The 52,179-nt window shown below is 30.3% G+C and overlaps 1 protein-coding gene and 4 pseudogenes across 2 annotated transcripts; all 5 read left to right on the forward strand.

Moving 5' to 3' along the window:
* The first annotated feature begins 3,902 nt into the window (after positions 1-3,902).
* LOC149514961 (uncharacterized) lies at positions 3,903-4,944 on the forward strand. The gene has a single exon (XM_089743173.1). It carries the CDS (start codon positions 3,943-3,945, stop codon positions 4,714-4,716), a length of 774 nt encoding a protein of 257 aa, XP_089599299.1. The 5' UTR covers positions 3,903-3,942; the 3' UTR covers positions 4,717-4,944.
* Positions 4,945-5,749: 805 nt separating this feature from the next.
* LOC111294672 (cytosolic sulfotransferase 15 pseudogene) lies at positions 5,750-6,819 on the forward strand (annotated as a pseudogene).
* Positions 6,820-17,167: 10,348 nt separating this feature from the next.
* LOC111295163 (cytosolic sulfotransferase 15 pseudogene) lies at positions 17,168-18,512 on the forward strand (annotated as a pseudogene). The gene has a single exon (XR_016327218.1). The product of XR_016327218.1 is annotated as a cytosolic sulfotransferase 15 pseudogene (transcript).
* A 1,073-nt stretch (positions 18,513-19,585) lies between these two features.
* On the forward strand, positions 19,586-21,136 carry LOC111294673 (cytosolic sulfotransferase 15 pseudogene; annotated as a pseudogene).
* A 24,999-nt stretch (positions 21,137-46,135) lies between these two features.
* On the forward strand, positions 46,136-47,176 carry LOC149514962 (cytosolic sulfotransferase 15 pseudogene; annotated as a pseudogene).
* The last annotated feature ends 5,003 nt before the right edge of the window (positions 47,177-52,179 follow it).

Below are 52,179 nucleotides of genomic sequence, written 5' to 3' on the forward strand. Positions count from 1 at the left end.
ATAATAATAATAATAATAAATATATAACTATATACATATAAATCTAATCTAATAAAAAAATAAATAAATATATACATAATAATAATAATAATAAAATACATAAAATACAAAAGAAGAAAAAGAAAAAAAAAATACAGGATTGAATTGGGCCTTACCCGTTTGGGCCAGGCCCAATTGATCTGGGCCCGGACCCAATTGGGTGTCTACATATTTTACTGTATAAAACATACTTAATTTTATTTAAAAAGATTTATTTGTATAAATTAGATAATATAAAGATATATGTGTATATTATATGTTACTTGAGAGGAAGCCATTGATTCATAATTGATTGAATTATAAATTCCATTTTAGTAAGGTTTCTCCATTGTTAACGATGCTTACATGGAATTCTATTAAAAATAAAACTTTAATTCCATTCATACTAGTAATTAAATAATATTTATGTGGATGTACTAATAGGTTTGCATCCACTACTGGATCTGAGCAATATTTCAATAGATCCCACAATTAAATTTCATCCTTTCGATTCTAAGTTTCATATTACATAAAATGATCTTAAAATGTGATTTCTAAAATCTTATATAAATATATAAAAGCCAAAATTTTTGGCAAAAATGAAAAAAATCCTATATGAATAGCTTAAATGTTGACATGTGGACAGTGTTAAAAATCGCCACATAATATCTAATAAATGCATTTTATTTTATTTAATATATTTATAATTTAAAAATAATTCAAAAAACTAAATTGATAATATTTATGTTTTTATTATTAATCTTAAATCACTATCAATTCAATTTATGTTAAAAGTATTAAAATTTTAAAATTTTATTAATTTGACAAATTAAATCAATCAATATATAATTAATAATTTAATAAATGCTACAATTACAATTATAAAATAATTGATTCTCTAATCAATTATTTGATACATTTATATTTGATTAAATATAGTATCTATTTGAGTAATTGATGTATTTCATGTGTAAATATAGAAAGCAAATATATCAAATTAATTTTTCATAATTAAATTAATGAAATAAAATATTTTATTAATTTATATTTGATTGATAGATTTATATTTCATTAAATATGATTTTATTTGATAAAATATCAATGCACGGTGATTTCATTTGATAAAATATTAAGTGGATTTCATTTGATTTCATTTGTAACATTTTATAATTTTAAAATCTAGATATTAATGCATGTTGATTTAATATTTATTTTATTTTATTGCCATTATTAAATACAATAAATTTAATTTGTTTTATTATTCGAGATTTCTAAATGTTAATAACAAAATAAAATATTTCAATATCAATTAACTTGCCATTATTAGACCATTATTCACTCACAATTTTTATTATTTCAATATTAACTTTCATAATTTAAAATTATCTTATTAACTAACCTACAACACACCTTTTGTATAAATAGCTCTAGGTTAATCATAATGCATCTTTAATCATTTTTCACTAATTTTATATATTTAGATCAATATTCAACTTTACTTTAATTTTCTCTATAATTTTCACTTTGTATCATTTCGTAGTCTATGCTGCTTAAATGTTATTCTCTGTTTATACTTATATTTTATATTTTTTTAACTATAATATTAGCTTTCTTTTTTTAATTTTTTTTGTTGATGATTGATTTAAAAATAATTGGATATATACAGGGAAAGTCTTTCACCAGTAGAGTCACTATCATAAAAGTTGATACCACTTTTAGTTGGTACAATATGTCATATGGGTGTAACAAGAAACTATTTGAAATTGATAAGAAATTTTAATGTTATTCCTGCAATGTTGATGCCCTTAATCCAACTCCAAGGTAATTAGTATTTATATTTTTTATATTTGATACATCAAAACAATTATTATTCCATGATGATAATAAAAGTATTTTAAATTATTATATTATATTTATAATTATATAATTTTGCATTTTTATAAGTACAAGTTGAATATTAAGGCATATAATAATTATGGGAGGTGATGTTCACACTGTTTAATATAGAAGCTAAAGATTTAATTAATAGAGATATTAACGATTTTTATGAAATATCTGTTAAGGTATTGAATTAAAAATTATTTTAATATTATTTAATATTCAAATTAATTGAATGATATATTGAACTTATGATTTAGGAAAATAGAGATTCTAAAATCGAAGAGATATTTAGAGATTTCAAAGGTAAAATTTGTGTGTTCGAGACGAGGGCAACTGAATATAATCTTGAGATAAATAATACCAAACTTACAGTGAGGTGTATGATTTTGATCCTAAACTTGAATGTGAAAAATTATTGGAAAAGGTATGTATAAGCTTATTATAATGATTATATTTGTTATAAAGTTATATAATCCAGATTATAACTCAACTGTTGTCACATTACAGTTGTTGTTTTATCTATTTTTTCACCTCTATTTGTGAAATCTATTAGCTTATCAAGTAAAATAATACCTACTTCAAGATAGTAAGAAACACTAGAGAATCAATTATTGCACTTTCACTTCAATAACAACTTATGGAAGAATATCCCATGAAAAAAGTTTGTACGTGAGATTGGTTTTAAAGATAAAAATTTTAATTTCTTGAAATCGAAAATATTATTATTTTTTGTTTAGAGATTATTTGAATTTAATAAACTATAGTTTGAGTTTTTTTTTATAACTGATAATAATTGCAAAAGTATATTCAATATGTAATTAATTAATTTTATTATATTAAAATATATATAAATTTAAATAAATATGATTATATAAGTTATGAGTTGTTCATAAATTTCATAACTTATATAAATTTTAAAAAACTCATTTTTATATAAGATTTATTGATATATTAATATAGTTTTGTGCATCACACATATTTAAAACTAGTTTTATCTAATAATCCAATATCACATGATTTAATGCATATATGATAAATGAGTTTATCTATACTCAAAAAAATCTAATATGAATTATCATTAGTTTCTATATAGAGACAGAAATATTATATTTACTTACCTTAATTATAATTCAACTCTTTCAAAACAATCAATAAATTATTGAAAAAGAAGAAAAAAAAAAAGAATAGGCTGCTAGCTTTTGTGGCGTTCATTATATATATTGAATAGTACTTGAGAGGAAGTTATTGACTTATAATTCATTCAAGTATAAAGTCCTTTTTAGTAAGATTTCTCGTTGTTATAGATGGTTATGTAAAATTTTATTAGAAATAGAATTTTAATTCAATTCACGCTAAGAATTAGATAATATTTACGTAGATGTACTAATGGATTTGGATCCATTACTGGATCTGACTTATTTTCCAATAAATCTCTTAATTAATTTTTTTTTATTTCAAGTTTCATAGTACATAAAATGATTTTAAAATTGAACTTTAGAACTTTTGTCTGATATTAGAATATCACATGATTTAGTTTATGTATGATAAACGAGTGTATCTATACTCAAACAATCTAGTACGAATTTTCATTAATTTCCACCTAGAGACAAAAATATTATATGTACTTATCTTAATTATAATTTAAATTATCCAAAATAATCAATAAATATTAAAGAAATAAGAGTAAAAAGATTAGGCCTTTAGCTTTTATGGCGCTCATTATATATACTCAGAATAATGATATTAAAAAGTGATTTTTAAAACTTTCGTTAGATAATAAAATATCATATGGTTTTAATTCATGCATGATAAATGCTTGTATCTCTATTTAAAGAATACAATATAATTTCTCATTAATTTTCACATAATGACAATAATATTATATGTACTCATCTTAATGAAAATTTAATTCATTCAAAATAATCAATAAATTAGGCTTTAGGGTGTGAAAGAAAGAAAAATAAACCGTAGAAGAGGGCTCTCTCTTGGTGGAGCGTACCCCCCCAATATTTCTTTTGATACTCCATTAACAACGTATTAAAGATGGATCGTTACCAGAGAGTAGAGAAGCCGAAAGCAGAGACACCCATTGACGAGTATGAGATTCGGATTGCGAGTCAAGGCCGGATGCGTAGTTATATCACTTATGCCATGACTCTGCTCCAGGAAAGGGGCTCGAGTGAAGTAGTCTTTAAGGCAATGGGAAGAGCCATCAACAAGACTGTGACTATTGTGGAGTTAATTAAGAGAAGAATTGCCGGTCTACATCAGATTTCATGGATTGGATCCACGGATATAACAGATATGTGGGAGCCTTTGGAGGAAGGACTTCTTCCATTGGAGACCACAAGGCATGTGTCAATGATCACTATAACCCTTTCAAAAAAAGAACTGAATACGTCCTCTGTCGGGTACGTTCCTACACTTGGGTATGAGCCTCCACTACCAGCTGATCAGGTGAAGGCATCCATAGAAATTGATCAGGAAGGAGAGGGCTCACCTAATGGCCGTGGTAGGGGCCATGGTGGTAGAGGAAGGCCAAGGAGTAGAGGGAATGGTTTTGTCTCTGCTGAATATGAGGATGGAGGCTGGGACCGGAATCGTGGCTATGCTAGGGGTAGAGGTCGAGGAAGAGGACGTGGTTTCCGTGGCCGTGGACGTGGAGGATACAATGGACCTCAGTTTGATAGGCAGCAAGATGGAGGGTACAATTATGAAGCCCCTTCCCAAGGTGGCCGTGGTCATGGCCGCGGCAGGGGATATCGTGGAAGGGGTCGTGGGTTTAGATCAAATGGACCGAGCCAGGCAGCTGCATGAGGTGGTGGCAGTCTAATGAAAATGATGGTGTCGTATGCATGTCAAGTTATATGTTTATGATTTGTTATGTTGTCCTCTATTTATTTTTTTTCCTATGGAGTCATCACAACCATTTTAGCTTTAGGGTGTGCTCAATTTTTCTTCTTTGTTAATCACTAGCAGTTTAACTTTACGAAGTGTCCATGTTCATCAGTAGTCCTGGTAGACTAGCATAGTTGCATCTTTGTTTCTAGTGCAGCTGCCTCACGTCAGAGGAGTCAGATACTCATCTTTTTTTTTTTTTTGGGTTTATCATGTAGCCAAGGCTGATATGTTTGAAAAATTGTAACTTATATTTGACAGAAAAAATTTTCCTTTACTAAAAATAAATAAATAAATAAATTATTTAAAAAATAAAAGAAAGAAAACGAGCTAACCTAAGCTTTGTGACGTTCATTATTTATATTGAATAACAATTGCAAAAAAGTCATTGATTCATAATTCATAGAAGTACAAGCTCCTTTTTAGTAAGGTAATTTCTTATTATTATAAATACTTATGTGATATTCAATTAAAAGTAAAATTTTAATTCAATTCATGTTAGAAATTAGATAATATTTATGTGAATATACAAATGAATTTGTATTCACTTGATCTGACTCATACTCTAATAAATCTCATAATTAAATTTTATCCATTCCATTACAAGTTTCATATCGCATAAAATGATATTAAAAGGTGATCTTTAAAGCTTTTGTCAGATAATAAAATATCACATAATTCAATCTGTGCATGATAAATATGTGTATTTTTATTCAGAAAATTCAGTTTAAATTTTTTTAAATTCTTACAATCAGATAGAAATATTATATATTCTCATCTTAATGATAATTTAATTCTTCCAAAATAATCAACGCATTATTTAAAAAATAAAATAGAGAGGAAGAGCCCATCTAACTTTTGTAATGTTCATTATATATGTTGAGTAACACTTGAGTGGAAGTCAATGATTCATAATTCATTGCGGTATAGATTCCATTCTAGTAACGCTTCCCCCATTGTTCTATCTTCAATTTTCTGATGGAGACAACAGAAATCTGCAAGAACAATAATGTTTTATCAGCAAGGCAAGGAGATCAAGAAGAGTCATGGGATGATGAATTCCAAGAATTGGTGCAAACCCTCCCCAAAAAGAAATACTGGTATGGAGGTTCTCATTATTTCTACTAAGGTTTTTGGTGTCCTTCCAGGTGTTTAAAGCCATGCTTTCTTTCCAAAAACATTTCCAAGCACTTGATAATGATATTATTCTTGCAACTGCCCCCAAATGTGGCACTACTTGGTTGAATCACTGATTTTTACCTCAGTAAACTGCAATCATTTTGCCCTTGAAGGCAACCCTTTGTTGAGTTCAAATCCTCACAAACTTGTACCCTTTTTTGAGTTTGATGTATGCTTGGGAAACCCTTCTCCATATCTTGGAAACAACACTTGTAATCCAAGGATTTTCTCAACCCATATTTCATATGCTTCTTTGCCAACCTCCATTGTTAAAGATTCCAACTGCAAAATTGTGTATGCATGTAGAAATCCATTGGACATGTTCATATCTTATTGGCATTTTAGTGACAAACTTCGACCTGAAAATGTGAAGCAAATATCACTAGATGAAGCTTTCGAGAAGTTCTGTCAAGTAATTCATAGCTTCGGGCCTTTATGTGATCATGTTTTGGGGTATTGGGAGGCAAAACAAAACAATCCCATCAAAATCTTGTTTGTAAAATATGAAGATCTTAAGGAAAACATCGTTTCTCACACAAAGGAGTTGGCGGAGTTCTTGGGGTTTCCATTCTCTGAAGAGGAAGAGAAACAAGGAATAGTTGAAGAAATTGTCTAATTGTGCAGCTTTGAGAACTTGAAAGAATTAGAGGTGAACAAGAGTGGCAAACACCCTTTGGGACCCCAAACAAGGCCTACTTTCGGAAGGGAGTGGTGGGAGATTGGAGCAATTATCTCACACCTTTGATGGCGGAACGTTTCCATAAACTTATTCACGGAAAGTTGGATAAGTCTGGTTTAACATTCAATTTGTGTTGCGAACCCAACAAGGATGCTTTTGCTTAATCGATACTTATGTCTCGTTTAGATGTGGTTCGGTAATAAAATGTTAAACTTTTAATTATCATGTTTTAAATTTTGACAATGTCAAAAACAAAAAATAATTGTGTCATTTGCTCATTTCGCCTTTTCTTATTTTACTCTTAATTAATAAATTTCTTATTTTCCTTAAATGTGCAATTTAAATTGATTGTTTAAACCTTTTCTTCCAACTTATTATTTGTGTCTTTATTTCATTCGTATATCTAAAATTTTATTAATAAAATACATGAAAATTATATGTACAATAAATATTAATTTAAAAAGCACTTAAAAATTATTTCTCTACACAAGTAGGCCTCCAAAGGAAAAATTAAAGCCTGGCTTAATACGACCTTACTTAAAGAGGGTCTGTGCTGTTGGTTGGATCCAGGTTGAGGCAATAAGGGCAACTGCCCCCTTGAAATTTTGAAAATTAATTTTCATTATTAATAAGTTATTTAAAATTTTAATAAATTTTGTATTTTACCCCAATAAAATATAAAAAAGTTAGAAAAATTATGAGAAATAAATCTAAAATTTTTATTTTTTTATCCCATTAATTGTAGAAGAAATACTCTAAGTATAAGTTTCATTGGTGGATACACCTTTTATATTAAGGTGTCCATCAACATTCCAACAATTAAAAAATATAAAAGTTTAAGAGGAAATTCTTGTCAGGCAAAAAACCTCTGATCAATCAAACTAACGAATGCTAAATCAAACGATCAATCAATCATACAAAAGATAATTTAATATGATTCAATCCAATTGACCTACATCTACAGATAAAAAAAATTTATTAGTTGTAGAGAATTACAAATATACATTAAATCAATCTCACTCAATAATTAATACATACAAGTCCTCTTAATATTTTTTAATCTTATGGAGTATTCTCAACCTAAGCAAATACATACTCATGTGCACCACATGCACCATATTTATGTAGACCCTCTAAATCTCTTCTAGTCCACTCACAAACATTCAAACATACACACCCATAAGATGTAATTCTCTTACATCTTTTTTTTTCATATTTAATCTTATAGAGACTTTACCTATTTATAAGCATACAAATTTGCCTATTAAAAATTATTTTTTCTTAGAATTCTTCTTTTGTAAGTCTTCTTATCCATCAAGTAATATCTAATCAATTTCAAACAAATTTATTATGGGATTTGAGTCACTATTGGTAACAATATTCACATTGACTAAAATTCCATTAATCATTTGTTTTCATGCTAAACATCTTTGGCTCTACTTGTAATGGAAATCTCGTAATCATCTTCTCTTTTGTGTCTTTAAATTTCATGCAAATCAATCCTCAAAACATGAACTTAAACTTTCTTATTGAATCGAACTCCTCTGATCTTGCCTCTTCTCGCGGCTCAAGCCATATTCTGATACCACTTGTTAGACAAAAAGCCTCCAATCAATCAAACCAACAAAAGTAAAATCAAACGATCAATTAATCACACAATAGACAACAATCTAATGTGGTTTAGGTTAATTGACCTACATTTATGGATGAAAAAAAAGATCTACAAGTTGTAAAAAATTATAAATATATATCAAATTAATTTTACTCAATAATTAATATCCATAGGCTCTTTTAATTTTCTCTAGTCTTATGAGTATTCTCAACCCAAGCAAACACATACCTATGTACACCTTATGCACAATACTTAAGTGAATCCTCTCAGTCTCCTTTAGTTCATTCACAAAAATTTAAAAATACACACCCATAAGATGTAATTCTCCAATAGTCCTATAGGGTGTCTATTCCATAAAACCCTATAACTTTCTTACATATTTTTCTCATGCCTAATCCTATAAAGACTTCACATATTTATAAGCATACAAACTTGCCTATTAAGAATCCATTTTCACTTAGAATTCTTCTATTGCAAGTCTTCCTATCCATCAAGTAATATCTGATCAATCTCAAACAAATCTGTTATGGGATTTGAGTCACTATTCTCAATAAATTTTAAATGGACACTTCTAAAATTTTCTCATGAACACTTTAAAAATTGAAAAATAAGAAAATTTACAAAAAAATTTTCATTAAACACCTTGAAAATTTACTATCGATACCTGTTTCATCAATAAATTCGATAAATTCATCGCTAAATTTTTATAGATATTATAAATGGACACAACTGAAAAATTCTTGGATCTGTTATTAATGAGTTTTCTGAAATATTAAAAAAAATAACAAGATAATTGAATAAAGTAATGGTTCACAATGAAAATATAAAATTATAGTATTAGTAGGTAATTTAATAAATTTGCCCTTATTGAGTATAAATTCTAAATCCATCGCTAAACTTGTACCTCAATGTCCTTTAGCACAAAAACTTACTCAATAATTCGAGACAAAATGAAAATTTTTAAGTGAATTTTGTAAATTATTTTATAAGTAATTTAATAAAAATTTTAAATTAAAAAAATTAATAATATAATAAAAATATCATTTATAATTCAAGTTTGGTAAATACCTATTTAACGGTATAAATTCTATCAAAATTTTATACATTTGATTTATGTAAAAAAATCTTTCAATATATCACTTTTAATTTTTTATTTTAATTTTAATTTAATTATTTTTAATAAATAATTTTATAAATAATTTATTAATTAATTATTTAATTATACTTTTAACTGACAGGAATCTTCAATTGATTGAATTGGATCCTTTTGGCCTAACGCAGAGCATGGTCGTGCATGATGGGTGTCTTTTAGTTTTATTAGTTTATGGTTCGTTTACGCTGGGTATTGGATATTTGTCTCTTTGAGAGCTACTTTATTTATGTGCTAGCTGGAATTGTTTTAGCTTGCCAGATAATAATTTTTAATTAGTGATTATATTTCATATGCACAGTATTTATTATTTCATAATTTTAAAATTCTTTTTCCTTCCTACTTTTCAATTGGTCAAGGGTCGTGCAATTATGTTGAAGATGTGAATGTGTCTTTTGCTCCACACTTGTGTGGACTGTTCCTTTCGGCCTAGGATGAAAATGACATTTAATCGTGAGTTGTGACTTTAAATTAAATATTACTTTTTAAAGTTGGGATATCCAATGATCTAAGTTGTAAAAGAAAAAATTAAAAATTTAAACGAATAAATTAATAAAACTTAATAAATAAATCAAACTTATAAATTCACTAATTTCCTCTAAAATTTTCATAATCTAATTGGCTCATCTAGTAATTCTAAATTAATAAACAAAAATGAAAGGAAGATTTCATTTTTTATATTATTCAAGTAGTTCATGTTGCGCCTGAAGCAATAATCACAACAATACAGAAGCAATAGACAACAATTAATAATCAAAGACGCAGGAAAAATAAAGTACACCAAGATTTACATGAAAAATCCCAGTGTAGAGGAAAAAAATCACGAACTACCAGAAAAATTTTCACTATCAAATAATATGTATACAAGTTCTTTCCTAACTAAAACTAGAGCTAAACAACAACTAGAGAAAATAATTGGAGAAATCTCACCAAATAAGTGACTCAACATATACACCATAAATTTGTTCCTAGAGAGCTTCAAACCTGATCTTCACCGTCCAGAATGTAAAACTTTGAATCATAAACCTCATGACAAGGTTCCAACTCAATCGGACCACGAATCAACTTCCGTTCAACCAACTCTCCATTCTCTTTTTTCTCTCTACTTTTTCTGGCTTTTTCTCTTTCTCTACTTAGTTTTCGACACACACTTAAAACAACCCCACCTCTTTTTTATTAAGTAGCTAGGGCTTTGTGTAAAATGAAAGATCAAGGCCCATGGCCTTTACTTGATCCAAAACCACTTACATGAGGTTGGATTTCATTTTCCTAACAATCTCCCCCTTCAGCCCCATTAGGAAGAGATTCGTCACCATAGCAGTTTCATTTGAAACTTATCTTGGCCAAAAAACTCATTCCGGTCAAGTTACTGTAAAGCTCAAGCTTTTCCCTGGGAAGTATCTTAGTTAACATATCTGCTATATTTTTATCAGTATGAACTTTCTTCAACAACATCTACTGTTCTTCAATCACTGAATGTAACCAATGATATCTAACATCAATGTACTTTGTTCTAGCATGGTACATGATATTCTTACTCAAATCTAAAGTACTCTGGCTATCACAAAATACCATATACTCTTTCTGATTCAATTTCAATTCAAGAAGAAAACGTTTCATCCAAAGCATTTCTTTACATGCTTCAATTGCTGCAATATACTCAACCTCTGTAGTTGACAAAGCAACACACTTCTGTAATTTAGATTGCCAAGATACAACTCCTTCTGTAAAAGTGAACAAATACCCTGAAGTAGATTTTCTACCATCAAGATCGCCTGTCATGTCAGCATTCGTAAACCCTTCTAGAACTGGTTGTGAAACTCCATAAGTCAAGCACATTTTTGAGCTACCCCTCAAATATCTAAAAATCTATTTCACTACTTTCTACTGAACTTTTCTTGGATTAGAAAGAAATCTGCTCACTACACTAATTGCATGAGCAATGTCAAGCCTTGTACAAACCATAAATACATTAAAGAATTGACTGTAGAAGAATAAAAAATACTAGACATAGCTAGTTGCTCTTCCTTAGACACTAGACAAGATTTATTACTTAGATGAAAATGGTTAGCAAGTGAACTACTAACTGATTTAGCATGTTGCATGTTGAATCTACCAAGCACTCGTTCAACATACTTTTCCTGTGACAACCACAGCTTTCCAGCTTTCTTATCTCGGATAATGTCCATACCAAGAATCTGCTTTGCTGGACCTAAATCTTTCATATCAAAGAACTTAGAAAATTGTTCTTTTAACTTGCAAACCATACTAGCATCTTGTCCTACAATCAACATATTATCAACATATAATAATAGGATAATGAAATTACCATTAGGGAATTGTTTAACATACACACAAGAATCCGTTGCTATTCTTTTATAGCTATGACTCACCATAAAAGAATCAAACTTCTTATACCACTGTCACAGAGCTTGTTTCAAGCCATACAATGCAAATCACCGTGCAAAAATGCAATTTTAATATCAAGTTGCTTAAGCTCAAGATTCAAACTAGCTGTCAATCCCAGTACCACTCGAATAAAACTCATCTTTACAACTGGGATAAAAATCTCATCAAAATCGATGCCTGATTTCTGAGAAAAATCTTTTACTACCAATCAAGCATTGTACCTCACTAATTTGTCACCATCTTTTTTCAACTTGAACACCCATTTATTCTTTAATGGCCTCTTCCCTGTTGGAAGTTTAACAAGATCATAAGTACCATTCTTTCACAATGACTCCATCTCTTCTTTCATTATTTTTAACTAGTGCTCTCTATCCGGAATAGCCTGTACATCTTGAAAGCATTCTGGCTCCCCTTCACTGGTAACTAAAATAAAATCTAAACTTGGATATCTGATAGATGGCCTGTGCTCTCTAATAGATCTCCTGGGTTGAGACTCTACATCACTTGATGCCGAAGGTAGCTTCTCCTGCTCAACACTCTCAGGTAAAGAAGATTGCTCCCCTTGCTAAAAACTAATAGCATCTAGCTCATCACCAACTATGGCTGGCTCATTCATATCTTCAAGTTCTGTTTCTTGCTCATTTCTACCATCTGTGACTCTTTCATATGGAATCTCCATCGATGTTGAAACATCACACTCAACAGTAACCCGTGTAGTCTTCTCATTTTTCTCAAAGTCTGTTATGGTTTCTTTTTCATGAAAGACCACATCCCTACTTCTGACTATCTTTCTCTTTACTGATCCCATACTCTGTAGTCAAATTCTTCATCACCATATCCTACAAACACACACTGTGTAGCTTTACTGTCAAGCTTTGATCTCTACTCTTTCAGCACATATATGAATGCTTTACACCCAAAAACTTTCAAGTGAGAGTATGAAGTATCTTTTCCTGTCCACACTTTTTCTGGAATGTCAAAGCCCAAAAGAATTAATGGTAACCTATTAAGTAAATAACAAGCTGTGTTGACTGTTTCACCCTACTACTTCACCCCAGAATGACTTTGGTAATTTTGCCATCCTCAATATACATCTGACTTTTTTCACAATGGTACGATTCATTCTTTCAACTATACCATTATGCTGTGGTGTTTCAGGTTCTGTCATCTCATGCCTGATCCCATGCTTTGAGCAATACTCTTCAAAGCCTTTAGATGTGTATTCTCTACTATTATTAGTTCGAATACACTTTAAGGGTAACCCTGTCATCCTTTCAACCATGACATGAAATTTTTGAAAATACTATAGTACCTGACTTTTGTATTTCAACATATACACTCAAGTCTTACATGAAGCATCATCAATAAAAGTAACAAAATATCTGCTACCACCTAATGACTTAACCTCAATGGGATCACATACATCAGAATAAATTAATTTCAATCTATTTTTTTTCTCTGAGAACTTTTACAAAAAAAAACTCTATGCTTACCAAACAAATAATAATAACATGAATCGAGAAACATACCTTTGGTCAAGAGAATGAAAGACTGTCTTGCCAAAACCTGTAACCTTTTTTCACTCATGTGTGCCAGCCTCCTATGCCACAAGTTTGCTGAAGCATCATTTTCAACGGTATTTACCTGGTTACCGTTCAATTGCATCCATGTCTTATACATTGTGCAGCATAATTTTTTTCTTGCAACTACCATAGATTCTTTGAGAAGCTTCCACTGTCCATTCTTTTGTCGACTTTCATATCCATCCTTATCAAAGACATTAATAACAAGCAAGTTCATTCTCATATCTGAAATGTGTCTAACATCCCTCAAAGTCAACATGCAGCCTGTACTAGTTTGTACAATAATATCACCAATCCCAACAATCTGTAACACACTCTTGTTTCCCATTTTGGTACAACCAAAGTCTCTTGCTTTGTAAGTTGTAAACAACTCTCTCTTAGGAACACAATGATATGTCGCTCTTGTGTCAACTATCCACTCAATGTCGAGATCACTAACATGTTACAATCACCATGTGTACAAATCAAAGTAACTGAATCACTATCTGAATTCACTACTGTAATATTGCCATCATCTGAACTTTTACCTTTCTCATCTTTTCATTCTTGCTTCAAGATTTTATAATTTCATTTTATATGACCTGTCTTACCACAATAGAAACACTTCACTTTACTTCTAGACTTGGATCTATGATTAGACTTACCACGATCTTTTGAGTTCTGACCTCTGTCGATGTTTCTATCCCTATTTTCTATGACCAGAGCTTGATTCCCAAGGTCTACATCTTTTCACCTTGCTTCTTCATTAAGCATACTGTCCTTTACCATCTCTAATGTCACCTTATAATCAGGAGTTAAATTAAGAACAGTCACAACTAGAGTATTCTAGCTATCTGACAATGAACCCAAAAGAAATAACGCCTTCATTTCATCATCCATCTTAAGCTCTATAGTAGTCATCCGATTAAATATATCTTGAAAATCACTCAAGTGCTCTGTAACAGATCGTCCATCCTTATACTGTAAAGTTATAAGTTTTTTAACAAGCATAACTTTATTCATACTTATTTTTCTCTCATACAATGCTGCCAATATTTCCCAAACAATGTGAGCATTTGATTCTTGCACTACATGATGGAACATGCTGATATCAACCCATTTTTTGATTGTAGCCAGTGTCTTTCTACCTAGCTTCTTTCAGCTTTCATCTTTTATATCTGCTGATTTAATCAAATCACCCAATATTGGCTCATACAAATCTTTACAATATAGATGATCCTCCATCATAGGCTTCCAAATTGAATAATTCGATGCTGTCAATTTTATCATGGAACCTGTATCACCCTTCATGATCTCAAACAGAATTTACTTATATCCTGAGTTACTTTTATATCAATGTCTCAAAATAACCCTCGCTCTAATACCACTTATTGCGCCTGAAGCAATAATCACAATAATACAGAAACAATAGACAACAGTCAATAATCAAAGATGCAGGAAAAATAAAGCACACCAAGATTTACGTGAAAAACCCTCCAGTGTAAAGGAAAAAAACCACGGACCACCAGAAAAATCTTCACTATCAAATAATAGGTATACAAAGTTCTTCTCTAGCTAAAACTAGAGCTAAACAACAACTAGAGAAAATAATTTGAGAAATCTCACTAAATAAGTGACTCAACAAATACACCCTGGATTTATTCTTAGAGAGCTTCAAACCTGATCTTCACCGTTCAGAATGTAAAACTCTGAATCATAAACCTCCTGACAAGGTTTCAACTCAATTGGACTACGGATCGACTTTCGTTCAACTAACTCTCCCTTCTCTTTTTTTCTCTCTGCTTTTTCTAGCTTTTCCTCTTTCTCTACTTGGTTTTCGACACACACTTAAAACAACCCCACATCTTTTTTATTAAGTAGCTAGGGCTCTGTGTAAAATAAAAGATCAAGGCCCATAGCCTTTACTTGGTCCAAAATCACTTACATGAAGCTGGACCCCATTTTCCTAACAGTTCATTCGTCATGTTTTTATAAAGATATTATTATCATTAAAAATGTAATCGATCAAATTTAAATAGATATAACATTAAAATCGAATTCATCTTTAAATACAAATTTTTTCAAAAAAGCAAAAGTATGAGATTAGAACAATTATCTCACACTTGCAACGGTAGAACGTTTGGAGAAGCTTATTCCAGAGAATTTCGACAAGTCAGGTTTAACATTTAAACTATCTTCCCAATCTCCAAAGGATGTTTGTGCATGATGGGTGTCTTTCAGCTTAGTTAATGTTGATCTTTCTTTTAAGCAGCAAGAAATTTCTGGGTTTTGCTTAGTATATCTTTTCAATTGATTAATGTTCGATATTTGATATATGCAAGTAAAGAGTCACCATTAACTCTCTTTGTGAGTAAAAAAAGAAAGAAAACTCTTTTATCTCCACTTATTTACGTTTTTGTTGTCTCTTTTGTAGTTTGTATTAGAATTGATTTATAAATGGTATCAGCAAAATAAATTGCTTTGTGTAGCAAATTTTACAGTTGTTTTATATATAGTTTTATTAATTTGTATAGAGAGGTATTTGTGAGTCTAATCAAATCGAATTAGATTTTTGATGCTCAATTCATCAATTCATTTATTTATTTAAATTTATTTAATTTTAATTTGTTATTAAAATATAAAATTGTTTTAAAATTATAATATATTTTAAAATTAAAATATAATAAAAACTAATTATTTACTAATAAAATCATATCTAACCAAAAAATAAAATCATATATTTTTCCATGAAAAATTATAATTAAAATTTAATTTATACAAAAATATTTTTAATTTTTGCATACGAATACAATTTTTTATTGGCTTCTAAAAAATAAATTATAATATGTGTATTAAATATAATTGATAAATGAATCAAACCTATTTCATTCACATTTACATGAACAATTAGAGCTCTTTTTTTTTTCCCTAATAAAGTTTCTAAACATTCAAAAATTTGAAAAAAAGTTGTAGAAAATCGTTACTCAACGTTAAAACAAGTTTTTTTTTTATTCAAATTATCACGTAATTATATTATTAAAAATTTTAATTATTTAAATCTAAAAATTGTTATTATACTAAAAAGGTTTTCCCCTTTTTTTAATTAAACTTTCAATGCTTTCTTCTCTTTTTGGTTCTGAGTTTAGTTTTGGCACGTTTAATTTTTTTTTCATATGTATAAACGTTTAATTTGGATGGGCCCCTGGACGTACAGTAAGGAGTTGGAGGAATAGGAGTTGTGGCCCGTGGGTCAGAAGGTGGCGTCCTTAGAGCAATGGGCAAACAGTGTGCAGGCATCTGTGACCATGGGATGATTAAAGCACTGGCTATGGTGGAAGCAGTAAAGCTGGCAGCAGAAATGGGGTAATCAGATTGAAATGGAGGGTGACGCAAGGGAGATTATTTTCCAAGTAAAGAGGAAGGGTAACAAGAACCTGTCCTATGTTGACACCCTTATAGAGACGGTAGAAAGTAGACTAGAGAGGTTCACGTCATAGGACAGCATGCATGTCAACAAAGAGGGAAACAGGGCCGAGCAGGCAATTAAATCACATTTGGACCATTTTTACAGTACATTAGATGAAGCAATTATGTTGACATTTCACCCACTCGGAGATGGGTCTTATATGTTATATATGATTTTTTTTTGGTAAGAGAAAAAAAATAATAAAATTCTTAAATATACATTTGATGCTTCTGGGACACCCTACATGTCTTTATTCCATAGGCTACAACATTGAAATAAGACAAATTAAAAAACAAAGATGAGGGAACAAAAATCAAATTGAAATAGAATAATACTAGGAAACCAACTTCTGTAAATTTCTTAAAGAAAATAGTTTAGAGTGTCCATTTCTAATTTTCTATCCCTTGTTCTCTCAAAATTAATACTGCAGATTTCATTATGGATGCAACAGAAATCGCCAAAGACATTAATATTGTTCCCACACCCCAAGATGAAGATCATGAGGTGAACTGGGAGGATGAATTCCAAGAATTGATGCAAACCCTTCCTAAAGAAAAAAGCTGGTACGGACGTGATATTTGTTTTTATCAAGGATTTTGGTGCCCATCTCCTGTATTTAAAGCTGTGATTTCTTTCCAGAAACATTTCCAAGCACTTGATACTGATATTATTGTCATAAGTTTTCCGAAATGTGGCACTACTTGGCTGAAGGCCTTGACTTTCTCAGTTGTGAACCGCAATCAATTCGCCAGGGAAGAAAATCCCTTGTTCAGGTCAGGCCCTCACCAACTTATTCGATTCTTTGAGTATGATCTTTACTTGAAGAACCCTTCTCCGGATCTGGAAAATAGCTCTCTTTATCCACCAAGACTTTTCTCCACCCACGTGCCTTATCCTTCTTTGCCACCCTCCATCAAAGATTCCAACTCTAAGATCGTCTACATATGTAGGAATCCGATGGATATGTTCATCTCTCTCTGGTTTTTCACTGAAAAGCTTCGAGCTGAAAATTCAGAGCCTTTTTCACTAGATGAAGCCTTCGAGTTGTTCTGCCGTGGAACATATGGTTGGGGACCATTTTTTGATCATGTGTCAGGGTATTGGAAGGCAAGCCAAGAGAATCCCAACAAAATATTGTTTTTAAAGTATGAAAATCTGAAAGAAGACATCATTTCCCAGCTAAAAAAGTTGGCCATGTTCTTGGGGTTTCCTTTCACAGAGGAGGAAGAGAAACATGGAGTGGTTGAAGAAATTGCAAAAACTTGTAGCTTTGCGAACTTGAAAGAATTGGCTGTGAACAAGAATGATGTAAACACTTTCGGGTTTCCACACAACACCTTGTTCAGGAAAGCAGAAGTGGGAGATTGGAGCAATTATCTCACACCTGCAATGGTAGATCGTTTGGAGAAGCTTATCCAAGAGAATTTCGACAAGTCAGGTTTAACATTTAAATTATCTTCCCAATCTCCAAAGGATGCTTGTGCATGATGGGCGTCTTTCAGCTTAGTTAATGTTGATCTTTTTTATTAAGCGGCCAGAAATTTCTGGGTTTTACTTTGTATATCTTTTCCGAATTGATCTATGTTCGATGCTTGATATCTGCAAGCCATTTACTCTCTTTGTGAGTAAAAAAACAAAAAAAAACTCTTTTATTTTCACGTATTTACGTTTTTGTTGTCTCTGTTGTAGTTTGTATTAGAATTGTCTTATATACGCTTACCAGCAAAATAAATTGCTTTGTGTAGCAAATTTTACAGTTGTTTTATATATAGTTTTATTAGTTTGTATAAAGAGGTGATTGTGAGTTTAATCATATCAGATTAGATTCGATTAATACCTGATATTCAATTCATTAATTCCTTCATTTATTTAAGTTTATGTAATTTTAATTTGTTATTAAAATATTTAAAATTATAATATGTTTTAAAATTAAAATATAATAAAAACTAGTTATTTAATAATAAAATCATATCTGGCCAAAAAATAAAATTATATATTTTTTCATGAAAAATTATAATTAAAATTTTAATTTATACAAAAATATTTTTAATTTTTGCATACAAATACAATTTTTTATTGGATTCTAAAAAATAAATTATAATCTGTGTATTAAATATTATTGATAAAAAAGTCAAATTTATTTCATTCACATTCACATGAACAATTAGAGCTCTTATTTTCCCTAATCAATTTTTTTTTAAAGATAAAAATTCTTAATCATTCATTAAAGGAACCATTTGAGTTTTCAGACACAAAACCATGGAGAAATGAAGGAAAATCCTCTGCCCAATACATGTCTTAATCAATCCCTAGCCCGTGCCTAGCTAACTGATGTTATGCAACGTTGCCTGTTCTGTTTGTGTGCATGAATGAAGGAGTGTGAAAACTTCTGCTCTTATCTCTTGCTTCATCTATAAGATCGCCAATAGGTGATAGGTCTGGTTGCCATGATTGTAGCTTCTTCACAATACAAAATGCATCTCCTTCAAATATCATAGCTTGGAAGCCCATCTCGTAAGCAAAATCCATCGCCTTGACTGCTGCACTTACTGCCACTACAAATGGATCACTAGCATTCTCCAACTTCCAAGTCTCATATTACATAAAATATCATAAAATTGATCTTTAAAATTTTTTTCTGATAATAGAATATCACATAATTCAATGTTTGTATGATAACTATGTGTCAAGCAATTGTGTTGACATTTCACCCACTCGAAGATGGGTCTTATATGTTATATATGATTTTTTTTCTTTGGTAAGAGAAAAAAAAAAATTCTTACATATACATTTAATGCTTCTCGGACACCCTACAAGTCTTTATTCCATAGGACACAACATTGAAATATGACAAACTAAAAAAACAAAGATGAGGGAACAAAAATCAAATTGAAATAGAATAATACTAGGAAACCAACTTCTATAAGTTTCTTAAAGAACTAGTTTAGAGTCCATTTCTAATTTTCTATCCCTTATTCTTTCAAAATTAATACTGCAGGTTTCATTATGGATGCAACAGAAATCGCCAAAGACATTAATATTGTTCCCACACCCCAAGATGAAGATCATGAGGTGAATTGGGAGGATGAATTCCAAGAATTGATGCAAACCCTTCCTGAAGAAAAAAGCTGATACAGACGTAATCTTTATTTCTATCAAGGATTTTGGTGCCCATCTCCTGTATTTAAAGCTGTGATTTCTTTACAGAGACATTTCCAAGCACTTGATACTGAAATTTTTGTCACAAGTTTGCCAAAATGCGGCACTACTTGGCTCAAGGCTTTGAGTTTCTCAATTGTGAATCGCAACCAATTTGCAATGGAGCAAAGCCCCTTGCTCAGTTTAGGCCCTCACCAACTTGTTCGTTCCTTTGAATATGATCTTTACTTGAACAACCCTTGTCCTAATCTTGAAAATAGTTGTGTTTATCAACCGAGACTTCTCTCCACCCACATTCCCAATGCTTCTTTGCCACCTTCCATTAAAGATTCTAACTCTAAAATTGTCTACATATGTAGAAATCCGATGGATACATTCGTCTCGCTTTGGTTTTTCACTGACCAGTTTCGACCCGAAAACGTAGAGCCATCATCACTAGATGAAGCTTTTGACATGTTATGCCAATAAATCGATGGGTTTGGACCATTTTTTGATCATGTATTAGGGTATTGGAAGGCAAGCCAAGAAACAAAATACTATTTTTACAATACGAAGATGTTCACGAAAACATCATTTCTCATCTAAAAAAGTTGGCCATGTTCTTGGGGTTTCCTTTTCAGAGGAGGAAAAGAAACATGTAGTATTGAAGAAATAGCAAAAATTTGTAGCTTTGGGAGCTTGAAAGAATTGGACGTGAACAAGAATGGCACACACATTTCAGGGATTCAACACAACACCTTGTTCAGGAAAGCAAAACCGGGAGATTGGATCAATTATCTCACACCTGCAATGGTAGAACGATTGAAAAAGCTTATTCAACATAAGTTGGATAAGTCAGGTTTTGGATAAGTCAGGTTTAACATTGAAACTATCATGCGAATCTCCAGAACATGATTATGCATGATGGGTGTCTTTTTAGTTTTATTAGTTTATGTTTCATTCATGTTGGGTATTGGATATCTGTCTGTAAGAACCACTTTATATTGCTACTTATTTACTTTGCAGTCGGCGGCAGTTTGTGCTAGCTGGAATTGTTTTAGGTTGCCAGTAAAATAATTGTCTTGCCGACAGTCCGTGTAATGTTGTCAGAGTCTTAAAATTTTAATTTCAGATTACTTCGAATAAAAAAACTGTTTTTTAATCTCTATTGCGCTAATTTGTCATTATAACTTTTTATATAATATATGATAAGTAATATTAGATTCTAAATTATAATAATTAAATATAAAAAAAAATTTACTCCATTTTAAATTGTTTGGGTCTTTTTGACTTTTATAAAGTTAAGAAAAAAGATTTTAATTTTGATGTATTTAATATTAAAATTTCATAATTTTTAATATCAAAAATTAAAAAATTATGAAGATAGCTTTAAAATATATAAAAGATTTTAGGTTTTAAAAATATATATTTGAGACATTAAAAAAGAAAAATAAAAATATAGTCAAAAAGAGTATGATTGTTTAATTAGTGATTATATTTCATATTCACAACATTTATTGTTTCATAATTCTAAATTTCATTTTTCTATCCTTCTTTTCAAATGGGCCCATATGAGAATGCGTCTTTTGCTCGCCACTTTTGTGGACTTTCTTTTATAGTTGGGGATTCGTCCTACCCGCAATATTTCTTATCCAATTGTCTTGTGAGCTTAATCATATCTAAATTTAAAATATAATTTTTATTAAAATTCTAAATATCATTTTTATATTTCTTTTAATATAATATTTATACCATTTCATCGGCAGCTGTAAGCCGATAATTATTTTGGTAAAGAAAATCTTCTTTGTCAAAAAGAAGATCCATAAAAATGAAAAGAAGGCGGATCAACTTTACGAAAAAAAAAAAAAATGAAATTTTATTGTAATGATTTGTGTATTATAATGAAGTATAAGTTTATTTATATAGAGGTAAAACATTATAAAATAAAAAAATAATAATTAAATAAATTCTTATAATCAACTAAATCAATATTAATATTCTCTAAATTAATATTAAATTAATATAAAATATTACTAAATTATTATTATAATAATATCATCAATCTAGATTATTATCTGAATATTATTATATTATCATTGACACTTTTCACAAACTCAAGATGATAATGTAGAGGTCAACTTCAGTTTAAAATTTTGGACAAGAAATTGATCAAATAGATGTGATTTAGTGAAGATATCTATTTTTTTATTAGAATTGGTAACATAAATAATTTGAAGAGTTTGAGCAAGTAGTAGTGATGAATGAAGTGACAATCAATTTCAATATATTTTAGTACGCTCATGAAAAACATAATTGTGAGCTATTTGACTTTGATTATCACAAAATATAAGAGTATTAGAGTGATAAGAAACATCTATATCTTAAAGTAGTCATCATAATCATAGAAGTTCTAATGTGGCATCTGCAAGAGCTCGATACTCAACTTCAGTGCAAGAGCAAGATACCATAGTTTGTTTTTAATTTCGTCGAAAACTAGAAAAAGAACTAAGAAAGAAATAGTAGCTTGTGGTATAACAACAATTAGTAGGATCTCTTGAGCAATCAACATCACAATAATAATGCAAGTCCAAAGAGGAATTAGGGAAAAAATTCAAACCATAGAACATAATATCCTTAACATATCATAGGATCTAAAATACTGCAACAAAATAAGTAGATCGAAGAGTAGATAGAAATTGACTAACTAGATGAACAACATCGACAATATCTGGATAAGTAACTATAAAGTATACGAGCTATAATTTCATTCTTTTTAGATAATTATGAATAGTCATAGTCCACCTATTGTAGTTATTTTCATCGATGATAATTGAAATTGTTTGTACATTTTCTCGTTGAATATTTGCTATTAAGTTCTTGAAAAAAAAATGAAATAGAGATTTGAAAAATTATGAGTACTAATATAAAAGATGAATCTTGAAAATAGAAAGAGAAACCTAAAAAAAATTGAAGCGCGGAAGCAAAAATAAAGTTAAAAATAAGAATAAACCAACAACGAGAATAAGCAAATATTGGTTACTCCAAGATGATTCACCTTTAGAATGAACCATAAAATCGCTCTAATATCATTAAAAAATGATTAAACTTTATTGTAATTACTTATTGTCGTAAAGGTTTTGGGGCCATCAGACTTAAAACAAGTTTTAAAAATCGAGAAAAATAAAAGGGGGGAGTCGCCACCAATCTTTGTTAGGGTGTCATTGGTTACCCAAAAGTTTATCATTTTAATAAAACTATAAAAACGGGTTTAAAGTTTATCAAAAAGATAAATTTCGGTCTACGAAAAATCAGGTTGGGTCCGGGAGTCGGTTACGTGTGCGGAAGGATTACCACCCCTACAACGCCCATAAATTGGTATAATTTAATTACGCGCTATTTTCGATGTTGGATAAAAATGATTTTAATTTGAAATTGAACACCAATTCCTTTCATTTAAAAAAAATATTTTTACTAAAATTTTTATTTAGGAATATTGAGAAAATCTTTAAGTTAAAAAATTATCTTGAAATTCTCCAACATCTAGACAGAATCTGAAATAACTCTTTTCGCTTAAGATTTAACACAACAATCCTTAAAATGAAATAATACTATTTATAAAAAAATTATTGGTGACTCTCCAACATCTAGGCAGAGTACTAAGAATTATTTTTTTCGGAATGTTATTTTTATTTTATTTTGTAATATCATAATTTTTTTTTAAAAGTAGTACAAATAAAAATTAAAGACATAATAGTACAAATAAATACTAATAATAACATGCTAATGTGTGTATGTCAATGAATGTTATGTAAAATGAAATGTAATTTAAAAGTTGGATTCTTAAGTATAATGAGACCATCCTAACTCTCTAACATCTAGGCAGAGCTTAGTTGCGACTATTTATATTTAAGTTCCCAATTTACTATTATACTTTTTATTTATTAATCTTATTATTAATGCCAATTATGAAATCATGTGAAAAGACTTAACGAAGTAAAATTTCCTAAATACCTCATCATCTAGGCGATATTCGAAAACAAATTGCTTCAAGTAGAATTTTCACACGTGTCCTTAGGATTTTTAGGACTTTGGATTTAAGGAGTTTTGAATTTTTAGAGGTTTTGGATTTTAGGGGTTTCAGATTTTATGGGGATTGGATTTAAGGGGCTTTGGATTTTTAGGGGGTTTGGATTTAAGGGATGTTGGATTTTTAGGGGTTTTAAAAACTTAGGATTTTGAAAATTAAAAATTAGTGTTTCAGGTTTAAGTAAAATGCGAACGTCTCTAAAAATCTTCATAATCTGGGCAAACTTTCGGAGCAGGTTCAATTTTTTTATAATTTTTGAAAACTAATTAAAAATTTCTTATGTGTTTTTTTTTAATGAAAATTTATTCATAATAATTCCCCAATATCTAGGCGAAATTATTTTTTAGAAAAATATTTTTTATTCCTTCCAACATTTAGGTAGAAAAAATAATAATAATATATTTTTTAGTATTTTTAATATATATTTTTAATTATTACTTGTTTTCAATTTTATTGTTATTAAAACAATCAAACATTTATTTTAACAAATTTAGAAATTTATCATGCATAAATATAAAAACATATTTAAAATAACAAAATTAATAATATAAAAAAATTAGAAAATTAAAAAAAAAAAATTTTTTTTACTTGAATCGGACTGGTCAATGGTCCGGTCAACGACCGGTTCGGATGGACCGAAAATGGGTCGGTTCGACGCGCGATTCGATTGAATGGTCTACGGTTCGGTCCGGTTCAATTGGACCGATCAACAGCCGTTGGAAAAGCGGGTCCACGGGTTAGGTTATGCGGATCTCGGGTCAGATCCGGATCAACGCGTGGATCATCCTAGGGCGAAACGACGTCATTTTGGTTCTTTGTTTTTTATATATAACTAAAAATTTTTTTTTTGTTTATTCTTTCTGCGTTTCAAAAAAAAAAAGGGAGAGAGAAAGAGAGAGAGCTCTGGGGGAAAACTCCGGCCTTCTCGTCGTCCGACCGTCGGAACACCACATCAACCGTCGTCGACGGTGGTCGTCGGTGATCGAAAAAGCTTTAAAAAGTCATCGCGATGCTCCTCTCGGCCTCCTGACTTCAGATCCGAGGTCTTTTTCAGGAGAACAAGCCCCGATCAACGTAGATCGGGGTTTAAACTTTTCTGGGTTTACTGTTTTTTTTTTTTTTGTAAAACAAAGGTTGATCTGATTTTTTTTGTTCTTGCAGGGAACTCGGTGCTGAGGTTCCTCCCCACGGGGAGGACTGTTTGTCTTTGTTTTTTTTGTTTCTGTTTTTACATTTCTGTTTGGGTTTGGTGTGGTGTTTTGATGGGTGAGGGGTTGATTGGGGTTAGGATTTCTCGGTGTGTCTGGAGGTGAAGAACTATCTGAGCTTCAAGGTTTCGTAGGGGTAGGATGAATGGGTATTCTTCTTTTTTTCAGCAAACGTTCCAGAGAGTTTGAAGGGAAAATGGTTGGAGATTTTAAAGGGCTTTAATTAGAGGGATCTAGGTGGCTGTAGGTGGGTTGAAAGGGAGCTAGTCATGGGGCGTCAGGGGGCTGTAGGGTGGTTGGTCGGGGGTGGCAGCAGCGTCAGCCACCCTACATTCTGTTTTTCTATTTTTTTGTTTTTTTTTATTTTTTTATATAATTAATAATTATTTTATTTTATTTTAAATTATGATGATGATGATGATGATGGTGATGATGATGATGATGATGATGATGATTATTATTATTATTATTATTATTATTATTAAAACAGTAGACCCAGATAAAATCAGTATCTATAGTTGTCTTTCTTTGCACATTACTAAGAATCAGGAATAGGACAAAGATAAAAACAACGATTTTGTCCGAAAGTAAATCGTGATTTGTTTTTAAATCACAAAATGATTGGGATGACACTGCAAGTCAAAAAATAATGAATCGATCGAGATAATATCACGAATCGAATTTATGTCCGGAGGTCTTATAAATTATACCCGGAGGTCTTACAGAATCGATTGAGGTAATACCGCAAGTTAAAAAATAAAAAATCATTCAGGATAACACCACGAATCAAATTTATGCCCGAAGGTCTTACAGAATTATACCCGGAGGTCTTACAAAATCGATTGGGATAACACCACAAGTTAAAAGATAAAGAATCGATCGGGATAACACCGTGAATCGAATTTATGCCCGGAGGTCTTACAGAATCATACTCGGAGGTCTTACAGAATCGATTGGGATAACACCACAAGTCAAAAGATAAAGAATCGATTGGAATAACACCACAAATCGAATTTATAGCCAGAGATCTTACAGAATCGATTGGGATAACACCACAAGTCAAAAGATAAAGAATCGATCGAGATAACACCACGAATCGAATTTATGCCCAGAGGTCTTAGAAATCATGCCCGAAGGTCTTACAAATCTCAAAATCTTTAAATGCTTCTCATAATCAGAGGTAATGAAACTTTAAAATTTGAAAATCTTTTAATCTTGAAAGTCGTGCGTAAAGGCTTTTAGAGATCATGCCAAGAGGTCTTACAAATCTCAAAATCTTTGAATGCTCCTCATAATTAGAGGCAATGAAACTTTAAAAATTTTAAAATTTTTTTGAAAATGGCTTTTCCCCAATCAGAGTTAATGAATGCAATTAATGATACAAATGTCCATCTTGATCAAATAATGCTAATGAAAATGTTGATAAAAATACAAATCTCAATGCAAATGCAAGAATGCGAATGCTTGATGCAACTATATTTGACAATGACAATGTTCTTTTCATGTAAATGCTCCTACAAATACCTTTTTTTAGGATGCGGATGCCATGGTAGTGCAAATACGAATTTTCTTATGGTGTGAATACAAATATCTTGTGCAAGTGCAAATACAAGTGATGCAAATGCGAATATCTTTCTTGTGGTACAGATGTAAGTGATGCAAATGCAAATATCCCTTTTATGATGCACAAATTAGCGATGCAAATTTGAATATCTTTTTTTTTTTTTGTAGGTTAAATATCTTTCTCATGATACAAGTAATGCAAATACAAGATCTTTCAAAAGGTTATGCATCGAGAATTTTTATTCTGGATAGAACTTTGAAACTCTAAAACTTCCTTTGGGACCAAATAAACTAGGCTTAAATTTTATTGAAAGCCAGCTAAATTGGGCTTAAAACCTCATTTGAGGCTAGATAAATTAGGCTTAAATATCATTGATGATCAGATAAATTAGGCTTAAATCTTTATTTGAGACCAGATAAACTTAGCTTAAAACTTCATTTGAGGCTAGATAAACTGGGCTTAAAACTTCATTTGCTGTCAGATAAACTAGGCTTAAAGCTTCATTGATGGCCAGATAAACTGGGCTTAAAGCTTCATTAATGGCCAGATAAACTGGTCTTAAAGCTTCATTAATGGCCAGATAAACTAGGCTTAAAGCTTCATTAATGGCTAAATAAACTAGGCTTAAATCTTCATTTGAGGCCAAATAAATTGGGCTTAAATCTTCATTAATGGTCAGATAAACTGTGCTTAAATCTTCATTAATGACCAGATAAACTGGGTTTAAATCTTCATTTAAGGTCAGATAAACTGGGCTTAAAGCTTCATTAATGGCCAGATAAACTAGGCTTAAAATTTCATTTGAGGCCAGATAAACTGGGCTTAAAACTTCATTTGAGGCCAAATAAACTGGGCTTAAAGCTTCATTGATGGCCAGATAAACTGGGCTTAAAGCTTCATTTGAGGCCAGATAAACTAGGCTTAAAGCTTCATTGATGGCCAGATAAACTGGACTTAAAGCTTTATTAATGGCCAGATAAACTGGGCTTAAAGTTTTTTTTTTTTTAGAATTTGGCGATCCCTATCAAAAATGAAAAAGGTAAGGATTTTCTTTCCAAATAGATGTAATAGTTCTGTAGATAGCGATGTTGATTCAAAAGGTTCCAATCCTTGAATGGAGTGAAAGAGGCATGCAAGCTCACAAATGAAACACAAGCTTTTCTAAAAGTATGAATTCCTTGAAAATCAAACATATTCAACATTTTTCTTAGTCTCCAAATGTGACATTTTGATATATGTCAAGATCAAGTGTAAGAGCTTGAGATTTTAAAGGGTTATTTGGGAATAATCAACCCATCTCAGATTTCTATGGCTTTGATATTTCAGGTCTTTCAAAAAGGTTTGGCTTTACTTTTGTTTAGCATCCACCATACTTAGCATCATGAGTAACCTTTCAGGGTTGGCTCTAGGCTGCCCTTTTGAGGGTTTTCACCCTAGAGCCACTTTTATTTCTATTTTTTATTTCTTTTCTTTTTTACACACCATGCACTTGAGAATTCAAATCTAATCCAAAAGAGGAAAAAAAATTTTCAAAAAGAAAAACTCAAAAAATTTATGTTCATTTTTTCAAGAGAAACTCTTCAAGTTTAAGCTTTCATGCCTGATTCAATATGGACTTTTCAAAGGTTGTAATGTAGGTTAAGGTTCATGGTTGCCAAAGAAAAAGATAAAAAGGCCCAAAACAAGTATTTAAGGGTATTTGAAACTAAGGATCATTTTTCATTAGAAGGATACATTCTAAGGTATATTCTATTTTATGCTTTCCACCAATTCATTTTTTTTTCTTCTTCTTTTCTTTTTTTTTTTACATCCTTTCACTGAGTGGATTCAAAACTTTTATGAACTTTTATATTAGGTTTGTGCCCCTATCACATGAGATTCCATTAGACATTCTCATTCTTATCCTTCAAACGCATTTTTTTTACCCCCAATATGGAAGGTGATCCTTAGTCATGGTTTATTTTGAAAGAATTTAATCAGGCTCAAAGGGTTAACAAGAGATAAATTTTTATTTTTGTAAAGAGATAATGAAAGATGGCCATTTGTCACTTCAAGCATAAACACTTAAATTGAAGACTACTCTTTAAGAAAATGAACTTGAAAAAAGGTTTTTTATCTTAAAAAATTTTTTGGTTTTTTTTTGTCTTTTTTTTTTTAAAAAAAAAACCTTGACTTTGTCATGACCTTTTTGGATTTGCTCAAATTTTTTTAGTGCATGATGTCATAACCAATTTTTTTTTCTCTTTTTTTTATGCCTCCATAGCTCACACCTAGATTCATTTTGCCAGTAACACATTTCATGAAAGATGTCCCATTTTAGCAAACCACCCATAATGAAAGTAATTACAAGAGAAGGGTCATATGAAATGGATAAGAAAATGATTATGTGGGGTAAACATGTTTAAGGTATCAAATGATCTAAGTTACTCCACAAAAAGAGAACAAAAGGGTTGATCATAACTCAAGTTACCTTAGAGGTAATGAGGTATTTCTTTTCTGATAAATATACCTCAAGACAAAGGATCGAGTCAATTTTGGGATAAAAAACTGAAATGGTAGTATGCTTAAGTGTATTTTGGATTTGAAAATTTTGGAACTGCAGCATAATCTTATCATATTCAACTATCGCATTTGAATTCTAAAAAAAAAAAGTCATATAAACTTGATTTTCTAAGAATCGCACATTTTTTAATGGCTGTTTCATTTGTTCATTGCCTTAGAAAAGAATATTGCCAACAATATCAAGTGAAAATAAGGTTCACAAATTCGAATTCAAAGCTATCAAGGGGTCATGACTGATGAAATTGGGTCAACTGAATGAGCAAATTGGCATTTAGGTATTTGAAAATTTTCTAATAGTAATCGCCAATTCATCTTAGACTCAAAACTTTATTTTTTCTTTTTTTTTGTTTTTTTTTTCAAGATATTTTTCTAGCCTCGGTATTTAACCACATGGGGCTTTATTCATATCTAACATCTTTCTTCTTTTTTTTTTTAGAAAAACTAACTATATATCGAAACTTACACGAAATAAAACACTATGATACATAATGTTTACTCATGCAATGCAAACCTTAAGACTTGACCAAAAAGAATTTATTATCTAGATCATAGTCTTGAGGTGATATTCAAAGTTACACAAACAAAAGTTTTTCCCTTGATGTTTCAACTTTAGCATCACAAGCTTGTAACTTTACTACTATCAATCATCAAAACTACCAACTAGCTCTTTAAACTTTGCATCATCTATATCGATCAAAGCTTGAACTTTATCCTTGAAGGCAGTACAATCTTCTATGAAATACCCTTTAACTCCATCATGAAATTCACATTTAGCATTAGGATCATACCACTTCGGGTACGAAAGCTTTCTGGGTCTTGCAGGAACAACAGAGATCATATGATTCTCTATCAGTAAAGTAAAGAGCTCAACGTAAGGTATTGACAGTGAATGATACACTTTGGCTCTCTTTCTCTTATGACTCTGGAATTGCTTAAGTTGATCCTTGGTTCTATTCGTGGTGAAAGAATTTGAGCACACAGATGAAATAGTCGAGGAAAATCATCGATCAAAAATATTGGTTGGGGACAATATGGTAGCCATTGTGAATAATCATCCGTTGGATCTTCCTGCATCATGGTGGGATTTCTCTTATTTTGCCCTTTAACAATTATTTTTTGGGCTTGTTTTGCAAAAATATCTCTTTTTTTTTCATCACCAGTATCTATAATTCTTTCCCTTCTTATCCCATCCTCAATTCTACCCACAGCAAACAATAAATTCGTAAACTCTGATGAAGTATTGCTGATCAACTTATCATAATATAAAGAAAGAAGGATATCCATAAATAGGAAATTCAACTCTTTATTGATAAGAGGTGGTTGTACCTATGATACCATATTCTTCCATCTAATAGCATATTCTTTGTAGCTCTCATTAGGGTTATTTCTCATATTTTGAAAGGTTAATCGGTCCGGAGCCAACTCTAATATATATTGGTATTGCTTCAAGAACGCCCATGATAAATCTCTCTAAGTATGAATTTGACTGCTTGTCAGACTATGATACCAATTAGCTGCTGTCCCAGTCAAACTTTTTTGAAAGACATGAATAAATAGCTTTTCATCACCAGCATACCCAACCATTTTGTGACAGTATGGAGCCAAATGTATTTTAGGACATCCAGTTCCGTTATACTTTCCAAAATTTGGGGTATTGAATTTTGATGGAATAACAAGATCAAGTATTAAACTAAGTTTACTGGCGCTAACATTCTTGTACACATCATGGCTTTCAATTGCTTTCAATCTCTCTTCCAACAGATCATACTTATCTTTCATCACTATATCTTCTTATGGATTTGGCACCCTTTTCAATTTTTTCAATTTTTTATGATCATCCACATTATGCACAATAGTGAAGTCGTGAGGAATATGCCCAGGATTGACATTTGTCTGAACTGATGGTAATTTGGCAAAATGGCCAATATAAGGTTGATGAGTTATTGGAGGTGCTTGTGACACATGGGGATCTTGAACATATGTGAATCCAGATGAATACAATGGTGTCTCGATAGTTGTTTCCTCTCTTGTCCTGTGCATCTCAACAACTTCTTTTTCTTTTGTCAATTCCAATATCATCTGTTTTAATTCTGCCAGTTGTCTATTCACGTTTTATTGCATTCCCGTAACTATTTCATTGATCTCTTCTTGGGCCTTTTCTACTATGTCCATTTGATCTGCATCTTCATTTTCCATGACTCTGGTACAGATTCGAGTGCTATAAGTGTGCAGACTGAACTGACCTCATTTTTTAGGATAGCTATCTTTCAACCTTTTATTAATTATCAGAAGTTAAAAATGCACAACATGAATTTTATTATCAAAAATCTTTTGGCCTTGAAGATTTAACAAAAGCATATTCACAATCATCATCTTTTGTCTTTAACTAGCATGAAAAATAATGAATTCAAACAGATGATGCATGATGTGCAAGCCATAATTCCTCTTGATTCAACTCCAAAGTACTAATCCTTGCTTCCAATTGATCTCCCATTTTCATCACTCTGAATCCCACCAAGATAGACATTTTATTTCAGAACTTAGACTAAAAATTCTAGACTATTACCCTTATTGAATGAATATCACAAAAATAAAGACACACAAAGTATGTTTATGAATACATGAATATGAGAATGTCACGAAATGCATATATACTTATGACAATGAATTTTTATATGTACAAAGACCCAAATAAAAATTTTTGTCAACTATGAATGTGTATGCAAAAAAAAAAAAATGCAATGTTATGTTGCAAGAATGGTGGGATATGAAATGCAATGTATGTTCCATACGACCCTATTATTCATGAATCTATATGCATGAAATGCAATAACATATTTATGTGAATGATGAGATGTATTCCTATGACCAATGCAGCATACTTGTATGGAATGCATGAACCTATCAAGTGCTTATTATATTTTATATGAAATGCAATGCTTGTGTTATGTCATCCTAATGAATTGACACTACCTTTAAACATGTAATGAGATGGAATGTTCGCATTATTTATTAAGACGCGTATAGTAGGCATGTATCATTTATCAACAAGTGTATAACATGAGATGCATGCATTATCTATTGATGTGGATAGGATAGAATGCTCATATTATCCTATTATAATGCGCATGGGATGAGATACATATATGATGTATGAAATGCGAAGGATGAAATAAAATACAAATTTTTTTTTTTATTTTGAGAAGGAAAAAAGAAAAAAATAAGGCTTGAAAATTAGTCTTTATTTGACCAATAAACAAAGAATTTAAAAAAAATCCTTAATCTTTGAAAATGTTCTTTTGTCTTTTTTTTTTTTTTTTTAATGATTGACCTAAAATAAATACCACATATTCAAATATAATGCACACAATCAAAGAATATATAAAATAAAAAAAATAAAATGACTTGAGAATTCAAAACAAACAAGTAAGAATAACCATACAACAAAATAATATAACGTATAATGTCCTAATTTTTGGTAATTTTCAAAAAGGTGGCATGGCTCTATCCTAGGGAGGCTTCATATGGCTCACGATATGCTGGGTTAGGATTTATATGTCTAAAGGTTCCTAGACTATTCCTCACATCATCATCCATTATAGAATAGTAAGGTTCCCCGATCCTCGCCCATTATGGGTTATTAATAGAAAGGGTTCAATCTGAGTGGAAGTGTTTTGCTAGCAAATACGGAGGTTATCACCTCACGAGAGCGTAGCTACTTCACTTCCTCTTAAAAAGGATAGAGCCCGGGTATAGAGCTCATGTATGCGAGTGAATATGCAAAGTGTGTGCAAGGTAATGTATTAATCAAAATAACATGAATAAATCATAACCACAAAATCAAAATAAATTAATAACTATCATACAATTTATTTTATTTATTAACTTGAATGTTTTCAAAAAATAAAATAAAAGAAATTAAATTAAATATCAAATAAAATCAATTAAATCTAACCATCGTTAATAGCGCATAATTAAAATTTTGGCTTGACTCTCAAACTAATCTCCAGCGGAGTCGTCAAGTTGTCATAACAGTTTTAGGGCCGTCAGACGTAAAACAAATTTTAAAAATCGAGAAAAATAAAATGGGAGAGTCGCCACCAATCTTTGTTAGGGTGTGATTGGCCACCTAAAAGTTTATCCTTTTAATAAAACTATAAAAACGGGTTTAAAGTTTATCAAAAAGATAAATTTTGGTCTACAAAAAATCAGGTTGGGTCCGGGAGTCGGTTACGTGTGGGAAAGGATTAGCACCCCCACAACGCCCATAAATTGATACCATTTAATTACGCGCTATTTTCGATGTTGAATAAAAATGATTTTAATTTAAAATTTAACACCAATTTCCTTCATTTAAAAAAATATTTTTGCTAAAATTTTTATTTAGGAATATTGAGAAAATCTTTAAGTTAAAGAATTATCTTGAAATTCTCCAACATCTAGGCAGAATTTGAAATAATTTTTTTCGCTTAAAATTTAACACAACAATCCTTAAAATGAAATAACACTATTTATAAAAAATTATTAGTGACTTTCCAATATCTAGGCAGAGTACCAAGAATTATTTTTTTCGGAATGTTATTTTTATTTTATTTTGTAATATCATAACCGTGTGAAAGACATTTCACCTCTTTACTAACAAGCCTTCCACTCCAAACCTATAAAAGTGAAATAAATATATATATGTTATTAATATTATTTATACCATAAGCATTCTATGTAGATTTCTCATAATGGGAAGTATGACATTACTTACAGTTGCTCCTAACCATTCATAAAAGTTTTTAATGAACAACTTATCAAGCTCTCGAGGGTTTGATCGTCGATAATGTGCAGGATCTCTCAAATTATTTCTATACTCATTATAAAGCATCATGATAAAGTATTAACAATAAAAAAAAAAGACAATAAATTATGCTTAATGTAATGAATAATTTTCTTGCTACAAAACTTACGTGCGAAAAGATTCAATTGAGTCATGATAAAAAAATAACATATCGATATGCTTGTGCCCAAGATTTATTATTTAACTCCATCAATTCAGCTTTGCCTATGGGTTGTCCAAAACTTTGAAAAAGATAATTGTAGGCAAAGTCTGGATGTTGCATACCAACATTTCTCATTGGTCTATTAAATCTCATTTCAACATCTGTCAAATAATGAGAACAAAATGTCATACACTCTTATGCTAAATATCTTTCAACAACAGAACCTTCCGAATAGCGTTTGTTGCAACAGTAAAACTTTAACCTTCCTAAAAACCTATAGCATAAAACATTAGTCATATGTTATTTTAAGTTGAGTGGCTTGATCATTAATAAAAGCGTAATCAATCAATTAACAAATAATATCTTTCAATAGGATACATCCATCGATAATAAATCGGCCCATCGACTTTTGCTTCATATGGAAAGTGAATAACAAAATGCATCATAATAGCAAAAAAGTTTGGAGGGAAAATATTCTCTAAATGGTATAAAGTAATCGCGGCTCGATCTTGAAGTTTGTCAAGCTCTTCCACATTCATACATTTCTTACATAGAGATTTAAATATGTTACTCAATTCAATTATCACAAAAAGTGACTTGCTTTGACATTGATGAACATAAAGCAATTGGAAGTAATTCTTGCATCAAAATGTAATAATCATGTGACTTTAATGAAGAAAGTTTTTGCTCTTTCAAATTCACACATCTTGATATATTTGACGCATAGCCATCTAGAACTTTGACATTTTTTAAAATCTTGCAAAGCACATTTTTTTCAACTTTACAAATCCCAAAAAAAAGCTACAGGCAATCGATATTTACCATTAGGAAGCAACTTCGAATAAAGGTTTGGGAAAATCTCTATATCAACTAGGTCAAGCTAACTCTTTAAGTCATCATTGGATCCTCTATTCATATTGAGAATTGTCTCGATAAAATTTTCGTAAACATTCTTCTCTATGTGTATGAAATCAAGGTTATGGCGTAATAAATTATATTCCCAATAAGGCAACTCAAAAAATATAATTCTTTTTTTCACAACTCAGACTCATTGAGGTCATCAGCTTCATCATCCTCTTCATCACTTTGAACATCAAAATCACCAACTTCTATATAACTATCACCAACTTGCGTAATACGAGGCCATACATCTTCAAAGATGTCCCTTACCCTTTTCCTTGATTGAGTCATTTTTCCATAAGTGAAATAATATCTTTTAACTTTGATAAGATATTAGACCCACTAATAGGTAAAGACATTTTCCTCAACTCTTCAGTTCATCAAAAAGATATTTTTGGAATCTAAATCGATGATCATCATTTAACCATCAATGATGTCCCATATAACAGAACTTTCTACCATTAAGTAACCACGTTAAACGTATCTATATAGCACAACATGGACAAGCATAACGATTTTTTATACTCCAACCAAATAAATTCGCATAAGCAAGAAAATCATTGATAGTCTATAACAAAGTAACACACATATTAAAGTTTTTTTTCTTTTGATGCATCATAGGTCTTAACTCCTTCCCATAATTGCTTTAACTCTTTACTAAGATGTTGTAAATAGATGTCTATATCATTACGCAAACCTTTTTCTCTGAAAATTATCATAGACATTATAAATGACTATTGCTTCATAGCAATCCATGGTGGTAAATTATAAGGAATCAATACAACTGGTTAAGTACTATAAGAAGTACTCATCATTTCGAACGGGTTGAATCCATTAGATGCTAGTCCAAGCATAACATTTCGAGGATTAGATGCAAAGTCTAAAAACCTAGAATGAAATGATTTTCATGCAAAAAATCTACAGGATGCCACAATGATCCATCATCCGTCCACTTCTCATGATGTCATCTCATTGAATCTGCAGTTTTGGAAGACATGAAAAGTCGTTGAAGTCTTGGAATTAATGGAAAATAACGTAAAAACTCAACAAGTTTCTTTTTTACACATACCTCATCACCATCATCATTCAACCTTTCATCGAAGTTTTTGTCCACCCAACGAGAACTATCACACAAATGACAAGATTCTTGATTTTTTCTATCCTCCCAATACAACATTTAATCATTGGGACAACTATGAATTTTCTCATATCCAAGACCTAAATCCTTTATCATCTATTTTGATTTCTTATAAGATTCAAGAATTTTTGTAAAAGAAAACATTTCTTTCATAAACTATAATAATAAAGTCAAAGAGTTTTTCATCCATCCACATAACCATTTCGAGTGAAAAAGATGAACACAGAAATATAACCTTGAATGTTTTGATCCCTTAAAAAGTTTTTCATTCATATCCTCAAGCAACCTATAAAGCTTTGATGCTTCTCATCTCAGTTGTTGGTCATGTACACCCATCCCAAGTTTACCAAATTCATGCATTTCAACATTGGACTGATTAAATCCTTTATTTTAGGGAGAAAGATTATGAAAATGTTGGTTATGAATGTTAAAAGTATCTCACAAAATGCCTTGAATGTCATGTGCTATAAAAAGATCATGTTGCTGTTAGGGAGCTTTTGAAGTTGAAGAAACTCTAGTGGAAGACCTTGACGGTATAGACTCTCCATGAAAATATCAATTAACATATCTCGATAGAAATCCAACATAAATTAAATGTTCAAAAATAAATTAACGCATTTGCCACTCGATATTAGCACATTTCACACATGGGCATAATATCATATTATCTTTACTTGTATTCTCAAATGCAAAATTAAGAAAATTTTCTACTCCATCTCTGTTCTCTTGACTTAATCTTGACTTTTGTATCCAACTCTTATCCATTTAGTACTTGCTATATTATCAGACTAAATGTATATAAATAATTAATATGAAAATGAACATGTACAATTCTTAAGTTTACTATGTTTTAAACAAAGGATAAAACAAGACCAATACTTACACAAAATGAAAACTCCTTATTGTGAAGTAATTTATCAGCTATCAGAGCCCTTGAATGTTAAAACTCTGTTGCTAACGTAGACAGTACCTAAAAATATATGTAGTTAAGGTTGACATAAGGAGAAATAATATGGGTTTTAGAGAAAATTATTTATACAAAAAAAATTATGAATTGCAAAAGCTAAAGGAATGGTCGAATGAAGTAAAAGCTAAAGTAAATAAGTAATGAATAGTTGAATTAGGGTTTTAAAAGACAATGCTCGAATACTAAAAGCTGAAGGAAAGGGAAAGTAATTTATACTTGGTCTAGAAAGAGAAATAGTATAATAATGAAGATGAAGCTTGAAGTTGGTGATTAGATGCACTAAGTTTGGAAAAATTTTTATTGGACAAGATTATGGAAGGCATTTACTAAGAAAAATGCCTACAATAATTCCCTCATAAATATTTTTTGAATATATTATAGGTGCATGCAACAGCATCATAGTAGAATTGTTTAGGACTATTAAAGGTGTTTAGACCATAAAAAATCACCATCAATACTTCATATAAAATTTTATGTATTTATAGAAGGTGATTTTTATATAATATGCCTTCAATAACTCTTCATATCAGTGAAGGCGATTTTCTACAAAAAATGCCTTCACCATTTGGGTATATTAAAGGCGTCTTCTGTTGAAAAATGCATTGACTAATTTGTTTCATTTTTTGAAGCAATGTGCAAAAGACGTGTTCCAGTGCAAAACGCCTTCATTATTTCAATGCTCAAATTTTATGACGAATAATACAGGCGTTTATTGTAGAAAAATGCCATTATTAAATGCTTATATTTTATTTTAGGTACCAACGCATTGAATAATTTTCAAGTGCTTTTATTTTAAGTATTTTATTGGAAAACGGTAATTAAATGCATATATTTTGGGCATTATTAAAAGTGTTTTCTACTGTAAAATACCTTTAATATATCGCCACACAAAATTTAACACGGTTATTGAAGGTGTATATTCAAGAAAAACGTCTTTAATAATTTTTTTTTTTAATTTTTGAACTTATTAAAGGTGTCTTTTATTATAAAATGCCTTCAATATACCACGGTGGTTATAAAAGGCGTTTATTCGAAAAAAACACTTTCAATATACCTTTAAACTTAGTAATCCATTACTAAAGGCGTATGTTAATAACAGACACCTTCAATATTTTTTCTCTAAAAATTTTGAGAATTATTAAAGGCATATTCTACTGTAAAATGCCTTTAATATACCATCACATAAATTTTAACACGGTTATTGAAAGCATATATTCAAGCAAAACACCTTTAATAATTTATATTAGATATTATAGATAATTAGTGCAGGCGTTTACAGATAACAATGCCTTCAATAATTTTCATAAAAATTTTTTAAAATTATTAAAGGCGTCTTTTATTATAAAATGCTTTCAATATACCACGATGGTTGTAGAAGGCATTTATTCATAAAAAGGCCTTCAATATAACTTTAAACTTAGTTAATCCATTACTGAAGGTATTTGTTAATAACAGACGCCTTTAATATTTTTTCTCAAAAAATTTTGAGAATTATTAAAGGCGTTTTTACTATAAATTGCTTTCAATATACCGTCACACAAATTTTAACATGGTTATTGAAGGCGTATATTCAAGAAAAATACCTTTAATAATTCTTATTAGGTTTTGTAGATAATTAGTGAAGGCTTTTTTCTACTCAAAATGCCTTTTAGAATTTTTTTGAATTATAAAAAGCATTTTTGAAAAATTCTAAAAGGTATTTTTGAGGATAAATGCCTTTAATAAGTTAGTTGAAAATTTTTTTTTCTAAATTAAAGGCGTCTTTTTGTAAAAAATACCTTCAATAATCTTCAATAAAATTTTTAGGGGATTATTGAAGGTATTGTTCCATGAAAATGCCTTTAATAATTAATTTTATATTCATTTCCCTGCCTTGAATATCAAAATCTGCAGACTGTTGTACACAGAATGATTAAAAGCTGCGTTATTCAATCAAACCCTTAAACACATTTCTATTAGACCATTGGTTTCTTTATCCCTATCATCACCACTGATCTTCAACAAATCAACATTGCGCACCTCTGTTTTTATCGGTAAGTTCTTTTTTTTAGTTTACTATATTATTTACAATATTCGATAGAGATTTTTTATTTTTTTGGTTCATTAATATTGACATATGCGTTTATATATTTTCATTAACATCATCGTAAGCATAGTCATCCAAGATTCTATTCATATTGCAAGTATGCTGTTTCTATATAGTACGCATTAAATCTTATGGTTTGCTGATCTTTGTTGACTGATATTGTAATACTAAATGGTATTGTATGATATTGGGGGTCTGAATCATACATATGTTGAGTGGTTTGCTCAATCTTATTGTCTGATATTGTTTTGCTGAATGGCTTTGTATGAAATTAAGGGACTGAATCGTATGCTGAATGGTGTTTTTGAGTGGTTTGCTGAAAGGTATGTTTGATCACATTGCTGAATGATGTTTCTGTACGTAGTATGGTAGTGGTTGTATTAAATTACGTATAATATTTAATTTAGATGATCATATTATGTAATTCGTATAATTATGATCAAGATTACAGGTATTATGGACTCCGAACAACATCACTCTTCTTCTAATGAACATGCACATGACAGATGTGTAGGCCAAAAAAGAAAGGGAAAGGGCCCAAATAAACAAATCAAAGTGATTGACACAAAAATTCATGTTGACTTCAATCAAAGTGGGCAACATGTGTCTGAAAAAGCTGCCAAGATGGCTACTCATATTAGAGCCATCGACCGTCGTAAGATTTCAATTACTACACCGATTGGCGATGAGTTCCTGATGATCTAAAAGTGATATATGGCAGTTGGTTGAGGTATGTTTATTCAACTATTTTATAAAATTTGTTAAATGATCATTTAATTGAAATTCAATGTGTTCATACTAATTGTGTTAACTTATTTAGGAACAGTTTGACTTTCTAATTAACTATAAAAAGATTGTGTTGCAATCTACTAGAAAAATATTCAAAGACTTTAAAAGCAGATTGATAACCCAATATATTTTACCGCTAGCTGGTGAAGGTGATGTATTGACTGTTCCACTTATAGCATATGCAGATGTCATAAGTGTTGAAGATTGGATAAATTTTATTCAATATCATCTTTTAGAAGATTTCTCAATACACAAACCCATTTTCGTTAAAATTTGTTTATAAGTCTTTATGCAATATAGCCTTTGATCTTCATATGTGATTGACATAATTTTTTGATTTTGTAGAAAATCAAATAACAACAATGAGACATTCGGGTCAAACAATAATATCACCATTAAATAGCAAGAAAGGGATATGCAAATGTGAAGTATGAGCTTGTATGTATTCACATACTTGTTTTATACTCGTTAATGAATATTTATGAACATTCATTTCATACATTCTGATTCTTTTATTGTAATAATTTAATAGGAATCAGCAAGCTCTGGCATAGAAGTTTTTAGATAGGATTTCTGAAAACAAGGACATCTATGCAATAATGGATCCTTCACAAATGAAGTAACTGAGGAAATGACAAAAAAGATTGTATGTATAACTACATATTTGATATAATGCATGATTGGCTTTATGGTTGTATGCATGAGTGTAAACTAGCTTGTATAGATTTGTTGGTACAACCTAACTTATTATTGTCTTTCAAGATGATTATGTTGCCAAAGTTAAATCTGGTGAACTGACAATCCAATATGGCGAAGATCTTTTGTCTTTAGCATTAGGCGCTAAAGAAAGGTCTGATCGGGTTCATGAGGTTAGTAAATTTGTCTTGCCATTAATGTTTTTTGATAAACAACCAAAAACCCTATGAATGAGAAATGCACAATATGAAGCAATAATTGAGCAACAACTGCAACAAATTAATGACCAGGAGCAATGCCTTAATGACCAACAGCAAAGACTCGCTGCTTTGGAGTCTATGTTGGCAACAATGCAACAGGTTATGTCGGTAGGCTAGCTGATAGCATTGTCCCCGTACGAGAAGCATTTGTTGGAAGTAAAGAAACAATCCTATCCTCCGCTACCACCCAAGAAATATGATATTATTTATAATTTGAATATTAATTTGTTAATTATATTGATTGATTTGGTTTTAATGCTTATATTTCATTAAATATTGTAATAGGATGTTCAGACTCACAGTATGACCCTTTCTCAGGCTTCAATGGATGAGTTATCCAAATATTCACTAAAGCATTTATCCAGAGAAAACTTTATAACCATTGAGTTTGAGGAAGGGTTATTTGATAAACCATCATTTTTTGTTATTGGTGTGGAGGAGGTTAAAGAATTTTATGAACTAGATGAATTATTAACTGTTGATATCATTGCTTATATGAGGTTAGCTTATAAATATAAATATGCACATTCAATATGCAGTAATCTATATTATGATATAATACTAACTAGTAGTGTTGATTGTTGTCGTGCAGCTTTATATATAGAGAGCTCAAGGAGAGACAGTTGACTAACAGATTTAGATTTATTGATCCCAACTTCATTAGTCAGCAGAGTAGCACATTCGCTTATCGTGCTAATTATATGATCCTATGCATGAAAAGACTGGCTAATTATTATTTGCTTCCGTATAATGCGCAGTAAACTATATTCCAACCTTAATTACTCCAACCTTACCCATATCTGATTAGATGCATAATTTGAATATATCATTGTTATTATTTTACAGTCGTCATTGGGTGCTTCTTGTGATTGACACTAAATCTTTAAGCCATACTTAATTCAGTTAATCAAACAGCGATGCCTAACCTCGATATTCAAACTTTTATAAAGAGGTATTACACTTTATTATATTATATATCTTCTGTTTCTTCATAAGTAATTTTATTTATGTATTAAGTAATTTTTTTCATTTCAATTTAGGGTAATATCTACATTTGATAAGAAAATAAAGAAACCTAAATGGTGTCATTACCGGTAAATGTGAAATATATTCTTTTTATGCTGAGTTTGTGTAGATAAATATTTTTTAAATCCACTAAATTTAATTTTCAGGTACCTCATCAACCCAGTAATATTGAATGTGGATATTATGCCATTCATTTTATGTGGGAGATAGTGTTACATGATTTTATGACCACATCATTCAAGGTTAGTATAAATTTCATTAACTCGTTATATCTTCAAAAAAATAAAAAGATACATTATGTTCTCATTTCTTAACATTTACTTATGATATTTTTTTTTAGTGGGAGGGTAAAGAAAGCTTCACGGAAGAGGAACTGGATGAAGTCCGTAAAGAATAGTGTGATTATGTATTATTATTTATCAATGTTGATAAACCTTCAAGTTGACATTGTTGGTTGAATGTAAATATATATGGAACAAATTGTTATAATGTTTTTAACATGCCATGTTGAATGAAAACTTTAAGTTTGTACATTGGGGTATTGGTTTAATATTATTGTTATACTTAATATGAATACACTATGTGTACTTAATAAATTACTAAGTATGATTATTTCATAAAATTATATTAATATGACAACGTTATCAGTTTTAATTTTGGATATGTGGTAAATTTATTGAAATACAACAATGTTCATTATGTAAATTCCAAAATATAATTCATAGTATCAGATATATAAACCAAATGATTTCTGGGCATAAATATACAACTGACAGCAAACGTTTTTCTAGGCATAAACCTACAATTGACTTTATATATACAATATCAAATATATTTTTTTAATGGGATTAATGAAGGTGTTTTTAGCAAGAAAACGCCTTCAATCATCCCTAACAGAAAACATTGAAGGTGTTTTTTACCAAAATCGCCTTCAATAATCCAAAAAAAAAATATTGTGTGGAATATTAAAGGCATTTTGGGCAAAAAACGCCTTTAATAATACCAACTAAAAATTAATCGAATGGATTATGAAGAGCATTTTCCTATGGGTAACACCTTGAATAATCCCTAACAAAATATTTTTAAAGGCGTTTTTTGGATATAATCGTCTTCAATAATCCGACCATTAAAATTTATCGTTTGGAATATTAAAGGCATTTTGAGTCAAAAATGCCTTCAAGTGTCCTTTTCAACTTTTGTCTATGATTTATTGAAGCCATTATTGACAAAAATCGCCTTCAATAATCTCAACAAAAACTTACTTATTGGATTATAGAAAGCAAGTTTGACCAAAAAGGCTTTCAAGAATCGACTTCATATTTTTTCTATGGATTATTAAGGGTGTCTCTTTGCGAAAAATACCTTCAATATTCTCTGAAAATTTTTTTAAAGTAATTGGTGAAGACGTTTTTATCAAGAAAATGCCTAAAATAATCAATTACAAATAATTTGTGCAAAAACCCAAGACAAGGCTAAAGGGAGAGATCGAACCTACAACCTTATGGTAAACATCCGTACGATCTAAACATTTTGATAAGCTTAATATTCATGCCATTTTTGAACAAAAACACTTCAATAAGCCTACGAAATTTTTTGGTCCAATTATTAAAGGTGTATGTTGTAGAATGCCTTCAATAATCACATCATAAAAATACGTATGATGTATGACGTGACTATTGAAGGCGTTGTGTGCAAAAAATACGCCTTTACTATTCACTAAAATTTTTAATAAAAATTATGCAAGGTATTTTTATCCACAAATGCCGCTGATATCAAGTCTTGGGTGGCATTTATAAGTAATAACGTCGTAATTTGAATATTTAGTAACATTTTGATAATAAACACCTGAAGTTTTATAAAAACACGAAAACTAGCGGCGTTTGTAAGTGAAAGGTCGCTACAAAACTGTCACTAATATGCCATTTTCTTGTAGTATAATTTACACCAATAAACTAGACTTACCATTGTTAAGTAAATGTTAAAGGAAAACAAACAGCAAATGGTTAATATAGTGTCAAATTTTAAATTTTAGGAGACAAATATAGGTCTTAATAACTAATTTTCACATTTTTATAAAATGTATGTACCCTTTCCCTTTTAATTACTTTTCTTTAATATATAGTATACTTTTTTACATAAAGATTTGATCTTGTAGGAATACTATTAATAGCTTTATGATTATTTATTCCAATACTAATAGGACTTCCCAAATTTAATTCACTCATATTTGCTTCAAGAATTTTCAATGGAACAATTACTTGAGTTGAGTTATTAGCAAATTTTCACACTCCAAGTTTTAAGGTTTTAAGTGATTATCCAAAAATTATGTAAGGATAGTTTAACACTATGTTTGGATTGAGGGGAGGGGAAAAGAAAAAAAAATAAAGAAAAGTAATGGAAACAGAAAACTTTTTTTATTTGAATAAAATTTTAATTTAAAAAGAGAAAAATGTGAAAACCCAATAACTTTTGGTTTCTCTTATAATTCTCACTTTTTTAATACTTCAATTTGAGAGAAAAATTAAGGAGGGAAAAGTTGAAAAAAATTTATTTTTATAAAAGGACTATTATATCTATATTATTATTATGACATTAGATTTGATTATATAATTGATACATCCTACAAAAATAATTTTCTTTTATGAATATTTTATATAACATCATAGTATATAAATATTCTATGATTTTTTTAAGTCTTAATAGTAAAACAAACTAAATTATTGTCAGAATAAATTAAAAGGTTAAATTAATCACAAAATTAAGAGTAAATCATTAACTAGCTAATACATCTTATCATATTAAATATTTTAAATTTTTTATTTTAATTTTGATTTAATTATATTTAATAAATAATTTCATGAATTATTTATTAATTAATTATTTAATTATGCTTTTTGTTAGCATGAATATTTAATTAATTGAGTTTGTGAATGTTCAATTAATTGAGTTAGGGCCTTTTGGCCTAACACAGAGCGTGATCGTGCATGATTGGTGTCTTTTAGTTTTATTAGTTTATGTTTCGTTTCCGTTGGGTATTGGATATCTGTCTCCGTAAGAGCTACTTTATTTATGTTTTAGCGGGAATTGTTTTAGGTTGCCAGCAAAATAAACAGTCACCATTGACTCTCTTTGTGAGTGAAAAAAAGAAAAAAAATTCTTTTATTTCCACCTATTTACGTTGTTGTTGTCTCTTTTGTAGTTTGTATTAGAATTGCCTTATATATGTTACCAGCAAGTTTGCTTTGTGTAGCAAATTTTGCAGTTGTTTCATATATAATTTTATTAATTTGTCTAGAGAAGTGTTTGTGAGTCTAATGGGATCGAATTAGATTCTTGATGCTCAATTCATCAATTCATTCATTTATGTAAATTTATTTAATTTTAATTTGTTATTAAAACATGTAAAATTATTTTAAAATTAAAATCTAATAAAAACTAGTTATTTAATAATAAAATCTCTGCAAAAATGTTTTAATTATATCTTTGAGGCTTGAAGAACGTAGGAGTTACAAGGCAGAGCAGGCAATTTTATCCCATTTGGACCACTTTTACAGTAATTATGTTGACATTACACCCACTCGATGATGGGTCTTATATGTTATATATGATTTGGGAAGCTATTAACCTAGAAAAAAAAAAATTCTTACATATACATTTGGTGCTTCTGGGACACCCTACATGTCTTTGTTCCATAGGCTACAACATTGAAATATGACAACTAAAAAAGACAAAGATGAGGGAACAAAAATCAAATTGAAATAGAATAATACTAGGAAACCAACTTCTATAAATTTCTTAAAGAGCTAGTTTAGAGTGTCCATTTCTAATTTTCTATTCCTTATACTCACAAAATTAATACTGCAGGTTTCATTATGGATGCAACAGAAATCGCCGAAGACATTAATATTGTCCCCATACCCCAAGATGAAGATCATGAGATGAATTGGGAGGATGAATTCCAATAATTCATGCAAACCTTTCCTAAAGAAAAAAGCTGGTACGGACGTGATCTTTATTTCTGTCAAGGATTTTGCTGCCCATCTCCTGTATTTAAAGCTGTGATTTCTTCCAGAGACATTTCCAAGCACTTGATACTGATATTTTTGTCACAAGTTTGCCAAAATTCGGCACTACTTGGCTCAACGCTTTGACTTTCTCAATTGTGAATCACAACCAATTTGCAATGGAGCTAACCCCCTTGCTCAGCTTAGGCCCTCACCAACTTGTTCGTTCCTTTGAGTATGATCTTTACTTGAACAACCCTTGTCCTGGTCTTGAACATAGTTGTGTTTATCAACTAAGACTTCTCTCCACCCACATTCCCTATGCTTTTTTGCCACCTTCCATTAAAGATTCCAACTCTAAAATTGTCTACATATGTAGAAATCCGATGGATACATTCGTCTCGCTTTGGTTTTTCACTGACCAGTTTCGACCCGAAACGTAGAGCCATCATCACTAGATGAAGCTTTTGACATGTTATGCCAACAAATCCATGCGTTTGGACCATTTTTTGATCATGTATTAGGGTATTGGAAGGCAAGCCAAGAAATAAAATACTATTTTTACAATACGAAGATCTTCACGAAAACATCATTTCTCATCTAAAAAAGTTGGCCATGTTCTTGGGGTTTCCTTTCTCAGAGGAGGAAGAGAAACATGGAGTAATTGAAGAAATAGCAAAATTTTGTAGCTTTGGGAACTTGAAAGAATTGGATGTGAACAAGAATGGCACACACATTTCAGGGATTCGACACAACACCTTATACAGGAAAGCAAAACCGGAAGATTGGATCAATTATCTCACACCTGCAGTGGTAGAACGTTTGAAAAAGCTCATTCAACATAAGTTGGATAAGTCAGGTTTAACATTTAAACTATCATGCAAATCTCCAGAGCATGATTATGCATGATGGATGTCTTTTAGTTTTATTAGTTTATGTTTCGTTCGTGTTGATATCGGATACCTGTCTGTAAGAACCACTTTATATTGTCTTTTAGTTTTATTGGTTTATGTTTCGTTCATGTTGGGTATTGGATATCTGTCTGTAAGAACCACTTTATATTGCTACTTATTTACCTTTTGCTACCGACGGTAGTTTGTTCTAGCTGGAATTGTTTTAGGTTGCCAGTAAAATAATTGTCTTGCCGACAGGACGTGTAATGTTGTCAGAGTCTTAAAATTTTAATTTCAGATAACTTCGAATAAAAAATTGGTTTTTCAGTCTCTGTTGTGCTAATTTGTCATTATAACTTTTTATATAATATATTATAAGTAATATTAGATTCTAAATTATAATAATTAAATATAATTTGATAATTTTAAATATGAAAAAATTTACTCCTTTTTAAATTGTTTGGGTCTTTTTTGACTTTATAAAGTTTAAGAAAAAAGAGTTTAATTTTGATGTATTTAATATTAAAATTTTAATTTTTTACAAAATTGAAATTTCATAATTTTTATTATCAGAAATTAAAAAAATTATGAAAATAGCTTTAAAATATACAAAAAGTTTTAGGTTTTAAAAATAAATATTTGAGACATTAAAAAAGAAAAAAAAAAAAGACGAAAAGAGTATGATTGTTTAATTAGTGATTATATTTCACATTCACAACATTTATTGTTTCATAATTCTAAATTTATTTTTTCCTTCTTTCTTTTCAAATGGGCCCATAAGAGAATGCGTCTTTTGCTCTCCACTCGTGTGGACTTTTTTCTATAGTTGGGGATTCGTCCTCCCCACGATATTTCTTTTCCAATGATCTATGTTGTAAGCTTAATCATGATCTTTTATTAAACATATAATTTTTATTAAAATCAATATATAATATTCTTTAAATAAATATCAAATTACTTTAAAATATTATTAAAATATTACTAGAATAGTATTTATCTTAATATAAATATTCGTAAATCTATAATTAAACTTAATAAATAAAGTTGTTATTAATTTTTTTTAATTAGTGTGATTGATCACCTAAGGAATTTATCTTCTTAAAGAGCTCCTAAGCTTAACTAAGAGTCCCTAAAAAAATAGATTCAGGTCTATAAACTAAAACAGAGTTTGAGAATTCGATTACATTTAAAAAAGATTATAGCACCTCTACATATCCATCCAAAGGATGGTACTATTTTATTTTAAATTTATCCTAAGATCTTGATTTTGATAGTTTTAAAATTTAATGTTCAGATATTGAAAATAATTTTTAAGACTCTCCATCAATCTGGTAAAACTCTTAAAAATATTTTCTCACCTCAAGAGTATTCAAGAATCTCATTTGATTTCTTGAAGAAGCTCTGTTGTCAAAAAATGTATAATTATTTTTTATTTTTTTTGGTTTTTATAAAAAATATATCTAATTATTCTACTATTTGAGCCAAATTAGAAATATCTTCTATTTTAAAATTTCTAAAATTTTTCATCATTTGGGCCTATTTAAATTTTTTTTTTTGAAAAGAAAATAATATGACAGTTATTTTTCTTAAAATTTTATTTAAATTCTTCAACTGTTTGGGACAAGTTTAAAGAAATTTCTCACTTAGAGATTTTTTAGAAAATTTACCATTTGAAATTTCTAAGAATCTCATCATTGAATAATTGTCAAACATTTTCAACCAAATTTGAAAAAGAATACAATTACATTTTTTGAAATTTTATCTAAATTATTCCACCATTTGGGATAATTTTAGAGAAATTTCTCTCATGGAGATTTCTTAAAAATTTACCATTCGAAATTTCTAAGAATCTCATCCTTGGGTAATTAGTACTTTTCCAAAAATCTTTATTTTTTATTTTTTATTGGTTTTCTCTCTTTTTTTTGTTTGAAAATAAATATTAATTATTGTTATTGAAACTTTATCTAAATTATTCCACAATTTAGGATAAATTTAGATAAATTTCTCACCTAGGAATTTTATAAAAATTTATCATTGAAAATTTCTATAAATTCCATCATTGGATAATTAATACTTATTCTCAAAAAATATTTTATTTTTTCTCTTTTTTATTTTTTTCCAAATTTAATGATGAAAAAATACTAAGAAAAAAAACAAACACATAAATAAAATACTAAATAAATAAAAAATACTAAAAAATAGAAACGGCTTGGCTAGAGCTGTTTAGTGCGGCTCGGCTTCAGAAACAAACAACGGCTTGAAGATGTGGCTCAGGAACGTGGCTTGGCTCGACTCAACTGAAGGAATTGGTTGAAACACGGGTCAACGGAGCGGGTTGTGGTCAGGTTGGGTCACCCAAATGAAAAACACACGGATCCTGATACCGTTTAAGACAAAAACGACATCATTTTAGGACCAATATAAAAACCTAAATTCAGTCTTTCTTTCACCAAATTTCCTCTTCCCCTTTCTCTTTCTCTTCCTCCTTTTCTTTCTCTCTCTCTAAACCTTTAAGAACACCAGTTGAATCCTTCATCAGATTCTGAGATTGTCGTCAAAATCTAGGTAGGTTCGTTGGAATCTAATCAAAAGTTCATCGATTTATGGAAAATGGATGTCGAAAACTGAAAACTTCATTGAAAACTGGGGATATCACTAGAAGGTCACCAAAAAATTCAAATTCTGTCAAAAAATTTCATCGAAATCTGAAAACTAAAAATATCACTAGACTCCATTTGTTAAGTCTAGCTATAGATTTATAGATTTATATGTTATGAAAGTTTGGCGACTCCGCTGGGGACAACTATAGAGAGTCAACCCATAAACTTTTAAATTTATCCTATTCTTTATTCCAATGGTTTTAAATTATAATGATTTGTGTTATTTGTTTACTAACATTTTGTCTTTTTTGTTTTTTTTTTTTTGGGGCATGAAACCTATATGTTCCTTTACATATACTATCACATGCATTTGTATTACATGAGCTCTATACCCGGGCTCCGTCCCTCTTAGGAGGGAGTAAAGTACCTACGCTATCGTGAGATGATAATCTCCACAATGACTAGCAAAATACTTTTACTCAAATTGAATCCTTTTCGTTGGTAGCCTGTGATGGGTAAGGATTGCACTACCTTATTAGTCTGTGATGGACAATGATGTAAGGAACAATTTGAGAACCTTTAGTGGTCAAAGTCACCTAACCCTGCATATAGTTTACACTTGAGATACAGCTTTAGGATAGAGCCGTTCCTACCCATTGATAGATATAACCCAAAATTAAGACACAAAAGTAACAACTTGTATATTGCTTATCTAACCATTTTATTTGTTTGATTTTGTGCATTTGCATCATTTTCATATCATTTAATTTCATATCATTTAATTTCATGCATCATTTGCATCATCATATTTAATATTATCATTTGCATCTCATATAGAAAATATTTGCCACATATTAGTTATTGATAAATCAGATCTCACACTTACAACTATGAAAAGCCAAATGAAATCAAAGCTTGCATCAGCTCATCAATTGAAAATCAAGCCAGAAGAAGGTCAAAAAAAATAGAGTGATTGCTTGCTTGAAGGTTTTATCTCATCATTGCCCAAGAAAATTCATCTCGATCTCTAACAAAATTACTTGGCTGACCTAAGCAATGTTTGGGGATGCATGAATAGAATAAGGCAGAAGGCATTTAAGAATAGATATGGAAACATAACTTCACTGCTTTAGATGGATGTGGATAATAATCTGATTAGAGTTATCCTTCAGTTCTGAGATCCTTCTTATAGGTGTCTTATCTTCAATGAAACAAACATGGTACCCATAATTAAAGCGTATATCATCCTACTTTGCTTTGATTTGCCAAACTCGAACAAGATCTATTAGTTAAATAAGGTGGGCTATCGTAAAAGGTTGGTACAAATGCTTGGACTTAGCTTGTCTTAAATTGATGCATGTGTTAAGACAAAAGGTGAAATTAAGGCTATCCCATATAATTTTTTACAAGATTTCATCCAGGGGCATTTGATGATGATCAAGGGTTAATGGCAATGGCTATAGCTCTATATGGACTGGTGATCTTCCCAAAAATCATTGGACATATAGATGTCACAGTGATAGACTTCGTTGATTAGTTAGCATACCAAGTCAATGTAGCACCAACCATTTTTGCAGAAATCATTCGTTTTCTAAATTTTTATCCCTGAAATAGTAAAGGTCAATTTAATGGGTGCTTACAGCTACTTTATGTATGAATGAAGAGTCACATTGAGTGTGAAAAAAGTAAATTTTGTAAACCATACCTACATTCCAACGTCTCAATTAAGGAGTTTTGTTGTAGCACATAACCTAAAGCAAAGTCAAAAGAAGAATAGGTTTCATACTTTTGGGCCCTTGATAGTTAAGGGATAGTTTGGAAAGCACCTTGGATACGTTATGACACAGTGTTGTATAGTTATGAAAATCAACCTTGGGTGTTCCTAATGGGCCTATAAGGTACTGTTACTTATGCCCCAACTTTGGTAAAAAGGCAATCCGAATGTGAGCAATTCATTTCAAAAACTTATGGACTTAACCAGTGAAAATTCTCTTTCACTAATAAAAGGGCATATGGAATAATTGAAAACATCAAAAAAGCATGGAAGCAAACCATCAGAGTTAATTAAGGGAGGCTTACTTATGACGTTACACCATAATATATTGTGTGGCATGTAAAAAGGGGTAAGGACATTATGCTTCCTTGAGAACAATTAGTTGGCCATTCCCCAAAGCTTATTCTTTAAGATCCCTTACTTAAAGTGGAAATGGCTAAAAGAAAACTCCAAACTAAGAAAGATGAGCTGGAACAAGAAAATAAACGATTAAAGTTAGAAATGAAAGAGAGTCTAAGGCTTCAAGAATAGAAAATCTAAAGCATCACAGAGCAAAAAGATCAATGGAAAGCCTTATTCAATGATCTAGACATGACACATTCGTCAATCACACCCGAGCTTGCCCAACTCTTAAAAAAAAATAAA

The sequence above is a fragment of the Durio zibethinus genome, chromosome 14, assembly GCF_047325235.1.
Source record: "Durio zibethinus cultivar Kanyao isolate XHJ-2024 chromosome 14, ASM4732523v1, whole genome shotgun sequence".
Classification (NCBI taxonomy): domain Eukaryota; kingdom Viridiplantae; phylum Streptophyta; class Magnoliopsida; order Malvales; family Malvaceae; genus Durio; species Durio zibethinus.

Bases quoted from the DNA above. Each gene is read 5' to 3' on its own strand.
- LOC149514961 (XM_089743173.1), top strand. From the start codon at position 3,943: ATGGATCGTTACCAGAGAGTAGAGAAGCCGAAAGCAGAGACACCCATT.